Consider the following 71186-nt stretch of genomic DNA (forward strand, 5'->3'; position numbering starts at 1 on the left):
GGTAGCGCGTCATGTCCGCAGGACAGTCTCAGCGCTCGGTCGCCTCGAGCACGCGGCGTTGGCAGGAGGCCGAACTTGCCGCGGCAGAGGAACGCGAGCGAGCGGCAGCAGAGACTGCTGTGGCGGCGGCAAGGGCGTCGAAGCTGGCAGCAGCCAGAGCGGAGGCGGAAGCGGCGACGGCGGCGGATCAGCACGTGCGGCGACAGCAAAGGTCGAGGTTCTACGCTGCAGCATCAGCAGCTCCATTTCTGCTGACGACAGTGCCGACGTGGACCTCGGGCTGCTGGGGAGGCAGCGCGAGCGCGGGCGGCGCAGTGGGCAGCCGCGCACGCCCACGAGCGCGGCGGCAGCCCAGACAGGCGCGGACGCGCCGGCGGCGCTCCTGGAGGAGGCGCGCACGGCAACGGTGGCAGACGGGTTGATGGAGAGCGCGGCCTTCACAGGCAGCGTGGCTCTCTCTCTCCCCTCGGATCGGTACCGTGGTTACCACGGGCTCCAGGCTGTTGTCAGGGATGTCGGCCCCGGCAGTGGGTGGCCTACCCTCATTAAGACCAACTACGTTGAGTGGGCTGCGGTGATGAGGGTAAAGCTCTAGGTGCGGCACATGTGAGAGGCAGTCCGGTACGACGATGTCGACTACGACCAGGATCGACGGGCGTTGGATGCCCTCATCGCTGCAGTCCCGTCCGAGATGCAGTTCTCGCTTACCAACACACGGACTGCCAAGAAGGCTTGGGACGCCATTGCTGCGGCACGCATCGGCAGCGACCGCGCCCGCAAGTCCACACTGCAGGCACTTCGCAAGGAGTGGGAGAACCTAGCCTTCAAGCCAGGTGAGGATGTTGATGACTTTGCTCTCCGTCTCAACACTCTGTTGCAGAAGATGGTGCAGTTCGGCGATGACACCTACGACGAGGAGAGAGCTGTCGAAAAGCTCTTCCGCTACGTCCCCGAGAAGTACAAGCAGATGGCTCGCTCGATCGAGTCTCTGCTGGATCTCTCCACGATGTCGATCGAGGAGGCAATAGGTCGCCTCAAGGTCGTCGACAGCGATGAGCCACAGTCTCTCTCGGGGCCCATCACCACTGGCGGGAAGCTCCTTCTCACTCAGGAGCAGTGGGTTGCCTACCAAGGTAACCGGAAGAAGGGGGAGCCTTCTTCCGCGACAGGCAGCCGCAAGCGTGGCAAGTCGCGCAGAGACGCCCAGGCCGGGGCGCGAGGACGTGCCGAGGGTGATGCCCGCGGAGGCGCCCAGGGCGGCGCCGCCGGCAAGCACAAGCCGGCACGAGACGACACCTGCCGCAACTGCGGCTAGCTTGGCCATTGGGCCAAGGACTGTCAACAGCCACGACGCGGCCAGGCCCATGTCGCACAGGCGGAGGAGGAGCCGGCTCTGTTCATGGCACATGCAAGCATCGAGCTACCTCCAGCGGCACCGGCCGCAGCGGCTCTCCTCTACCTTGACGAGCCAAAAGCACACGCCCTCCTCGACGACGGCTCCAGCAACGACAAGACTGACGGGTGGTGCCTCGACACCGGCACCACCCATCACATGACCGGTCGACGGGAGTTCTTCACCGAGCTTGACTCCAGCGTCCGAGGCTCCGTCAAGTTTGGGGATGCCTCCGGCGTGGAGATCAAGGGCGTCGGCTCCGTCACCTTCACCGCCGTGTCTGGTGAGCACAGGCTGCTCACCGGAGTCTACTACATCCCCGCGTTGAGGAACTCTATCATCAGCTTGGGACAGCTGGATGAGAACGGTTCGCGCGTGGTGGTTGAGGATGGAGTCATGAGGATTTGGGATCGCCGTCGTCGCCTTCTTGCCAAGGTAACCAGAAGCGCAAATCGACTCTACGTCCTTAACGTGCAGGTGGCACAACCCCTCTGTCTCGCTGCTCGTCGGGATGACGAGGCGTGGCAGTGGCACGAGCGCTTCGGGCACCTTCACTTCGAGGCCCTGAAGCGGCAAGGTGCTCTGCCTGCGCAAGGCCCTCTATGGCTTGCGACAGGCACCGAGGGCGTGGAATGCCAAGTTGGATTCCACGCTAAAGGGAATGGGTTTCGAGCAAAGCCCGCACGAGGCGGCCATCTACCGACAGGGCAGTGGAGAAAATGCTCTGCTGGTGGGTGTCTACATCGACGACTTGGTGATCACTGGCACCAAGGATGCGGAGGTGGCGGCATTCAAGGAAGAGATGAAGGCCACCTTCCAGATGAGTGACCTGGGGCTTCTCTACTTCTACCTGGGAATCGAGGTGCACCAGGATGACTCCGTGATCACGCTTCGACAGACCGCCTACGCCAAGCGCGTCGTTGAGCTAGCCGGGCTCACCGACTGCAACCCAGCTCTCACTCCGATGGAGGAGAGGCTGAAGCTGAGCCACGACAGCACGACGGAGGAGGTGGACGCTACGCAGTACCGGCGTCTTGTGGGGAGCCTTCGCTACCTCGCCCACACATGGCCAGACTTGGCATTCTCCGTCAGCTACGTTAGTCGGTTCATGCAGCGACCAACGACAGAGCACCAGCAGGCTGTGAAGAGGATCATCCGCTACGTTGCGGGGACTCTCGACCACGGCCTCTACTACCCTAGGTGCCCTGGGGCGGCACACTTCGTCGGGTACAGCGACAGCGACTACGCCGGCGACATCGACACCAGCAAGAGCACGAGCGGGATCCTCTTCCTCCTCGGCAAGTGCCTCGTTAGCTGGCAGTCGGTCAAGCAGCAGGTGGTGGCCCTGTCCAGCTGCGAGGCCGAGTACATAGCGGCCTCCACCGCTTCGACTCAGGCGCTCTGGCTCGCTCAACTGCTTGGTGATCTCGGCAGAGACACTAGAGCGGTGGAGCTCAGGATGGACAGCAAGTCCACTCTGGCCCTGGCAAAGAACCCTGTTTTACATGAACAGAGTAAGCACATCCGGGTGAGGTACCACTTCATCCGAGGCTGTTTGGAGGAAGGGAGCATCAAGGCAAGCTACATCAACACCAAGGACCAGCTTACGGATCTGCTTACCAAGCCTCTTGGGAGGATCAAGTTCCTTGAGCTCTGCTCCAGGACCGGGATGGTTTAACTTTCTCACAAGACAGCGCACAAGACTTAGGGGGAGAATGATGGGATAAATCTCTGTGTTGGCTGGTCTTTGTGGGGCTACAGCATATGGTCCTTGTGGCTGCATGGTGGTCTTGCTGCCCATCTAGGACATCATCCTTGACTGGCTAGAACAGCATCTTAGCATCTAGGACAACATCTGTTTTAGGACAGTATGTTAGCATCTAGCATCCTTGGCATATGCTTGACTGGCTAGCAGCCTATAAATATGTATCCCCAACTCCTCAGGTTGGTATGGCATTTGTGTGAGAAATAAACCAGAAAATTGCCCCAACTCCTAGTGTCATCCTCTCTCGATGAGAGTAAGAATTCTGCTATTACCAAGAGTAAGAATTCAGCGACTAACATAGGCTGCTAACAGAAGAGCCTCTGCTCACCCTTACAAATGGCAAGTCAATCGGCAACCACCATAGTCATCAAACTGGGGTTTTGCTGAACTTCCCTGATGGCAGCACAAGGCCTTTCCCATAGGCTGCTAACAGAAGAGCCTCTGCTCGCCCTGCGTAAGGACAAAAACACATCACCGGCCTCAGTCAAACTATACAAAATATATTACCAACTACTCTCGATGAGTCTTTGAATAAAATGGATTATGCTACCCATTAGTCAAAAACTATATAACTCATCTCTACTTTGGCTAATGTGCATTAAATCCACAAGAGCATACCTCCCTCCCAATTTGTCACAAATATTAGCTAATGTGCATTGCAAACCAGACCAATTTTGGTTTGACTACTTTTTCAGGGCACCTTGCACGACAGCACACAGAAAAGCAACATTTATACAACATATTTGCATCAAATTTCTTCCAGATGGTCAGGCAGAATAAGCATTAACAGAAAAGAGAGACGCTAACAATAATGTTAGCCCTCAGTATCAAAACTACTTGAAGATAGGCAGTTAGCGTTAGGAGGATGCATACCATGGTGTTTTTTCAACTTCAAGGACCGAGCTTTGTCAGGGAACAAAATTGAAGCAGCTTGTCTGCTATCATCCTGTAAGAATTGTACAGTGCAAATATAAGAGAACTATGTTAGATCTGGAATTAGCAGACTAACAGAAGATCGATGCTGGCAAGACCGCAAGACAAACACTTCAGACGAAAGGACAAAATTGTGTTCAGATGCCTAAGTAAACAAAAAATCTACATATATGCCTAAGTAAACAAAAAATCTACAAATATGTTTGTTTTTATCTGACTCCGACATCAATGTATAACGAAAGGGTTGCACCAGAATTTGATTAAAACATTCATTTTCCCTATAAGACTTGGCTATCCTACAATAAGGTTTACTCATTCAACTAGCATTTCTCTTTATATTCTTTTAAGTAGACATCTTGCTGCACAACCTTACTGACATATAACCAGAATAGCGAAGGAAAGGTTGGGCTGGAGTAGACCTGATCATGGGGCACTTGACCTGACCCGCCCCAAAAAAAACCCCGAAGTGACCCGACATGATTTTCAACCCATGACCCGACCCAACCTGAAAAAACCCCAACCCAAAGTAGGAAAACCCGAGAAATAGCTGGCAGGTTAGGCTCAGGCCAAAGATTTTGACTAGACATTTTTTTTTCTAGCCCAACCCGACCTGGAGTTTGATCAGGTCTAGTAGGCTGGAGTTGGCATTAGTGGCATATATTAATTAACAAAAACAGACAAACTTTCTACTAAATGAGGGGCATGAAGCTATTGTATATGCCACATAACAAGAGAAACAAACCTTTGGTGTTTCACTTCGGGATAGCCCAAAGTAAGCCTTCCATGTCTGGGATGCAACTGGAACAACTGAAAACCCAGAAGCCACTAGAGAAGCAATCCACAAGCCATATGAGAAACCAGTGCTCCACCATCCCTGTATGCCAGAAAACAATAGAAGGGAGATTATTGGCAAATTCTGGAATAATTCAAAACACATGAAATTCAATATTCAATCGGCATGACTAGGTTCCATGTTCAATAAAATCGTGGACCAGGTGTAGCTAGATCCCATTATCTTAGTGGCATGCCTAGCTTCGGCTTATGCGAGAATTAGCTTAGAAAACATGAATATACAAATGCTAAGGACATTGTTCAGTAGTATTGGTCATCAGCCTGTTCCACTAAGTATAGATATAGATAGCACTATAATCCTCAAAATTACTCTCATAGGCACTACCTGACAATAACTTCTGCAAGAATTGACGCACAAAAAATCAGTTTACTAACTACAATAATCTTGAACAACGAGCATTTAGCGGCATATTGTTCGGGAGCCAAGGAACAAACCAGCTTTCCATCAGTTGGAAACGGGCTAGACTTCTCAATGTATGCCATAGTTCCTTCAAAAATGACAGAAAAATACTGTAAACAGCTGTGTATTCGACATAATGGGTATAATGATGAGAGAATATGGTCACTGATTTACTACAACTACTGAGTCTTATAAGGGTGGCCATAATGCCACTAAGTTTTCTCCAGGGACAGTTACCAGGAGGCGCAGCAAGGCCGCGGAGCAGTTGGATAATGGACTTGGTGTCCAGGCGTTTACGGATGACCTCTGACACCACAATGTGCACGAACGGATTGTCGAGCACCTGCATGATGCGAATTTGCTTTTACTAAAGCACGCTTGCGCAAAACACATATGAATGCTAGCCTATCCGACTATCCGAGCATGGCTGCCGGTCGAACCTGAGAGGAGCCATCAGGCGAGAGGACGGCGATGGCGCCTCGAGTGTCGGGATCCACCCCAATCGCCCACCCGTTGGGGGCGGCGTCAGCACCGGCGACGTCGTCGGTCGGCAGCAGCGAGAGGGAGGCGAGCCAGGGGTCCCGGGGCTCAGCCTCCGCCAGGAGCTTCGCCCGGGCCTTGGCACTCGCGCGGGACCTCGGGGTGCGCGCGGCGGCTGCAGGAGCGGGCTCGCGGCGGCAGCGGCAGCGGCGGGGGCGGAAGGGCGGGGAAAAGAAGGAGGCGGCGGCTGCGGACCAGTGCGGCGCGGAGCGGCGGAGGACGGCTGTGCGGAGCGCATTCATGGGGTCTTGGTTGGCAACCGCGGCCGATGCAGCTCCGACCGCGGCGGCGGCAGCTGCCATAATTCGAAGGGCTGCAGCGGGTTTGGAGGGAGAAGAGGGTTTTGCTTGTTCCGCGGCCGGGGATAAGGCATCGCCAGCCAGGCAGGCAGGCACGGCACTTCCACGGGACCTAGTGAAGGAATTATTGTATATATTTTCAGTTCGATTATCAAATATACTCTCGCCCTCCCAAAATAAGTCTTCATCTGGCTTCATGAGAAACGAACAATCTCAACTTTGGCTATATATTTAAAAATACTAATATTTATGATATTAAGATAATTTAAAATTGATTAACTTCTCGAAATATGAGATGAACTTTTTTTTGGGACGGAGTGAGTGCACTTTTATTTAGTGAATTTTAGGATTTGTTTGTTGGATTCGAGAAACTTCGTTCGGGTGTTTTAAAACCCTCTCCAACACCCAAAATGTGTACTTTACATTGGAACAGTGCTCTGTCAGGATTTTTGTGTCTCCGATGGTTTTAGGACAAAGACTTTTAAAACTGATATATATATTTTGGAGGCTAAATTTACCATTTTTAAGTGTCGCTATGGTATTTATCGTGGTCAAAATTTCTTAGATTTAACTAGGTTTATAAAGAAGGGTGGGCCTGATGCAAGCGGCAGAGTCTTACCGCCTGTGACCAGAAGGTCCCGGGTTCAAGTCGCGGTCTTCTCGCATTGCACAGGCGAAGGTAAGACTCGCCACTGACACCTTTCCCCAGACCTCGCACAGAGCGAGAGCTCTCTGCACTGGGTACGTCTTTTTTTAACTAGGTTTATAAAAAATATTAGCAATATTTATATATCCAAATAAGTTTACTACGTAAATAGATCCGACAATCTATCTAATGATACTAATTATGTACTATAAATATTTATATTTTATATACATTTAGTCAAATTAAGTACTATGTTAAAAGAAACGGAGAGAGCAGGCACTAGGGCTCTATACCATGAGACGATATATGCTGAAGTCAGAAAAGGAAATAGACATAGATGACCATTGGCAAAGGTAACAAATCTAACAAGACAAACCAACAATAAGAAAAAGCGAAAAATCAACTCACCTATGCATTGCTCATCTAAATTGTTGTTCAGAGCATTTAAGCACCGTGTTTTAACACTACACGATGACAGACTGTCTCTGTTTAGTTAACCTTTTATCCCATTTAAACTACACGTTTTTTTACCATTTAGCCTGTTTAGTGACTGAATGATTGGTCAAGTTTCATCCGTGGAAATGACCATTTAGCACGTTTAGGGCATGCACAACCCATAGACAGCTTGTTGTCTGTATGATGATGTCACATCATATACAGATGGCTAAATAGACAGCGCATACAATGGGTTGTCTATTTATCTGTCTGTTAATTCTTTAATGCTTGTATGTAGCCATGATCAAGCATGAATATGATTCATGTAAGCATTGTGTTGCTTGTTGATAATAAAAAGATCCAGCATAAATAAGATGATCATTGTTATAATATTTTTTGGAATCATAAATATAAATGATATATTAATATAAAACATAATAGAACAAAATTTTCATAAATCAAATAAAACATAATACGACTACGTAATAACAGTTAAATTGCATTGAACAGAATGCAAACTCTCCACTTTTCAGAAAAAAAAATTGCAAACACACACTAGCCTACTACTCCTAGTACATGTTGTTTGCTCTCTCCACTGTAGTATGTAGAAACTGAAAAGTTGTACGGCACTTTCTGCACTTCACATGCTCCTCCTAGTGCAGTAGTACGTACTGCGCTGCACATGCTTATCCTTTGAATACTCGACTAGTCAACTTCAACTACAAAAAAACACTTCTCTTCTTCAACGCCTCCTCAACTGCGTGGATCTCGGCGGTGGGGCGGAGGTCGCCCACACGAAGCTTGCGGCAGAGCTCGTCGGCGCGGTGCGCGGCTCGCAGCAGCCAAGTGGATCTTGCCCGCGTGCGGATCACGGCTGGTCAGAGGTCCTCGGCGTGCTTTCGGCAACCAGGGAACGAGATGAGAAAGGAGCAGTTTGGCGCTGAAGATTGGAGCCAGGATCCCGCCGCATGGGATCGAGGCCGTCTACTCCAGGCGAAAATTTCTTCTCGGAGCACGAGCCGGGGTCGTCCTTGAAAGCATCTAGGCCCCTAGTTGGATTTCGGTGATTAATGACAATACAAGATTACTATGACTAATGTATGTTTTGCAGAGGCAATTAAGTTAGGTCATGGTAATGGAGATCGATTGGGCAATCGAGGTGGTCATGCCCCTACGATGGAAATCGTTTCGGTTTTTAAAGGATGAACGATAAGGTTAAGGATGACTAGTTCTAAGTGTCGATTGGAGTTGGAGAGACACTTAGAGTAGTTTATGACTTTGTTTTTCCTTTGGCCATACTATTAAGGGGGGTATGGACGGATAGCTTGACCTAGGTGAGTCTAGTGAGTTAGGTGTGGTGCACACTTGTTAAAACTAGCACTAGGTAGCTCCTCAATATGCCTAAGATCCTTTGGAGCAAACTTCATTCATATATGTTCGAGAGTTGGAAGTGAATGGAGGGTCAAATGCTGACCGGACGCTGGCTCCGGTGCGATCAGACACTGGCCGCAGGGTCCGGTCAGTACATTTGATCAAGGTGACTACGTTCAGTGCGACCGGACGCTGAGAGGCAGTGTCCGGTCGACTCCAGTAAGGTTCCAGAGAAGGGAATCTGTGACCGGACGCGTCCGGTCAGTGCTGACCAGACCCTGGGGGTTCAGCGTCCGGTCGAGTACAATAAGCATCCAGTGAGGGTTTAATGCGACTGGACGCGTCCGGTCAGTGGTGATCGGACACTGCCAGCGTCCGGTCAACACGTATTCACTGGTTTACGGGTTGAACTGACCGGAGCGTCCGGTCAACATGACTGGAGCGTCCGGTCACCCCAGAAGCTCATAACGGTTCGTTTTTAGGCTGCCTTATAAATAGAAGCTCTACTCGTGTGTGGAGTTACTTTTGCTCATTCCAATAGCTGAGAAACACGTTTGTGAGTGCTAAGAAGAGCAAGGTCCTAGTGAGGTGATTGAGATTTGAGAATCCAAGAGAGTAGCCTCATTAGTGAATTAAGAGTAGCAAAGTGTGCATCCATCTTCTCATTAGGCTTCGCGTGGTCAAGTGAGAGTTTGTGTTTGTTACTCTTGGTGATCGCCATTACCTAGACGACTTGGTGGTGATTGGGAGCTTGGTGATTACCCAGCGGAGCTTGTGGGTGACCCAACTCAAGTTAGTGAGTGGCTTTGGGTGATTCGCCGCGACGGAGTGTCGAAGAATCAACCCGTAGAGAGCACTTGATCCTTGCGCGGATCAAGGGGAGAGCTACACCCTTGCGCGGGTGCTCCAACGAGGACTAGTGGGGAGTGGCGACTCTCCGATACCTCGGCAAAACATCGCCGCGTTCCTCTCTCTCTATTTACTTTGAGCATTACTTTGACCATTTACTTTGAGCAATTCAATACTTGTCTTTACATTCATAGAATTGCCATGCTAGAGTAAGTTTGGAACATAGGTTGCAAGTCCGTTGTGCGTTAGTTAATAGAAACACTTTTCTAGGCACAAGGGGTTAATTGGGCTAACCATAGGATTTGATTATTGCAAGAAAATTTAGAATTAGCCCAATTCACCCCCCCCCTCTTGGGCATCTTGATCCTTTCAATTGGTATCAGAGCCTCGTGCTCACGTTTTTAAGCTTAATCGCTTAGAGCAAGATGTCTCACGGGGATGGACCTCCTCCTATCTTTGAGGGAGATGACTTTCCATATTGGAAAATCCACATGGAGGCGTACTTAGAAGCTCTAGACGTTGGTATTCTTAGAGCCGCCTCACAAGGCTTCCCAAAACCTCGGATGCTACTAACTTACAAGGCGATGAGGTTAATTATGAAAAATGGAATGCAAAGGCTCGAAACACCATCTTTAGAGGCCTTTGCAAAGATGTGTTCAACCACGTAAGGAACCACAAAGACGCCCATGCACTATGGTCGGACGTTTGTGCGCTCCATGAGGGAACCAAGAGTGAGCGTGAGGAACGCTATCATCTTGTAATTAAAAAGCTAAATTCATTTGAGATGCTTCCCAAAGAAAGTGCTAATGAGATGTATTCATCGTTTAAATGTTCTTGTAGAGGAAGTCAATGGGCTTGGACTTACTCAAATGTCACCATCCGACGTTGTGAGAAAGATCTTGAGTGTCCTCCCCATTGACAAATATGGGCATATTGTGACCGTGCTACATCAAGGTGATCTTTCCACCGCTACACCGACACAAATCTTGGGAAAGATCAATGCTCATGAGATGTACATGCACATCACGCCACAAGATGGCTCATCCTCTACAAAGAAGAAAGAGAAGGACTTAGCATTCAAAGCTAGCCAAGATAAGGGCAAAGCAAGACTTGAGTATGAGAGCTCAAGTGATGAAGAAGATGATGATGAAAAGTCTTGCTCTCATGGTGAAGAAGACCGCCAAGATGCTAAAGAAGCTCAACAAGAGTGGCATCAAGTTTGATGGCAAGAAGAAGAAGTTCTTCACAAGCTCAAGAAGAAAGCCAATCTCCGAGATGGATTGCTACAATTGTGGAGAACTTGGCCATCTAGCTCATCAATGCACAAAGCCCAAGAAAGACAAGTTCAAGAACAAGAACAAGGGCAAGAAAGATGACTCAAGCAATGAAGATGAAGATGAGAAGAAAAGAACAAGCCATACAAGAAGAGAGATGGCAAAAAGAGGGACTTCTACAAGAAGAAGAAGAGTGGAAAGGCCTACATCGTCGGTGATTGGCTCACGGACATTGATTCATCTAGTGGATCATCCGATGATGATAGTGACAATGAGAAGGTGGCCGCCATTGCTATTGATCTTCCATCTTCACCGCCACCATCGCCATCATCCTCTACACACCTATGCCTTATGGCCAAGGGTGAACGTAAGGTAACAATAATGATGATAGTAGTGATGATGAGCAAGCTAGTGATGATGAGTGATAGCGATAGCGATGATGATGATTCACCTTCATATGATGATCTTGTCAAAATACTAAGAAAATACACTAAGATCATTAGAAAGAGTAGAGCTAAAAATGAAAAGCTTGATGCTAAAAATGATTCACTCTTAGCTAAATGTGATACATTGGAAAAGGACTAATGATGAGCTTAAAGAAACAAATGATGCTATATCATCCAAACTCAAGGAGCTCAAATCTTCTAAGAAAGAGCTTAAAGATAAACATGATAAACTTGAGTGGGTGCACAATGAGCTCATCACTAGTCCACAACAAGCTAAAAGATGAATATACAACTCTTAAGATCAATTATGATACTCTTGTTATTGCTCAAGAATTTTTACCAAATGAGCCACATGATGCTACTAACCATGTTGTTAAGATTGATATAGCTACTTCATGTGATGATTTAATTGATGAGAGCATTGAGCAAGGATCTAGTAGCAAAGGCAAGCAAGTGGTTGAGTGCAATGACTATGATGAGTATGTCAAGCTCAAGAGTGATAATGAGAAGCTCATGAAAGATCTTGAAGAGATGAAAAGCCACAACACCATTGTGCTAGAAACTCTTGATCATGACAAAGAGTTGATCCTTGAGAATGAGAAGCTCAAAGAAGAAAACAAGAAGCTCAAGGAAGAGAAGAAAGATGATGCTCTAAAGGAAGAAAATAAGAAGCTCAAGTTGGAGAAAGAGCATCTCAAGATTGGGTTGAGCAAGTTTGCTAGAGGCAAGCACCTCAAAGTGAGCTACTCATGAACACCGTCATGAAGATGGATAGAAGTGGCATTGGATATGTGGCAAGTGTAGAGAAGAAGAAGGCTCAAGTTCAACAACAACAATCAAAGCCAAAGCCAAAGCCAAAGAGATGTTTTGAGTGTGGACAAGAAGGCCACTTTGCTCATGAGTGCCAAACTCCACCGCCACAACCCTTGCCCAAGCATGCTAGACCCTTTGCCTTCAATGCTCACTACATGCTTAGAAAGGATTCTAGTGGAAAGATGAAAGTCATGTTCTTAGGACCCCCTAACAAGAATAGGCCTAAGAAGATTTGGGTGGCTAAGTCACTTGTTGAGAAGGTGAAGGGCCCTCAACAAGTTTGGATTCCTAAAGCTTGAATCTCTTGTGTGTAGGTGAACTACAAGACCGGTGGAAGTCATTGGGTTATTGATAGTGGTTGCACTCAACATATGACCGGTGATCCTCGTATGTTCACCTCACTAGATGAAGAGGTAGATGGACAAGAGAAAATAACATTTGGAGATAATTCAAAGGGCAAGGTTAAAGGATTGGGCAAAGTGGCAATATCAAATGATCATTCCATCTCCAATGTGCTATATGTTGCTTCATTGAGCTTCAACTTGCTATCCGTTGGACAATTGTGTGATCTTGGCTTCCAATGCTTGTTCACCGAGAAGGAGGTTGTTGTATCCAAGGTAGATGACTAATCAAGTGATATTCAATGGATTTAGATACAACAACTTATATCTAGTGGACTTCACCTCCGAAGATGCAAATTTGAAGACTTGCCTATTCACCAAAACAACACTTGGGTGGCTATGGCATAGAAGACTTGCTCATGTTGGGATGAGCTCACTCAAGAAGCTTATGAAGAATGATTTGGTGAGAGGGTTGAAGGATGTGAAGTTTGAGAAGGACAAGCTTTGTAGTGCATGTCAAGCCGGCAAGCAAGTTGCAAATACTCATCCAACCAAAGCTTTCATGTCAACCACAAGAGTGCTAGAACTCCTACACATGGATTTATTTGGACCAACAACATACAAGAGTTTGGGAGGGAATCTCTATTGTCTTGTGATTGTTGATGACTATTCAAGGTATACATGGGTATTCTTCCTTCATGACAAATCCGAAGTTGCATCTTGCTTCAAGAAGTTTGCCAAGAGAGCTCAAAATGAATTTGAAGTGAAGCTCAAGAAGATAAGAAGTGACAATGGCAAAGAATTTGACAACACAAACATTGAAGCCTATTGTGATGAAGTTGGAATCAAACATGAAGTCTCCGCAACTTATACTCCTCAACAAAATGGTGTAGTTGAGAGGAAGAACCGGACTTTGATCACTCTTGCAAGGACTATGCTAGATGAGTACAACACCCCCGAAGCTCTATGGGCGGAAGCAATCAACACCGCATGCTTATGCATCCAACCGCCTATTCCTTCAAAAGTTCCTTGGCAAGACTCCTTATGAGTTGCTCAATGGGAAGAAGCCGGACGTCTCCTTCTTTAGGGTGTTTGGTTGCAAATGCTACATCTACAAGAAGCGGCAACACCTAGGGAAGTTCCAAAGACGTTGTGATATTGGTTTTCTTGTTGGTTACTCATCAAAGTCCAAAGCATATAGAGTATTTAATCATGCCACCGGCTTGGTTGAAGAAACATATGATGTGGAATTTGATGAATCTAACGGCTCCCAAGGAGCACATGAGAATCTTGATGATGTAGGTGATGAACCATTGAGGGAGGCTATGAAGAATATTCCGGTGGGAGACATCAAGCCAAAAGATGATGAAGATGATGTACAAGTCATTGATCAACCTTCTTCATCAAGTGTGCCACAAGATGGTGAAAAAGATGGGAGAGTAGAAAATGAAGATACTCATATCTCCCATGAGCAAATGGTGGTACAAGCACAAGATGTTGATGCTCCACAACCTCCTCCTCAAGTGGTCAATAGAAGAAATACACCTCTCCTACAAGATCATCCACAAGATCTCATCATAGGGAGTCCATCAAAGGGTGTAATGACTCGATCTCAAAAACTTACTTCATTTATTGCTCATCACTCTTTTGTCTCTTGCTATGAGCCTACCAAGGTAGAAGAAGCTCTTAAAGATCCGGATTGGATCAATGCCATGCATGAAGAGTTGAATAACTTCACTCGCAATGAAGTTTGGACTCTTGAAGAGCGACCAAAAGGTGCAAGAGTCATTGGAACAAAGTGGGTGTTCCGCAACAAGCAAGATGATCAAGGTGTTGTTGTGAGGAACAAGGCAAGACTAGTTGCAAAGGGGTTCTCTCAAGTTGAAGGTTTGGATTTTGGAGAGACCTTTGCACCGGTTGCAAGATTAGAAGCCATCCGTATCCTACTTGCATATGCATCACATCATGAAATGAAACTATATCAAATGGATGTGAAAAGTGCATTTTTAAATGGCTTTATTAATGAACTAGTCTATGTTGATCAACCTCCCGGGTTTGAAGACCCTAGATATCCTAATCATGTTTATAGGTTGTCCAAGGCACTATATGGGCTTAAGCAAGCCCCAAGAGCTTGGTATGAGCGCCTTCGGGACTTCCTCATTGAGAAGGGCTTCACCATTGGGAAGGTCGACACCACACTATTCACCAAGAAGCTTGATGGGCATATCTTCATTTGTCAAGTATATGTTGATGATATCATCTTTGGATCATCAAATGAAGACTCATGCAAAGAATTTGGTGAATTGATGTCGAAGGAGTTCGAGATGTCAATGATTGGTGAGCTTACATTCTTTCTTGGTTTTCAAGTCAAGCAAATGAAAGAAGGCATCTTCATCTCTCAAGAGAAATACACAAAAGATCTTCTCAAGAGATTCAAGATGGATGAATGTAAGCCAATCAAGACACCAATGCCTACCAATGGACATCTCGACCTAGATGAGGGAGGTAACCCGGTTGATCAAACTCTCTACCGTTCCATGATTGGTAGCTTGTTATATTTAACCGCATCTAGGCCCGACATCATGTTTAGTGTGTGTATGTGTGCTAGATTTCAAGCTAATCCTAAGGAAACACATTTAATTGCCGTAAAAAGAATCCTTAGGTATCTTAAGCACACACCAAGCATTGGCCTTTGGTATCCCAAAGGAGCTATATTTGAATTAATTGGCTATTCCGATTCGGATTACGCCGGATGCAAAGTTGATAGAAAAAGCACATCCGGAGGGTGCCATTTGCTTGGTAGATCACTTGTGTCTTGGTCCTCCAAGAAACAAAATAGTGTGGCTTTGTCCACCGCCGAAGCGGAATACATTGCCGCGGGTGCTTGTTGTGCACAAATTTTATACATGAAACAAACTTTGCTAGACTATGGTGTAGTTCTAGAAAAGGTACCTCTTTTGTGCGACAATGAAAGTGCGGTAAAACTTGCAAATAATCCTGGTTCAACACTCTCGCACCAAGCACATAGATATCCGCCATCACTTTCTAAGAGATCATGTTGCTAAAAATGATATATCACTAGAAGGTGTAAGAACCGAAGATCAATTAGCGGATATCTTCACTAAACCGCTAGATGAGGCTACATTTTGTAGATTGCGGAATGAGCTCAATGTACTTGATTTTAGTAACTTCACTAAAAATTGAGCTTGTGTTGTCCCTTGCATTCATTGTAATATACAACATGTTTAATTTTTGGTAATGCATATAGGGCTTGTCTAACATGGTTAAGATAACCGCCGAAAAAGCGTGTGAAGAAGCTTAACCTTGGATCAAACTTGACAAGCAACTAGATTTACTTACAAGTATTGCATATGCATGGATGTTGTTTTGTCGTTTTGTTCCATTTGCCCTCTTATTGCCTATTTTCTTAAAAAGAATTATAGCCTAAGGCAAAATATTTTGAAAAATATGAGGGTTTGAGAGAGGTCACTCACATCAGTCCCAATTGGTGCTTATTTGGATCTTATTCAAGTTGGGACTTGATTGGGAACAGGCAGCGCGAAGGAACATTGAAGATTTGCTGGAAAAGGACCACCGACGCTGCACCGGACGCTGCTGTCCAGCGTCCGGTCAGTTCACTAGGAGGTGAACAGAAGCTGAAGGAGTGACCGGACGCTGCGTTTGTGCGTCCGGTCAGGAAGGGATCCAGCGTCCGGTCGATCTACATGGAGTTCAAGGCAACTGACCGGACCCTGCCTGCGTCCGGTCATGGACCACCGGACGCGTCCGGTCGTGATTCCAGAGGAATTGGACCTCTCTGGAATCGACCGGACGCTGGGTGGTAGCGTTCGGTCGCTACCACCGAGCGTCCGGTCAGTGGATCTCATGCGGCATCAGGTTCTTAACTCTGTTTCCATTTCAGTCACGAGGGGACCCTCATATAACCTGATTCATCTCTCACTGTTTGACCTAACCCTAGCCGCCGCAAGTCCCAAATCGCCAAAGAGCTTGCCGCGCTCGCCTTGCCCACGCGTCGTTGTCCCGCGTGAACCGCCACCGCCACCGCGCCACTATAGCCGTGCGCCACCGCCAATTGCCCTGCTCTTGCCCGCGCCAAGCACCTCGCCACGCCGTTTCTGTCGCCCGGTGCACCGCCATCGGCTCCCGAGCACCGAGTGCCATCCAAGCCTACACTGCCGTGCCCTAGCCCTGCCTCCTCGTTGGTAAGGCCATACATCCTCTTTGCTTGATCTTGATCCTTTCAAATTTCAATGCATTGACCTAAATCATCCAGGGCCGCCGATTCATCGAAGTGCTTCGCAAACCCTAACCCTAGCCGGTTCCGAGGTTCCCCGCGTGACGTCTCTTCTTTTCTCGGATCACGGATCGTCAGGTAGAAAGCCCGTCGCCTCAATTTCATACCTACATTGCTTGCTTCCTAGGGTTTTCGCATCTATTAGATATATTGTATTTATTTGTATATCCATCTATTCCATCGTGCAGCGAGTCGATGCCATTGAGGTTCTTGTGGTAGTTGTCAGTTAACTCGGAGCCAAGCTCACGAGTACGGATCGAGGCCAAGCCTCGGGAGTGTCAGTTTGACAGTTGATCTTCGTCAGCGACAGTTCATCTTCTTGTCAGATCAGATGGTTCGCATCAAGAATGTTGGTGGTGGTCCAGGAGATGACGATCGGAGGCCCCCACCTCGCCAGCCTATAGGACCGAAAGGCAAGGCGATGAAGCAGACTACATTTAAGAAGCGCAAGTACCCCGACGTAGAGACAGCGAGAGCAGCAGCAGTTGTTGAGGCCGCAGAGCAGTGCCGAAGAGGAGGTGCTCGTAGTGGTGTGGTCATTAGTAGATCAGCAGCTTACACCAGCACAGAGGGCAGCAGTTGAGGAGGCTGAGCGTCGTCATGGTGGTCCACCTGGGACTGTCATGATGGCAGGACGTCGTCTAGCTATTGAGGAGCCTCAGCCTCAGGGGGAGTCCCAGTAGGAGCCACAGCAGCAGCCCCCACCAGAAGAGCCTCAGCCAGCTTAGGAGACTCAAGGAGGGCCAGCAGGCTGAGGAGACCGAGCAGGCACCCTAGCTACGCCGCTCTGGTCGTACCAGTGCTATAGTTCCACCGAGGCCAGCTACACAGCGCAGGGGTTCACGCCCACCGCCTAGACCACAGGGTCCGCCTCCAGTGGTACATCCTTGACTTGAGGGCCGCCATGGCCAGACAGGTTCGTCAGCTGAGATTTGTAGAGTTCGAGGTGTGGTTCCCTCTGAAGGAGGGATGAGAGAGCAGCAGAGGGTTTCTATACACCGCTCTAGGAGGATTTCTACAATGCTTATCTCAACAGTGGGGCAGTGTTCAGATCTCAGCGGGTATGCAGTATAGAGTCTATTGTGGCAGCAGCCGGAGAGCATATCCGCCCCTACTTGTCATATTTGCCGGGGCTGACAGATCTGATTGGCCGGACTAGGACTGTATGTACCATCTTGGGTTCGGCAGTTTTATGCTTCGCTCTACGTTGACCCGCAGCATAACTTCATACACTTTGCATTCAACTGGCAGAGACTACAGGGTGATGAGTTTTAGGGCCAGGGAGATACTGAGGCTACAGGAGCAGCCTGTCAGATTGCATGAGGTATGTTATGGACAGCAGGAGCCTCCTAGGCATCCTCATGGAGGGATGGTGCCCCCTACAGATCTTGTGCGCCATTGCTTCAAGGAGCCCTTTGGTGAGGGGTCGAGGAGGAACCCCAGTGACCTTACTCCTATAGCTCGAGTGCTAGAGGCTATCATCAGGAGGACACTACTTCCTAGGTTGGGATACAGAGAGGGTCTGACTCGCCTACAGCTTGGCTCCTTAATGCCCTGATGCAGCAGACCGTGTTCGACATTTGGGACCTCCTTCTATCAGAGATGGAGGATACTATAGCTGAGGGCTTTAAGGGTCGCAGACAGCTTCCATATGCACATTGGATCACATTCCTGATGCTCAAGTCTGTGCAGGTTAGGACCCTAGAGATGGTTGCCGAGTACAAAGGTGCCACCATAGAGTTTCCGGCTTATAACATGGCACAGAGGATTAGGCACAGCACACCATAGGCACCCACTCAGCCTAGTCCATCGTCCAGATGTTCTAGAGTCAGTAGCTCAGCAGGACGAGATTATCAGAGGCATAGCCGCTACTGAGGAGGAGGAGCTTGAGGCACAGCAGGAGGTGACAGAGTCTAGTGACAGCTCAGGATGACGACTATCTACCGATTCCTCATATGCCTCCACGTAGACACGATGCAGAGGCCGGCAGTTCTAGCTCAGCTCCACCTGCACCGTAGACGGACCCCAGCTTGATTGCTATTCTTGAGCGGATGCAGTAGGATCAGGCACGATAGGCTCAGGAGACCGCTGCCAACTTTGCACAGTTTCAGGATCGTCAGGACGAGTTCCAGCGGCAGCAGCAGCTCCTTCAGCAGCAGCAGTTACTCATGCAGCAGTAGCTTATGGGATTTATGCAGCATGTAGTAACAGCACTTGGGGCCCCACAGCCACATTTTTGCCCCAGCTTGCTCAGCCTGCCACCACTACGACGACTCCAGCAGTACAGCCCAGTGGGCTTCAGAGTCAGGGACAGCCTCTAGCTCCATTTGCTTCTCCCCATAGTTAGGTGTCCCAGTGGTTGTCCTCACCAGTGGTAGCCCCAGTTCACACCATATCATACGGGCTTCTCACGGATCAGTCTTCCTCGCTATTTGTGCCTGACACGTCAGTCTCCAGGAGTCTTGGAGCATCCTTCAGCGAGTTGACCGGCATGCCTACACCGCCTCATATGCATACCGCCGGTCCTTCTATAGCAGCCCCTGTCACGTGACTACTCAGAGGCTCCCTTCGTCTGTCGCCTCTTCAGATCCTACGATAGACGTCCTAGCAGCATCATAGGCAGCACCTGCCCTAGCTCAGACCCAGACCGCTTCAGAGACGCTTCCAGCCATAGAGGGTCAGTCAGTACAGAGCTCAGGGTCAGATGATGATGGCGCCCAGTTTCATCTTGCTCCACGTACTTCAGCGCCCGGCTCAGTCCGCTGCAGCCCCACCGACCGACCCTTAGGTTTTGGTGTTTGACGCCAAAGGGGGAGAGGGTTCGAGTATGTAGACTCAGGGGGAGCGACATTTAGGGGGAGCTAGTTATCTATTATTAGTCTATTATATACATTTGGAGTCTTATTTGTGTGATACACTATTACTATTATGCATTCGTGTGTTACCTTTCATGCATACTATTATATCTATGTGATAGTGATATCTACGTGATTGTGATTATATGACATGTGTGCTCTCTACTTTGAATTCCTTTATATGTCATATCACTTGTGTTATGCTCATTTGCCTTTGCTTCCGCGTTTATACTCCGATGCAAATGAGCTTTATTACTTGTACTCATGCTTAATTCATATCCTTTGAGTACATTGTGTTGGCTTGGGTCATATAAGCTTGCCTAACTCTTTTGTTCTTATTGACAAAAGCTTATATGAACCAAGCCCGTCAAAAACCTCACTCTTTCACATACTCGAGGTGGTATTGTCATCAATCACCAAAAAGGGGGAGATTGAAAGCATCTAGGCCCCTAGTTGGATTTCGGTGATTAATGACAATACAAGATTACTATGACTAACGTGTGTTTTGCAGAGGCAATTAAGTTAGGTCATGGTAATGGAGATCGATTGGGCAATCGAGGTGGTCATGCCCCTACGATGGAAATCGTTTCGGTTTTCAAAGGATGGACGACAAGGTTAAGGATGACTAGTTCTAAGTGTCGATTGGAGTTGGAGAGACACTTAGAGTAGTTTAGGACTTTGTTTTTCCTTTGGCCGTACTATTAAGGGGGGTATGGACGGGTAGCTTGACCTAGTGAGTCTAGTGAGTTAGGTGTGGTGCACACTTGTTAAAACTAGCACTAGGTAGCTCCTCATATGCCTAAGATCCTTTGGAGCAAACTTCATTCACATATGTTCGAGAGTTGGAAGTGAATGGAGGGTCAAATGCTGACCGGACGCTGGCTCCGGTGCGACCGGACGCTGGCCCGCAGGGTCCGGTCAGTACATTTGATCAAGGTGACTGCGTTCGGTGCGACCGGACGCTGGAGTGGTCAAGTGACCGGACGCTGAAGAGGCAGTGTCCGGTCGACTCCAGTAAGGTTCAGAGAAGGGAATCTGCGACCGGACGCGTCCGGTCAGTGCTGACCGGACCCTGGGGGTTCAGCGTCCGGTCGAGTACAGTAAGCATCTAGTGAGGGTTTAATGTGACCGGACGCGTCCGGTCAGTGGTGATCGGACGCTGCCAGCGTCCGGTCAACACGTATTCACTGGTTTGCGGGTTGAACTGACCGGAGCGTCCGGTCAACATGACCGGAGCGTCCGGTCACCCCGCTAGAAGCTCATAACGGTTCGTTTTTCAGGCTGCCTTATAAATAGAAGCTCCACTCGTGTGTGGAGTTACTTTTGCTCATTCCAACAGCTGAGAAACATGTTTGTGAGTGCCAAGAAGAGCAAGGTCCTAGTGAGGTGATTGAGATTTGAGAATCCAAGAGAGTAGCCTCATTAGTGAATCAAGAGTAGCAAAGTGTGCATCCATCTTCTCATTAGGCTTCGCGTGGTCAAGTGAGAGTTCGTGCTTGTTACTCTTGGTGATCGCCATCACCTAGACGGCTTGGTGGTGATTGGGAGCTTGGTGATCACCCGGCGGAGCTTGTGGGTGACCCAACTCAAGTTGTGAGCGGCTTTGGGTGATTCGCCGCGATGGAGTGTCGAAGAATCAACCCGTAGAGAGCACTTGATCCTTGCGTGGATCAAGGGGGAGCTACACCCTTGCGCGGGTGCTCCAACGAGGACTAGTGGGGAGTGGCGACTCTCCGATACCTCGGCAAAACATCGCCGCGTTCCTCTCTCTCTATTTACTTTGAGCATTTACTTTGAGCAATTCAATACTTGTCTTTACATTCATAGAATTGCCATGCTAGAGTAAGTTTGGAATATAGGTTGCAAGTCCATTGTACGTTAGTTTAAGAGAAACACTTTTCTAGGCACAAGGGGTTAATTGGGCTAACCATAGGATTTGATTATTGCAAAAAATTTAGAATTAGCCCAATTCACCCCCCCTCTTGGACATCTTGATCCTTTCAGTCCTCTCGTCGCACGGGATCGAGGCCGTCTACTCCAGGCGAAAATTTCTTCTCGGAGCACGAGCCGGGTCGTCCTCTCGTGAGACGACGGCCTCCCTGTCTCTTGGCTCTACCGGGGGTCTTTCGGCAAAACTGGTGGCATACAGACGGCACAAACAGATGCGTTGTACGTACCCTTAATGGAAAAAATAGTAGATGGCCCATCCTTTAATTGATCATCTATCCCGTTTAATGGGCGAATGGTAGATGAGTAACCGTTTTGCATTTAGGAAAATATTGCACCCAAGCCATGGTAAGGGTATGTTTAGTCTCTGTATCACGTTCTATTTCTTGTTCGGCATAAAACAAGGTCAAATTTTATTAACCCCAAATGTCATTCCTCGTTTCCTTTGCAACATCAAGGAACTCGGCACGATCCACGTATCGTGCTGGAACGAGTTCCAAAGCTGTAAACATCTGATGAATTGTACACTATGAATGTATATATCATCTATCCTACAAGCTGAAATTGGAATATTACACTCTGTATGTAAGGTATCTAAGTATTGACACGATCAAACTAACTGCCGCAAATGTATACGCTGATTTCCTAAACTGTCGGCCTGCAAGGAGGTATCGAACAACTACAGTTCAAGGTAGATGAAATGAGGCACTAATAATGTGATTTCTAAAGATTTTGTTGTAATTCTTCGAATTCTCGAACAAATCCAATCCAATAGAATAAAAAAAATTTTTGAAATTCGTAAATCATAAATTAAGTAATAAAACATAGATAAATAATTAAAGAATACAATCCTTATCCATCTTTTCTTTCTTTTTGCTTTTGCACATCGAAACCAAAGCGCCTAACGCGTTAGACTCGATCAATAAGAAAAAAGTATGACTTTGACATATATATGATTCCTACTTTTGGTCATACAAGAAGAGACTCACCTTAGGCTTTTGTTCGTAACATTAGTAGTTACTCACTTGGCAAGTAGGACTTTTGCTTATAGGTTCATCCTACTTTTTTCGGATTTGGTGGTGGGTATCTAAATCCTGCGATGAGAATGGGAAAAGAAAAATGCAATATTTTATTTTAATGAGTTCCCCTTTTTAGTTCCCCTTTTTTGCAATTTTCTTATTTTCAATTCCATTCATTTTTTTTATAGAATACTTTTTTATTCTATATCTATAAAAAAAATAGTATTCTATAAAAAATCTTTATTTTGTAAACTAAAAAATACAGAAAAATGCAATATTTTATTTTAATGAGTTCCCCTTTTTAGTTCCCCTTTTTTGCAATTTTCTTATTTTCAATTCCATTCATTTTTTTTATAGAATACTTTTTTATTCTATATCTATAAAAAAAATAGTATTCTATAAAAAATCTTTATTTTGTAAACTAAAAAATACAATAGTCAAAGAGTCCAATTTCATTTTTTTTTGCAATTTTAACTCTGTGCTTCGTTTAGTGTTCAGACCAAAAATGTGGGCATCTCGCACTAAACTAAGTCATAGAATTGCAAAAAAAAAAATGGATACATTTTCAAAAAAGAAATGAATGAATTTAGTAGAAAAGTACTTTATCGGATTCGAACCGATGACTTCTGGCGACCAATCTTTTCATTGGCATAGCTTATTTGTTTAATAGCTTATTTGTTTAATAGTTAATTGTTTTTGTTACAGAAAAATATATTAATTCATTAAATTAATTCCACTTTTTTTGAGGTTGATAGTTTATTTGTTGGGAAAGAGTCGATCCTTCTCATTTCAGGATTGATCATCTTGAGTTCTCTGTTGAGAATGGAAATTCGGAATTGCTTAAACAATCCCAATCAAACCCTCTCCCAGTGGAAGAGCAGGTAGCTACTATTTATACCGGAACGAGAGGATATCTTGATTCGTTAGAAATTGAACAGGTAAAGAAATTTCTGGATGAGTTACGTAAACACCTAAAAGATACTAAACCTCAATTCCAAGAAATTATATCTTCTAGTAAGACATTCACCGAGCAAGCAGAAACCCTTTTGAAGGAAGCTATTCAGGAACAGCTTGAACGGTTTTCCCTTCAGAAAAAAAAGACTTATTTTTCCATAGTACAATCTTATTCTTTAGCAAAATCAAGATCATTTTCTAGCGGCAACGAGCATCCAAAACCAAAAGGTTTTTCTGGGCAACAAGCAAACAAATAATAAGATTTTGACACGAAGGAAGAAGGTCCTTTTTATTTATCCTTCAGACTCACTTTGCCATCATAAGAGGAGTGCTCCTACCTAAGAGTTCAGGACCGGCAAGTCAGGTATGTCTTCACCTAATCATATAAAGAAGTAAGGACTCCTTTAAGGATGTGGCGGAAAAGAAAAAGATAATTGGGTGACTTGTCAGAGTATTTCTTATCTTACCTGCCTTGTTCCCCCTTTTTTGCAATTTTCTTATTTTCAATTCCATTCATTTTTTTTATAGAATACTTTTTTATTCTATATCTATAAAAAAAATAGTATTCTATAAAAAATCTTTATTTTGTAAACTAAAAAATACAATAGTCAATATTCCTTATAATAGATATACTTAATTATATCATAAGAATCTTAAGATATATTTCGAATAGATAGAAATAGTAAATTTGAATTGAGACACATATTCTATGATAGATCTTAACTTACCCTCTATTTTCGTACCTTTAGTAGGCTTAGTATTTCCGGCAATTGCAATGACTTCCTTATTTCTTTATGTGCAGAAAAATAAGATTGTCTAGAAACGACGGGGCCAAATTTTCTCAATGTATTTCCAGGATCATAATACAGATATTTTTTTGTGTAAGTTTTCCTTTTTTGTTTGATTTGAGAACCCTTTGAAAAGACGTTCAAGGGGTTCTCAAAAATTCGAGATAGATCTAATTAGACTTTTTTACTTTTTTCTGAATTTTTTATTTTTCCACTCTGGAATATAGAGCGGACTGGTTAAAAAAAGAAAATCCTCTTGGAATTCAATCAATCAATTACGAAACAACAGAGCTCTTTTATTTTAACAGAAAGAAATGCAAAAATGATTAGAAAGTAAAATTATTCAATCTTTTTTTGTATTTTAATAAATATTTTTTTTTAAACTAATAACTAGATACTGAAATTCTTTGATTCACTTTTTGAATTTAAGTAACTAAACCCATTCTTAATTTTGGAATATTTTAATGAGAGAAATTGGAAAAATCCGGAATTCCAGTATTTTTTCTTTTTCTTATTTTGTTTTTTGAATTCCCCGCCAAAAAATCCGATCTAAAATCGAGAAAAGAGCAAGTATTCATCCACATTTTTTTACTAATTACTAAAACCTTTTTTTCTTTTATCTTGAATCTAATTCTACTTACTTTCTTTTTTCGAATCTTTTTCAAAAAATAGATTTCTGCTTTTTTGGATCCAGTTTCGGTTTTTTTTTTCCGAATGACCTGATTTCGAGAATCAACTAACCAACAAATCCGTAGCCCAGGTGATTCGCTGCCTCCCTCTCGCCAAACCAAAATGGGATGAATCTTCTCATGCAGCTTTTTTCTTATTCAGGGCGCTGCGAAGCCAATTTCCATCAAGGCAACCTCGCGAATGAAATGAGAAAGCGTGCGAATTTCATTTCTCTAATTCCATAATATTCAAAAATATTATAGAAAAATATTATAGATAGGTACACATCAATATATAATAGAAAAAGTTAGGTTTTTTTGATTTTGACTTTCTTAAAAAAGAAAAATAAATATATAGTCAAGAAAGAAGATCTAGAATATATCAAAATTCAATATTTATATAAAATGTAATCCTTCCCTTCTTTGCATTTTTTCTAAAGCCTGTTCAACCTCATATCACCTAGAACAAGTCATGGACTTCTTCAATGAAAGAAAGTCTCATGGAAACGTTTTCAGATGATCGCCGAAACCTGTATCTGAGCTATAAAAACTTCCAACCCAACTATATGAATGAAGCGATGGAGTCCTTAGATTATCGAATGGAAAGATGGAATGGGATATAGTCGAATTTGGATTTCAAGTTATTTGAAGTTTTTTTGCTTTTTCTATTTATTTCATTTTTCGAGATAGGGTTCGCAACGGGATAATGTCATTAGGCAAAAATTATATTGCCAATTCCATTTTAATTATATTCTTTTTTCTTAATGTTAATAAAAAAAAGAAGAAAATTCTGGTTTTTTCTTTCCAAAATTCGATATAGGCTGAGAGACAATCAGATCGATTTTCTCTTCAGCATACTCATGACTCAAGTTGGCTAATTTTGACTGACAAACTTCAAAAGAAAAACCCTTCGAAATTTTTTGAGTCGTCTCTAAACTCTTTTCTTTATCTCATCTCGAACAAATTGACTTTTATTCCTTATTCTGATCTAATTCTATTGTTGAGACGGTTGAAAATCGTGTTTACTTGTTCCGGAATCCTTTATCTTTGATTTGTGAAATCCTTGGGTTTAGACATTACTTCGGGAACTCCTATTCTTTTTTCTTTCAAAAGAGTAGCAACATACCCTTTCTTTTTTCTTATTTCCTTCGATAAAGTTGGCCATGAACCTCCTTTCCTTTTTGGATCGACTTAACTTAATTCTTATACCTATTCTTTTATTCTTCTATTTTGGATCCCAAGAAAAGAAGAAGAATAAAATCCATAGAAGTTCCTAACTAAAAATGTGATTTCTAAAGATTTTGTTGTAATTCTTCGAATTCTCGAACAAATCCAATCCAATAGAATAAAAAAAATTTTTGAAATTCGTAAATCATAAATTAAGTAATAAAACATAGATAAATAATTAAAGAATACAATCCTTATCCATCTTTTCTTTCTTTTTGCTTCATATACTAAAAAAGAATTCAAAAAGGGAAAATTTTCGTCATGTCACGAAGAATTCTATCTCTTGCATAGGAATAACTAGAATTAAAAAAAAGGGAATGACAAAGCATCTGCTTTCTCTCTGTGGGTGGCACAGGAAACTACCTTCACACTCGCCTAATGACATTATCCCGTTGCGAACCCTATCTCGAAAAATGAAATAAATAGAAAAAGCAAAAAAACTTCAAATAACCGTTTTCAAGAAACTGCTCGAGTTTTAGCAAAAGCTGCCCTACGAGGTCGTATTGATTGGTTGAAAGGCCTGAAAGAAAACGTAGTTCTGGGGGGGATTATACCTGTTGGTACCGGATTCCAAAAATTTGTGCATCGTTCCCCACAAGACAAGAACCTTTATTTCGAAATTCAAAAAAAAAATCTTGATTCGGAATTAGGGACTCATGTTACGTCTGATGAATCGATTTTCTCTTTTTTTTACACTTCTGTATCTCACTCTATCTTGAACTTAAACTTAGGTAAGTGCTTTACCAACATTATGTAGTGTAGTAAAAAAAAATGGAATTTAACCCCTTCATGCTTACTATAACTAGTTATTTCGGTTTTCTACTGGCTGCTTTAACTATAACCCCAGCTCTAAAGGAGATTCAAAAAAAGGAAGGATTACATTTTATATAAATATTGAATTTTGATATATTCTAGATCTTCTTTCTTGACTATATATTTATTTTTCTTTTTTAAGAAAGTCAAAATCAAAAAAACCTAACTTTTTCTTCTTTAAATTGAAATAAAAATTGCCAAAAAAATCACAATTTTGCCATTGTGATTGGGGCTGCTTTTTTTTTTACCCTTAGACTTAGTGAAATTGAACCGGATCTGTTCATTTTGGTATTTTAGTGTTTTTAATGGATTAGAAAATCTTTCTTTTGATGTCTTACTTTCAATACATTATCTCTCTTGTGTAAGACAGACTTTTCGAACTTAGAATACAAATCAAACAGACGGACGAAATCGCTTGTCATGATTACTATACTTTTGAAATACAATATTTGAAGATTCCTCGGGATTTACATTTTTGAGTTGATACACCTACCCTACGGCTCAAAGATTAATAAGAAAAGACAGAGAGATATTTACTTTTTTCACATCTGTAACTACATTCTCACATTTCTTTTTTGATCTTTTTATGCGATCGGAAAACGAATGAGATCAGAAAGATAGGCAGACGACTTGACGATAAGGTCGGATGTTTCCGTGAGCAGTAAGCAGCGGATCTCCCCTTTTTTTGGGGAAAGCTGGTGGCCCTAAACAGAATTGGGGGAGAAGTTTTATGTTATATATGGTAATGGCCGCACCTATAGTACCCAAATTCTATCTCGAACTTCCTATTTTGAAAATAAAAATAGAAAAATAGGAGAAAAATATATGACAGAAAAAAAAATAGGAGAGAAAAAAAAAACATTTTTTGGATTTGAAGAAAAAATAAAAGGAATTCTATCAATTTTTATTTTCCATTTATTTAGTTTGTTTTTCTTAATGAAATTGAAATTATTAACTAACAGAGCAAACACAAATAAAGAAACAACTTTGCTGACCATGATAGATTTTTATCTAGTTGGAAGAGTCCTCTTAATATTCATCTAGTCTTATATAAGTTTGGGTATATAGAAATACCTTTAATTATTTATCTATGTTTTATTACTTAATTTATGATTTACGAATTTCAAAAAATTTTTTTATTCTATTGGATTGGATTTGTTCGAGAATTCGAAGAATTACAACAAAATCTTTAGAAATCACATTTTTAGTTAGGAACTTCTATGGATTTTATTCTTCTTCTTTTCTTGGGATCCAAAATAGAAGAATAAAAGCGCCTGGCTTTTGAAAAGAGTTATTTTCATTTTCATTTTCATTTTCATTTTCATTTTCATTTTCATTTTCATTTTCATTTTCATTTTCATTTTCATTTTCATTTTCATTTTCATATAGTAGCAAAAGTAGTACTTAAGAGTAGCAACATACCCTTTCTTTTTTCTTATTTCCTTCGATAAAGCATCTCACTCTTCTATAGAAATCAAATATGAACAATTGATTCAGATAGACTTTTAATCAAAAAAGTTTTTCCAATCTTCCAAAATTAGACTTTTTCTTATTTTAACCTTTTGATTTCTATATTAAGGATAGACTGACAAAGTTGGCCTAATTTATTAGTTTTCACTAACCCTAGATTCTTTCCCTTTAAATAAAAAACGATTATTTGTAGGCAGGAACATCTATAGAAGCGAACCTTGGCGTGTATGTTTTCTTTGACCTTAGCGGCCTTCTTCATTGGAAAGAACATTTCTCCCTTTTTCCGCTGCGCATTTCTCCGCCAGAATCCTCGTAGTACTAAGTCGTGGCTTACAAGCTAGCCCCTACTCCTTGCCCCAAACAAAAGTACTTGTTTTGACCGACCTATTACGAGCCAAAAGTAGTACACACAAGAGTGAAGTCAGGGCAAAAACCCTACTAGATGGTATTTGGAGACGTCTCGATCAATAGGAAGAAAAGGGAGTCTTTTTTTTCCTATTCCTATTTATTAGAAGGAAATCTATGATATAATAATATAGGGAGGGAGTCTTTTTCTGTCTTGAGGGTTTTATTTGAAATCAAAATAGAAATGCCTCAACTTGATAAATTGACTTATTTATCACAATTCTTCTGGTTATGCCTTCTCCTCTTTACTTTTTATATTCTCTTTTTTAATAATAATAATGGAATACTTGGAATTAGCAGAATTCTCAAACTACGGAACCAACTGCTTTCGCACCGGGGGAACAAGATCCGGAGCAAGGACCCTAAGAATTTGGAAGATATCTCGAGAAGTTAGAATAGAATTCATTCTGTCGAAAAAGAAAGCAGGAAAATAGGAGTAAGCGAGTAGGGTCAACAAGATTATAAACGAATACCATAAGGGGCGAAGGATATTTTTTATATTATTCAAATTATTATTTATTGATTGATTATATAATTTTTTTGAGATCCATATTCATTTTCATTTGCAAATACAAACTCTCTTGCATTTTCTTTTTACTTTAGCGCTAAGGATAAGGGAACGGAGAAAAAAAGAGCTGGCTTGGCTGGTACATGGAAAATAAAAATTGATAGAATTCCTTTTATTTTTTCTTCAAATCCAAAAAATTTCTCTTTTTTTTATACATAGGTCGTCCATTTGGCATTGGAAAAAGGACTGCGTGCCCTTCTAGTAAATAGTTCAAACTATTTTATCGATATGAGTGTTCTATATCAGATAAATTCTACCTTTTTTCTTAATGTTAATAAAAAAAAGAAGAAAATTCTGGTTTTTTCTTTCCAAAATTCGATATAGGCTGAGAGACAATCAGATCGATTTTCTCTTCAGCGGGCAGTTCCATATAGAATTTGTTAGAATAAAACAAGCGGGTTATAAAAAAAAAACTCTTTTTTTTTATCCACAAAGCAAAAAATGGAAAAAATAGCATGTCGTAATAAAATCAATTTCTTTTTTTTTTTTAATCAAAAAATTCTGATTTTCTGGGTCTAGTGAATAAATGGATAGAGCCTGGCTCTAATTCTGGTAAAATAAAAAAAAAGCAACGAGCTTAACTTCTTAATTGGTTAATTGGAAGGATTCCCCGATCTAATTAGACGTTAAAAATAGATTAGTGCCTAATGCAGGGAAATTCATCTTGGAATATAACCAGTTCTTCCCTCAAATAGTCAAATTTACCACCGAAAGTTGCAGTGCGTTAGTTCAATGAGACTGTGCTTCCAGTAGGATGTTCGTTGCCACGTTGATATCATTTCTAGCCCTCATGAGTGCCTGCCTTGCGTTATTGCCATCAAAGCCCATTGAGACCAGCATAGCAACGGAGGACTCTGGAGGCTCCACGATAGGTGCAAATCCAGTTGATGGCTGATTCTGCTTGGGAGAACAAAGTCAGCAGTGCACAACAGGCTGATCAACTAAACAACAGCTGCTAATTTATTTTCATTACATGAAATTCTTAGTACGTAATTGATAAGAATTCATTCTTCATAGCAGAACAAGAATAATAGCACAACAATGTCACAAGACTAACAAATGAGACCTAGAAACCAATGAGTTACCAATAATGTAATCCCAGCCTAATGTATCATAAAGGCAAGTTTGCATTTATAACTTGGAATTTAAGTATATATATGTAATGGACACATCATTCATATTTGAGATAAAGAAATAATTAATATATCAAGCACAGTTATCGGCTAAAACATGTTTGAGTTGTCAACTGCACTTCATATAAATAGGGAACTTTTTTTTTATGCCATAAACAAGCAACTATGCCAAATATTTGAAAAGCTACCACACGATTCTAGCTAAATTATATCTTGGTTCTAGATCCAAGGGCCATTGCACACAGAAATTAACTAAGTTCTTCAGAAGGTAACCTGAACAGCATGGCCTGTTTGGGACGGTGTGTTTCCAACAAGACTCCTGGAGGGACGAGGTGTGCTTCCTGGGGAAGGGGCGAAGTATCTTGCAAAAAATGATGAAATAACCTGTGGAAGCTGTACAAGAGGAAGGAACTTTATAACACCAAACAGGAAAGAAAATTATATGCATTAGCAATTATAGTGCTCCTCCAATTCAAAATATAAGTTGTTTAGAACATCGTAACATCAACACAGTCCACAAGGAGACCACTTCTACTAGCATTTCTTGTGAAAATATGATAGTCCAAAAAAAAACAATTACAAAATATGGGAAGTACTTTTCATGACGAATCTTACACTCTGAATGGAAATAGACTATTTATCCTTGTGCATGGGAAAAGACATGTAGTGCATTTCAAAGAATTGATGGGATAAGTCTCTGTTGGCAGTCTTTGTGGGGCTGGCTGCAGCTGGTCTTTGTGGGGCTGGCTGCAGCAGCATCTTGACTGAGAGGACAATATCCTTGCAGCTGGTCTTTAGCTAGGACAGCATCTTAGGACAGCAACTTAGAGGACATCATATTAAGACAGCATATTAGCATCTTAGAGGACAGCATATTAGGACAGCATATTAGCATCTTAGACTAGCATCTTGGCATATGCTTGGCTGGCTAGCAGACTATAAATATGTATCCCCAACCCCTCAGGTGGGTATGGCATTTGGAAATAAACCAGAAAATTTTCGTAACTCCTAGTGTCATCCTCTCTCGATGAGAGTAAGAATTCTACTACTACCAAAAGTAAAAATTCAGCGACTAACAACTGGTATCAGAGCCGTATTATCCTGTAGCCTGAGCATCTCTTGCTCATCTTCTCTCCCAGTCCCACAACAGCCCCAGCTGTTGGCAGCAGCAGCTCCTCCGGCCGCTCCTGTCCACTCCTCTCCCTCTGCGCGTCTGAAGCAGCCCTCTCCCCACGCAGCAACCATCCGGTAGCGCGTCATGTCCGCAGGGCAGTCTCAGCGCTCGGTAGCCTCGAGCACGCGGCGTCGGCAGGAGGCCGAACTTGCCGCGGCAGAGGAACGCGAGCGAGCGGCGGCAGAGACCGCTGCAAGCGTCAGCAAGGGCGTCAAGGCTGGCAGCAGCCAGAGCGGAGGCGGCGGTGGATGCAGCGCGTGCGGCGGACAGCGGAGGTCGAGGCTCTGCGCGGCAGCATCGGCAGCTCCATTTCCGCTGACGACACCGCCGACGCGGACCTCGAGCTGCTAGAGAGGGAGGCAGCGCGAGCGCGGGCGGCGCAGTGGGCAGCCGCGCACGCCCACGAGCGTGGCGGCAGCCCAGACAGGCGCGGACGCGCTGGTGGCGCTCCTAGAGGAGGCGCGCACGGCGGTGGCGCTCCTGGGGCAGCCGCGCACGCCCATGAGCGTGGCGGCAGCCCAAACAGGTCGCGGACGAGCTGGCGGCGCTCCTGGAGGAGGCACGCACGGCGGTGGCGCTCCTGGAGAAGCCGCGCACGCCCACGAGCGCGGCGGCAGCCCAGACAGGCGCGGACGCGCTGGCGACGCTCCTGGAGGAGGCGCGCACAGGCGACGGTGGCGGACGGTCGATGGAGAGCGCGGCCTTCATAGACAGCGTGGCTCTCTCTCCCCGGATCGGTACCGTGGTTACCACGGGCTCCAGGCTGTCGTCAGGGACGTCGGCCTCGGCGGTGGGTGGCCTACCCTCACCAAGACCAACTACGTCGAGTGGGCTGCGGTGATGAGGGTAAAGCTCCAGGTGCGGCACATGTGGGAGGCAGTCCGGTACGGCGACGTCGACTACGACCTAGATCGACGGGCGCTGGATGCCCTCATCGCTGCAGTTCCGCCCGAGATGCAGTTCTCGCTTACCAACAAGCGGACTGCCAAGGAGGCTTGGGACGCCATCGCTGCAGCACGCATCGGCAGCGACCGCGCCTTCAAGCCAGGTGAGGATGTTGATGACTTTGCTCTCCGTCTCAACACTCTGTTGCAGAAGATGGTGCAGTTCGGCGATGACACCCTACGACGAGGAGAGAGCTGTCGAAAAGCTCTTCCGCTGCGTCTCCGAGAAGTACAGGCAGATGGCTCGCTCGATCGAGTCTCTGCTGGATCTCTCCACGATGTCGATCGAGGAGACGATAGGTCGCCTCAAGGTCATCGACAGCGATGAGCCACAGGCTCTCTCGGGGCCCATCACCACTGGTGGGAAGCTCCTTCTCACTCGGGAGCAGTGGCGTGCCAGCCAAGGTGACCGGAAGAAGGGGGAGCCTTCTTCCGCAACAGGCGGCCGCAAGCATGGCAAGCCGCGCAGAGACGCCCAGGCCGGGGCGCGAGGACGTGCCGAGGGTGATGCCTGCGGAGGCACCTTGGGCGGCGCCGCCGGCAGGCACAAGCCGGCACGAGACGACGCCTGCCGCAACTGCGGCCAGCTTGGCCATTGGGCCCACGACGCGGCCAGGCCCACGTCGCACAGACGGAGGAGCCGGCTCTGTTCGTGGCACATGCAAGCATCGAGCTACCTCCAGCGGCACCGGCCGCAGCGGCTCTCCTCCACCTTGACGAGCCAAAAGCACACGCCCTCCTCGGCGACAGCTCCGGCAACGACAGGACTGACGGGTGGTGCCTCGACACCGGCGCCACCCATCACATGACCGGTCGACGGGAGTTCTTCACCGAGCTTGACTCTAGCGTCCGAGGCTCCGTCAAGTTTGGGGATGCATCCGGCGTGGAGATCAAGGACGTCAGCTCCGTCATCTTCACCGCCGTGTCTGGTGAGCACAGGGTGCTCACCGGAGTCTACTACATCCCCGCGTTGAGGAACTCTATCATCAGCTTGGGACAGCTGGATGAGAATGGTTCACGCGTGGTGGTTGAGGATGGAGTCATGAGGATTTGGGATCGCCGTCGTCGCCTTCTTGCCAAGGTAACCAGAAGCGCAAATCGACTCTACGTCCTCAACGTGCAGGTGGCACAACCCCTCTGTCTCGCTGCTCGTCGGGACGACGAGGCGTGGCACGAGCGTTTCGGGCACCTTCACTTCGAGGCCCTGAAACGGCTCAGTGCCACGGAGATTGTGCGAGGCCTGCCGTGCCTCGACCATGTGGAGCAGCTCCGCGACGTCTGCGTGTTGACGAAGCAGAGGCGACTCCCCTTTCCCCAGCGGGCAAGCTTTCGAGCCAAGGAGAGGCTCGAGCTTGTACACGAGGACTTGCGTGGCCCGGTGACACCGGCCACACCGGGAGGACGACGCTACTTCCTACTGCTCGTCGACGACCTCTCCCGCTACATGTGGGTGATGGTCCTCGGCAGCAAGGGAGAGGCTGCGGACGCCATCTGGCGCTCGCAGGCTGCTGCGGAGGCAGAGTGCGGCCGCAAGCTGCGCGTGTTGCGCACCGACAACGGCGGCGAATTCACGGCGGCTGAATTCGCGTCGTACTGCGCTGATGAGGGCATTCAGCGCCACTACTCCGCGCCGTACAGCCCGCAGCAGAACGGCGTCGTCGAGCGGCGCAACCTGACGATTGTGGGGATGGCTCGGGCCCTTCTCAAGCAGAGGGGGATGCCGGCCGTCTTCTGGGGAGAGGCGGTGGTGGCGGCCGTCTACATCCTCAACCGCTCGCCTACCAAGGCGCTCGACGGCAGGACGCCGTACGAGGCTTGGCATGGGCGCAAGTCAGCGGTCTCCCACTTGCGGGTCTTCGGCTGCCTCACGTTTGCCAAGGAGCTTGGCCACATCAGCAAGCTCGACGACAGGAGCACTCCGGGAGTGTTCATCGGCTACGCGGAGGGCTCGAAGGCCTACTGCATCCTCGACCCGAAGACACAGCGTGTGCGCACGGCGCGCGACGTTGTGTTCGACGAAGGGCGAGGATGGGCGTGGGACAAGGCGGTGGACGACGGCTCGGCTCCGACGTACGACGACTTCACTGTCGAGTACGTCCACTTCGAGGGAGCTGGGGGAGTAGGCAGCTCTTCTTCGGCGAGCGCGTCTACCCCAGTCCCCGAGCCTCCACCGACCCCGGCGCCTGCTACTCCGACAGCGCCACGCTCTCCAGCCAGGACCTCGGCTGCGATGAGTTCCTCGCCGACTCCACCACAGCTGGCAACGCCACGCACTCCAGCACCGACAGGCACCTCTCCGGGCACGTCTACTCCAACACCAGCTCGTGTCGAGCACAGCCCGATTGAGCTCGCTACTCCGCTCTCTCACGACGAGGAGCGCATCGACGCGTACCACGACGACGAGCCATTGCGGTACCGTACGATGGAGAACCTTCTCGGCGACCAGTCGGTGCCGGGACTGGTGCCTCACGACCTGGAGGACTTGGAGGCGCAGTTGCACCTTGCATGTGACGACGGCGAGCCACGGTCGTTCGCAGAGGCCGAGGACACGCATGTGGAGCTCAGGGTGGACAGCAAGTCCGCTCTGGCCCTGGTAAAGAACCCCGTTTTCCATGAACGTAGCAAGCACATCCGGGTGAGGTACCACTTCATCCGAGTCTGTTTGGAGGAAGGGAGCATCAAGGCGAGCTACAACAACACCAAGGACCAGCTTGCGGACCTGCTTACCAAGCCCCTTGGGAGGATCAAGTTCCTTGAGCTCTGCTCCAGGACTGGGATGGTTTAACTTTCCCACAAGACGATGCACAAGACTTAGGGGGAGAATGATGTGATAAGTCTCTGTTGGCAGTCTTTGTGGGGCTGGCTGCAGCTGGTCTTTGTGGGGCTAGCTGCAGCAGCATCTTAACTGAGAGGACAGCATCCTTGCAGCTGGTCTTTAGCTAGGACAGCATCTTAGAGGACAGCATATTAGGACAGCATATTAGCATCTTAGACTAGCATCTTGGCATATGCTTGGCTGGCTAGCAGCCTATAAATATGTATCCCCAACCCCTCAGGTGGGTATGGCATTTGGAAATAAACCAGAAAATTGTCCCAACTCCTAGTGTCATCCTCTCTCGATGAGAGCAAGAATTCTACTACTACCAAGAGTAAGAATTCAGCGACTAACAAGAATATGTAGTCCTTGTGCATGGGGTACATGAACATGACCACTGTAACAAGAAAGGGGAAATAAAAGGCTAGGGAATAGGGATAAGGAATACATAATAGCAAATACGTAAATAACCAATAAAATTTCAAGAAAAAAAGCTGATGAAATGCGATCTTGTGCGACCCAGTCACTGTCTGAGCTTACTTTTTTCTTTTCTTTTATGAGGGGTTATATGGTATTTACTAGATCGGACCCATGCAGAGGATGTAACAAGGGAGCTAGTACTTGGTTTGGTTGGATTCCATATTATCTAGTAATTCAGGAAGTTTGCTGATGCCCTGACTCATGAGTGAAGAATACTGTAATGGAAATATGAAAGCAAACCAAGGAACAATATCAACGGTACTAAAATACAAGCTGGAAAAGAGATGTTTAGTAACCTTCATCTTGCGGATGCCGAGCACATTTAGACGATAGAGAGAACCAGCAACCAGACCAAATATACCAGGAATAAGGGAGCGCTTCCAAGAAGATAAAAGAAGCTGCCAGGTAAAATAGAAAAGAGGTAATGGGTGAATTGAAAAAAAAAAACAAAATCAGATAAATTCGGTTATGATTATGACAAGAGACTGACCTGAAGACCAGCTAAGTAAATGAACAATTTGTCACTGAAATTCAGACCAAAAATACGGAACCGTGATGTGACTGGAATGTCAAGAAAGAATGGAACAAAAGAGGCAAATATGAGACCATAAGGCCCTGATGCAAGCGCACTGATGTAGTCTGTATCTGCAAGAAAAATGGAAGAGGAAGAGTTAACAAGAAGCACAGGCTCATGATTATGCCATCAATTGGCATATAAGATATAATTCGAAACATGATTAAAAAATAATGCTCATAGTTAAGCCACTAATCAACATAAGATAAATATCAAGGGAATGATGTGACAAATAGCAGAAGGTGGGCTTAGCTAACATATTTAAAATGTTAGCTACTCTAAAATGGTGAAAGCATTCACTCAAGAGTTCTATCCAACAAAATCAGGGAGACAATTTTTCCTGAATGCTCTGGAACAGATGAATAGAGTTCTTCTCTAGAGAATAATTACACTTTCTCCAGAAAACACAAATGCCATGTTTCCAGAAGCTTTTCGAGAAACACTTCCAATCGAATGCATCTTTGGAAAATGAAGTGAACTTATTTGGAATTCATAAATAATGTAGCTAATTACAAAATGGAGCCACATGGGCCTGGAACACTAGATATCAGGTTTACCAAAATTAAAAAAAATATGGGAATAAGTTCTACAAAATATTACACTAGCTTGAAAATTTGTACCAAAGAAATGCTTTACATTATTGACACATCTGCTTCTATCTTATCAAAAGCTAACATACACTGTAGTATTTCTATTTACAATCAAATATGGCAGTCATTTCCTGTTTTCTAATCGGAACTATAACAACGATGTGTGTGTGGGTTTGGGAGTTTCTCTCCCTTGTAGGAGTAGACTCTTGTCTCTCCGAGCTTTTATCTCTTCTTAATGAAATGATACACAGCTCTCCTGCTTTGTTTGAGAAAAAAAAAACTACACAATGATTAAAGAGGACAGGAGAATGGAAGCTCTGCTTTTAGAGTGAATGGGAGTTATTTAGGAAGTAAGCAGATCACGTAGCTATTAAGTGCACTAAAAGATATATGATGACATTATTTATAAGTTTGCTTCATTAATTCATTAGTTTACCTTTCAGGATAACCAATGACAGGATCTCGAGGAGTGATGATGCTGTGATAGTGAACAGACAAAAAACCTGCACAGTCAAATGAAAAAAAATGAGCAAGCATCATATCATAATTGTTCACAAGTAGTGTATTATATTTGGAACCTTTTGCAAAACTTAACTAATTTGGCAATAAAGCTTCATCACATGGCCATGAAATTTCATGTATTTTGGACTTCCGTAGTCACGTGCACTGGAGAACTTACAAATCATGGGACCACTTTCCAAGCCCACAGTCTAGAAAGCTAACTTCTCAAGTTCATCGTCAAAAGTGCAAGCCATGCCAGTTTTTGGGACTATTGGTGCAAGTCACTCCTTATACCAAGTTGTTGGTGTTGTTTCTTAAATTTTCTTTGAGAGGGCTGTTTTTCCATTTCTTTAGAATACAACAACAATAACAACATAGTATTCTTTAGAATACTAGGGAGAAATATAAAAGGTAAAGTACCTACCGAATATTTGTTAGAGCCTATCTGCCTCTCAAACACACGGAAGTAATACAGAAGGTACAGTCCAAACATCAACTCCGGTGTTGACTGAAAAGCAAATACAGATGGGAATATCTTCCATAAACGGAAATTTGTTATAGTGTCCTGAAATAATAATAGAAATAATTGATCAGACTTAATCTCAGAATGATTAAACTTCTTATAAATATAAAAGGTTCAAGATAGCAGTCAGTGATTAGCTAACAAAAAAGAGTAACATCAAAGATGTAGTTGAAACAAAGGACAAATATACAAATTAAGACACCTTGCCAGTTGCCACTTATAATCAAGAGTTAACATTCAATTTTCCCCAGGATGTCAAACATTTCTAAATGCATAGCTTAGGTACGAAACATAAGGGCTTTAAAAGATAGGGTACCAAACTAATCATACAACGGAAAATTATAATTAATGTTCTGGCAAAATGCATGGTACAAGATATGAACTTCAATAAATTCACCCATTTATAGTTATGAAATAAATAATCACACGTAACGAGTTGACAGTGAACTTCACATTCCACAGGTAATTCTATTATGCAGTCATGGTTTTTAAGGCAGCAAGGCGAGGTGTGGTGACCTATCACCCTCACAACCCCTTGGCAACGCCTAGGCGTTCATAAGGCGAGGCTGCGCCTTACCATCCTAAGAAATAGGAAAATAGCAGCAGGAAGGAGGCAAGAAAAAGGAAAACAAAAAACCAGAAAAGAGCAAACAAAAAGAGAAGTGGTCGCCCAGCCCACTAGGCAACCCACGAATGCCCTCCCATACACACCCCTTCTCAGGTCACGCCGTCACAGGGACACGGACGCACGCTCCCCTCTCACGCAGGTGCAGCACCGCCGCATCTCCCTCCCTCGCGCTGCTCTCCCACGCAGCCTTCCCTCCGGTCCTTCCCTCCCTCTTGCTGCTGCTCCCCTTCTGGATCATCCAACGTCGCCACAGATGACCCAGGAGGCGCTGCACGCCAGTCAGCGGCGCCGAATTTGGTATGGATGAGAGGAGGTGGCTGCATGGCCTTTCTGGTTGGTTCCCTACTGTTTTCCTCTGTTCTGTCTCCAGTCCCCTTGGATCTCTTACTAGCATTGGCTCATAGGGTACAACTTACTCCCTGCGAGCATCTCATCGCCAAGGGCCTTAAAAACAATGGATGCAGTTCAAGCTCCTTTGAAGCTTTTATAATTTCCAATCAATTTCAACAAACAGACATTCATATGGCACATTGATATAATGATACCAACATGCCACCATTTATGAATTAATTTCTGGAATCACAAATCTCAAGTCAATCAATGAAATCACATAGTACACACGTCTTGTGCAACATACAAGAGTGGAGGGGTCACCTATATAAAATAATGCTTTCATGCTAGCTACATAATCTTGCACCCTAATTATTGTTGGTAATATTAATCCATAATATCAGCTAAGCTTCTCACACCTTGTGCATATCGTGAATTTTAGTTTGCCAAATTAATTTTCAGAACGCATACATGCAACATAGTTTGCCCATGCAGTGCTAGTTAACTAATATACAAGTTCCACGAACTTTAAGTGGCGCAGTCAGTTAATTTGATTCTAACTCTTATAACAGGCAAAAAAGCACAAGGCTACATGTCCTATAGCGTCACCGGGAATGGAGTTTTGGAGATGTGACTGCACATGAATATTCAACTGCAGTGGAGATCAACCGGGAATAATGGCAGCATTGCCCATCTCTGTAGAACTGATGTCTAAACCCATACATCATTTCCTACATCAACCATCTAACAAATCACTGCCCTGGATCTCACTAGCTTATTCCACAGGTCAGCTAAAAACTTTAGTCCATCCAGTCCTAACTCGTACCAGCAACATTGTTTGTGTCCTACTTCATGAGCAAACCATCCTCCATATCCATAATAATTCCTACAAGCATAATTCATGTTGTCCCACCAACACCCCTCCGTATCTATAACCTCCAACAATAAAGAGCCAATACTCCCAGTTCCGCAACAAATCCAAAACCTGAAACCCTAAGATATCAATTTAAGCTGCATAAGATAAACTTCACCTACGCATCATTTCGCTAACACCACAGAGAAAACCTAGCATCAGTTGAAGACCACAACGGTACACCATTACCTACAGCCCCGGAGATTAGACACCGTCCACCGTCCATACAACCAAACCAAAGAACCACCAGAAAATAAAGCTAAAGGTCGTGCCACAGCGAAGGCTCAGATTGGGGAAACCTAACCGCAAGCGCAGCAGACTGAGCAAAGCGGGCGAGATTCTGCCCACCTGGTATGAGATGCCGAGGGCGCGGGCGCGGCGCTGCGCGCTGAAGACGACGGACAGGAGGCCGCTCGCGAGGACGACCGCCCGCGTCACCGGCGCGTTCTCTGGAACCAAAAGGGAAAACGGCGCCCCCGCCGCCTCGATCAGAAAATTGTACGAGCACGAGCTGCGAGAGACGCAAAATTCCGGCGATCTAGGGGCGGTAACGGCTTACGGAATCCGGAGATGCCGCCCTGCATCTTCAGACGGAGGCCGCTGGTCCGGTCGGGGAGGCGAGGCGGAAGCGAGGTCGGGAGGCGCGGCAGCCTCCCCCGGCCGTACGAACAGGTCGCGCCCGGAACGCGGGTGGGGGCGCGGCTGTACTTCCCGTGGGTGATGCGGGCGGCGGGACGGAGCCCGGTAGGAGACGGTCGGACGAGCGTGGCGAGACGGCCAGACGGGGGTGTTGACGGTGGTGGTGGTGGTAGTTGCGTGGTGCCCTGGTTGGTTGGGCTGCGCCGCGGATGCTTCGTGAGTTGGGAGTCTCCGCCGTGCCGGAGTAGCTCACTTCTCTAGACGGATTCTTGTACGATATCTATTCGAAATCGAAATTTCGATATTAATGCTATTTAGTAAAATTCGAATACTCAATTTGTGTCCATTCCAAAATACACTATCTGATTCACGTTACAAGGTATTTTAATTTTCGGAAGTGCTAGCGCCCGAACATCTGACCAAAGAATGCATCGCGCTCATCCGCAGTCTTGCGCCTCTTTCTCTTAAAAAAAAAGCCTTGTACCTCGCTAGCCCATGTGGTCTATCTGCATCCAAATGTCATCCTCACGCCAACACTGGCCCCTACTGCTGCCCTACGCCCAATTAATCACTTGGAAGGGGAAGGACACGGACGTTCGTGACGGACCTCGTTGGCAGCACGGGAGGCGGAGGAGACATTGAAGCAAGATAACAGAAGGCGCGGGGAAAGATGTAACCCTATCTACTTTCGAAATATTCAGATGCAACATTTGCAACATATATACCTTAAGACTGATGAAAAACTTGAAACATACGTATGAAACACTTGCAAAAACATCAAAAAAAACACTTGAAACCATTGTAAACATACGCAACATCCAGAAAACACTTACAACGTGAAACATATACAACATCTAGATATACACACTTATAACATATATCTGAAAAATAAATGAAATATTGAGAACAAAAGCTTGCAACATACGTGTACAACCGTTGCGACATATGCAATATCCCGATCTACTTTTGCTATACCCATATAAAACACTTACAACATATACTTATGAAACATCTGAAATACTTGAAACATGCGTTTTACAACATGGAGGAGGCCAGCCCTGGTCGATTCTAACTGTTGGGGTCGGAGCCGGCGACGAGCGGCAGTGCGCGAGCACCACCAGCACTAGTGGCGCGCGCGAGCACCACCACCACCACTAGCGCCACTAGCCCTAGGCTTGGCTCGGCCAGACGGACAGCGCACGCGACGGGAGGGAGCGGGCGACACGCACGACGGGCAGAGCGAGCACCACCAGCATCAGCGCTAGCTGCGGCGCGCGAGCACCACTGGTGGAGAGAAGGATGGTGGTAGGCGGGTGACCAGCGCGGTGGAGCAGTCGCGGCATGCGGCGGTGGTGCTGGGAATCTGGGACCTAGCTCGATGAGTGGAGGGTGGGTTTTCTGTTCTAGAGAGTGGACAATGACCAAACGATTTCTCAATGAAAAATACGAGCATAATGGAACACACTTGTTGAGCCGTTCAGACCAGCATCGCGGCCCACGACAACATCACCGTCCGAAGGATCGGACGCCCGCTTCTAAGGATTTCCATTTAACTTTTGTAGATTAGTGTCTATGTATATAGCAAAATACTTAGAAAAGTTAAAACATCCTACAATATAAAGCGAAGGGAGTATAAAATAACTCCAGGCCTATGCGACCTCTTCATTTGGAGTTTTCTTAGTTTTTTCGGTTTTCTTTATATTTCTTTGCGATCAATGAGATTAAAATACCATTTTCTTAGAATTGATCGATCGTCCATCGGTCTCCGCGACGACATCCCACACCCCACGCCTGGTTTGCAGGAGCTCCCCTTTCTCATTCTTCTTAATTTTTCAATGAAATGATTCTAGCAGGGGGCACGACGAAGAGCGGGTGAGAATTGATCCTGAAGTAATTATAGTGATGATTGAATGGGGAGCGGTAGGGATTGGTGGAGAGCGGTTGTTTAGCTCTTAGCTTAGCGTAAATGGAGAAGCGATTCTCGTCAGTTTTTATCATAATCTAGTTGTATTTTAAGCATTTGATACCACAGAATCCGCTTCAAAGAAACTAGGAGTGGAGCTCTGCTAAACTGGCCAGTAATATGCAGCTTGTCTAATCTTCCCCAAAGTTCGTGACGAATGTTGAGCCGCCAACTCTTGGGCCATAAGCCTTGGCAAGTCAACAATCAGCCTGTTCGTTTATTGGTTTCAGTCAGGGCTTATCAGTCAGCCAACAGTATTTTTCTCTCACAATAAACCAGCATCAGTCGAGCTTATCAGCCCAGAAATCAACCAGCGAACAGGCTGAATAGCTCATCACTCAAAACTCTTTTTTATCTGAAAGGGTCACTCATAGACTCTGGGTACAAAAAGGGCAGCGGCATGAGGCATCGAATATCTAGAGAAGCATAATCTGCATATCACTACTATTCTTTCTTCTTCCTCCCTGCCTCCCTCTCTCTTGAACACGAATCTTGTAATTCTAGTATCTTATCTTCACTACTGGAAAACTGTACTTTGACCGAGTGTCTGAGACTTTGCCGAGTGCTTTTTATCGGGGCACTCGGCAAAGAAATATTTTGCCGAGTGCCGCACTCGGTAAAATAAAGCACTCGGCAAAGATGGCTTTGCCGAGTGCCAGGCATTCGGCAAAGCCTGGCTCTCGGCAAATCTGGGCTTTGCCGAGTGCCGCAGCACTCGGCAAAAGTCCCACTCGGCAAAAGGTGGCCGGCCCGTGATGGCGGCCACCTGCCGTCAGATTTTGCCGAGTGCCTAACGGATGGCACTCGGCAAATTTTTTTTTATTATTTTTAAAAACTTATTTTGCCGAGTGTAAGCCTTGGGCACTCGGCAAATTTTTTTTTATTTTTTTAAAACTTATTTTGCCGAGTGCCAGCGTCAGGCACTCGGCAAATTTTTTTTTTAATTTTTGAAAATTAACTTTGTCGAGTGCCCCCTGGGCCGGCACTCGGTAAAGGCCACTTTGCCGAGTGTCCCCCATGGCACTCGGCAAATTTTTTTTGTTTTTTTGATTTTGGGCCCAAATTTTTTTTATGGCTTTGTGACAGTATTTCAAACTCTATTCTAAAATTTGGGTCAATTTTGACTTTTTTTTGATATATTTCATTAGTTTATTTCGTTTCATCTAATTTTTTGGGACATTTCAAATTTGAACTGCAGGTACATGGAATAATGGACTTTGGTCATCCAAAAATTAATACTCATGATATTTAGGGTATGTTTAGGCCGTATCCAGGAAGTCACATGAAATCTCGAGCATCTCGTTGACGTAACATGTCGAGGTACTTGCCGGAAATGTGATTTTAAATTATATAAAATGCAAACGAAGTTCGAAAATCACGAAACTTGTCGAGGCGTCGTGTTATCACATGTGGAGGCTGTGGTAAAAAAATTGTAAATGTTTCGAGCAAGTTATGACGTCGGATGCCAAAAACCCAGACATCTCCACATGTGATCACTTCGTTTCACATGTGGAGATGTCTGGGTTTTTAGCATCCGACGTCACTACTTGCTCGAAATCTTCTCAATTTTTTACCACAGCCTCCACATGCTATAACACGACGCCTCCACAAGTTTCGTGATTTTCGGACTTCGTTTGGATTTTATATAATTTAAATTCACTTTTCCTGCAACTAACTCGACATGTTACGTCAACGAGATGCTCGAGATTTCATGTGACTCCCTCGATACGGCCTCAACATACGCTAAATATCATGAATATTAATTTTTGGATGATCAAATTCCATTATTCCATGGACCTGCAGTTCAAATTTGAAATACGCCGAAAAAATCAAAGAAACGAAATAAATTAATGAAATATACCTAAAAAATCAAAATTTCACTAAATTTTAGAGTAGAGCTTTAAATACTGTCACAGGGCTACACAACAAAATTTGGGTCCAAAATAAATTTTTTTTTTGCCGAGTACTATGGAGAGCACTCGGCAAAAATGTCTTTGCCGAGTGCCAGACCCAGAAGGCACTCGGCAAAATTTGTTTTCAGAAAATAAAAAAAAAATTACGAGTGTCCAAAAATAACACTCGGTAAAAGTGTTTTTTTTTAAATAAAAACAGATTTTGCCGAGTGCCCGGTCCGGTGCGTACTCGGTAAACAAAATAAAAAAAAAACGCCCGCGGCCTAAATGGCCCAACCGGCCCACCCTCACCCCTCCCTCCAAACCCTATCTTCAGCCGCCGGTGCCCCCGACCCCCGCACGCGCCGCGCCGCCGCCACATCGCCGCCCGCCGCCCACCGCGCCGCCCGCCGCAGCAGCGCGCCTCCGCGCAGCCCGCCCCCGCAGCGCCGCCCGCCCGCCCGCGCAGCCCGCCCCCGCAGCGCCGCCCGCCTGCCGCCGCAGCGCCTCCGCGGGCGCCACCTCCCGCCCGCGCGCGCCTCCGCGTGCGCCGCCGCGCTCGCGCCGCACGCAGCAGCAGCGCCGCCCGCCGCAGCGCCGCGCCCCCAGCCCATCCCCTTGGCCGGCGCAGGCCACCCCTCCCCTGCCCATCGCCGCGGCCCCCGGCCATCCCCGCGGCCCCAGGCGAGTATCTAATCAACCGTCGCTGTTGCGTCCTAGAATGGAGGAGGTGGAGGCGGCAAGCAGCAGTACGGGTTCCGGCCGACTGAGCCCGTCGGGTTCGGCGGCGCCGGCAGGGGCGACGCCGTCGTGGACGTCCCGCTCGAGACCATGGGGGTAATAAGGCGCTTCATCCACACGCTGCTCCCCCTTTTTCCTCAGTTGCTATTCGTGGGCTAATCCCAGTGTTTTGGGGTCGGTGTCGGCGCGCAATGCAGGACTCGAAGAGCAAGGCGAGGGAGTTCTCGTCGTGGGAATCAGATCTGAAGCGGCGAGAGGCGGTGGTTTTTTTTTGTCCTCCATTTCCACTTTCGAACTTTTAGTTGGCTGTTTGATCGGTGGTGTTCTCATGGCTTCTGTTTTGTGGCTGTAGGATATCAAGAGGAGGGAGGAGGCGCTGAAGAATGGTGCGTCACTATTTTTTTTCTTTCTAGTGTCAGACTGTCAGTGGTGTTTGAGTTGTCACTTGTTTCAACTTAAATATGATCGTTGGCATTTCCCCCCATTTTGCTTGGTGCAGCTGGCGTGCAGATGGAGGAGAAGAACTGGCCACCATTCTTCCCCATCATCCACCATGACATTGCCAATGAGATACCAGCCAATGTGCAGAAGTTGCAGTATCTTGCATTTGCAAGCTGGCTTGGTATGTTGGCATGGACCATTTTGTTGCACTGTGATTACTAGTAACAAGTCATTTTCTTATCTAGGTGGGGTTGCAGAAGCAGGCAATTAGGGGTACAAGTCTACTAGATATGGTGTATTTGAAAGGTGGCTAGCAGTGATTGTTCATGCTTTTGATTTGTGTTAATATAAAATTGCAGGAATTGTGCTTTGCCTGTCCTGGAACTTCATTGCTGTCATAGTCTGCTGGATCAAGGAGGGAGGTGGTTCATGGTTGTCTGTAAATGCTGGTGTACTCTATACATTAAATAGTTGGCATATCTTATGCTTGCAGATTCAAAGTTGTTTTTCCTTGCAACAATCTATGCTTTGCTTGGAATTCCTCTGTCATATTTGATATGGTATAGGCCACTCTACCGTGCAATGAGGTATGCCGTGATCATTTTTGGAACTCCTTAATATGGATAAATTTCGCGTTGTAGTACATTTAGATGAGCCCATCGTAGAGCGTTTTCCATCAGTGCATATTGCAATTGCGTAAATTAATACGTGCCCATCCTAGAGTCTTTTGCATCAGTGCATATTGCAAAGCAAGTTCTTGTGTGAATATAGTATATGCGGACTTGGGAAGTGTTCCATCAGTGCGTATTGCAACGCAAGTTCTTGTGTAAATATAGTATATGCGAACTTGGGAAGTGTAGTGACTATTTTCATGTACCAATTAGCGAGGCACGGTATATTTGTCCCTATTATATTTAGGCACCAAACATTGATGTGGCTCGAATTCTAGTATAAGATTGTTAAGTGGAACTTTACTATAGTTATGATATACATTTCTGGAACCAAGATGCTTATATTTATAAGTCTTTGCTTTGCTGCATGATGCTTTGTATTTGACACTCTCATTAACTTGTTAAACAGGACTAACAGTGCTTTCAGTTTTGGATGGTTTTTCCTGTGTTACCTGGTAAGATCTAATTTGCAAGTTTATTTTGCATGATTAACATTTCAGTTCAACTACTTTAGTAGTTGTCACTTTTCATTTAGCACAGATGAGGTCATTTTTTGCAATTATGTCTGGTGCAGATCCACATTGGTTTTTGCATAATTGCTGCCATTGCTCCACCAATTGTATTTCATGGGAAATCATTAACGTAAGTTTGCCACTCTGTCATGGTCGGGCGCACGTATGTGAGAAGGCGTCGGGCCCGTGACGTGCGCCGCGCCCTGGAGCGGGCAGCAGCCGCGCAGGAGGACGCACAGGGCATAAGCAACGCTGGTGGCTAGGAAGGAAAGTAGGATAGCTTTCTGTTATTTGTTCCTAAGATTAAGGAGATTGTTGCTCCTTTTAGTTGGGCCTTTTGCCATATATTAGTGTAACCACACGTTGGAAATCAATCAAGCATTATCAGCCTATCTCCTACCTCTTTCTCTCTAAGCCGGCAACTAGGGGGCATAACCCGGTTGACGAAGACGGCGGCGGCGTGGGGGCATAACCCTGTCGGCGACGACGGATCGTGACTACGAGCTTCGCAGTCGAGGTCCAGCTATCTTGGGCGTCACTGCCCTTGACAACCTGGTATCACGGTCACGCCGATCCTCTCCCGCTCGCTCCAGCCCGCCCACCACCGCCGCCGACGCAACCTCGCCCCCATCGCCCACCGCCTCTGCGCCCAGTCCAGCCACCATGTCTGAACCCACCCTCGCCGAGGTCATGAACATGCTGAAGGCCATGAACGCCGAGCTGACGACCTTGAAGTCTGACATGGCGGCCATGAAGGACAAGTCCTCATCGTCTTCCGGCGGCAGCGACAACTGTCGCCTGGACGAGCCACGTGATCAAGACTTCCACCCAAAACACAGGAAGTGGGATTTTCCCCGCTTCGACGGCACGACCGACCCAATGCTCTTCCTCAACAAATGCGAGGCCTATTTCCGCCAACACCGTACCATGGGGGAGGAGCGCGTGCGCATGGCGTCGTACTACCTGGACGACATCGCGCAGTTGTGGTTCACCCAGCTCCAGGATGACGAGGGCACGCCGCCGTGGGGTCATTTCAAGGACCTCCTCAATCTGCGGTTTGGCCCACCTCTCCGATCCGCCCCGATGTTCGAGCTCGCCGAATGCCGGCGCACCGGGACAGTGGAGGAGTACGCCAACCGTTTCCAGGCCCTCCTCCCGCGTGCCGGCCGACTTGACGAAGCGCAGCGCGTCCAACTCTTCACCGGCGGCCTCCTTCCGCCGCTCAACCACGCCGTCCGCATCCACAACCCGGAGACGCTCGCGGCGGCCATGAGCCTCGCCCGCCAGGTCGAATTGATGGAGCTCGAGCGGGTGCCAGCCGCTCCAGCCCGAGCCGCGCCACGCGCGGTGCTACCGGCCCCGGCGATCCGCCACGCGCCTGCCGCCGTTCCAGCGGCACCCGTACTACCGGCGCCCGCTGTACAGGCCCTGCCGGCACCGCCGATCCGAGGAGGAGCAGCCAATCCGGTGCGGCGTCTCTCGCCCGAGGAACAAGCGGAACGGCGTCGCCTGGGTCTCTGCTACAACTGCAACGGGCCGTACTCGCGGGGCCATAACCGCACATGCCGTCGTATCTTCTACATCGACGGCGTCGAGCTGGACGAGGGAGGCGCGGACGAGGAAGCCCCGGTGTTTTCCCTGCACGCGGTCGCAGGCATTCCCGGCAGCAACACGATCCAGCTCCGGGTACGAGTTGGAGTGGCCGACTTCATCGCGCTCATCGACACCGGCTCCACGCACAGCTTCATTGGGGAGGACGCCGCCCGACGCGCCGGTGTTCCCATCGAACCGCGCCCTCGGCTCACGGCAACCGTGGCAAACGGCGAACGTGTCTCCTACCCCGGGGTGCTCCGCCACGCTCCAGTGCTCATCGATGGCTTGGAGTTCCAGGTCGATCTATTTATTATGCCCCTTGCAGGCTATGACATGGTGTTGGGCACCAATTGGATGGCGCCACTGGGGGACATCGTGTGGAACCTGGCGGATGGCACCATGGCGTTCCAGCATGCGAGCAGGTCCGTCTGCTGGCACGGCATCGCTCCCAAGGCTCCTGCCCGTCTACACGCTACTGAGGCCGCAGAACCATTCCTCGACGCGCTCCTGGACGACTTCCCCGACGTCTTCGACGCGCCGAGTGGCCTGCCTCCGGAGCGGGGCTGGACACACCGCATCGTCCTCAAGCCCGGCGCGGCTCCCGTGGCGGTCCGCCCGTACCGGTACCCGGCTGCACACAAAGATGAGCTAGAGAAGCAGTGCGACGCAATGATCGCCCAAGGCATCGTCAGGCGTAGCGACTCCGCTTTCTCCTCCCCGGTCCTCCTCGTCAAAAAGCCGGATGGATCGTGGCGATTCTGCGTCGACTACCGCGAGCTGAACGCGCTTACGGTGAAGGATGCGTACCCCATCCCCGTCGTCGACGAGCTGCTGGATGAGCTTCATGGTGCCCGGTTCTTCACCAAGCTCGACTTACGCTCCGGGTACCATCAGGTGCGCATGAGGACGGAGGACATCCACAAGACGGTGTTCCGCACACACGACGGCCTCTACGAGTTCTTGGTGATGCCGTTCGGGCTGTGCAACGCCCCGGCGACATTCCAGGCCCTCATGAACGACGTACTGCGTCCCTTCCTTCGTCGCTTTGTACTCGTTTTCTTTGACGATATATTGGTCTACAGCAAGTCATGGGCGGACCACCTCCGGCACCTCCGAGCGGTCCTCAAGGAGCTACGTCGCCATGTTCTCTTCGTCAAGCGCTCCAAGTGCGCGTTCGGGGTACCTTCGGTCGCCTACCTCGGCCACACGATCTCGGCGGCGGGTGTGGCCATGGACTCGGCCAAGGTACAGGCCATACACGACTGGTCGGTGCCTCACTCGGCGCGGGCGGTACGGGGCTTCCTCGGCCTGGCGGGCTACTACCGCAAGTTTATCCACAACTACGGCGCCTTGGCGGCACCACTCACCGGCCTGCTCAAGGAGGGCTTCTCGTGGAGTCCGGAGGCCGCCGCGGCATTCGCAGACCTCAAGGCCGCCGTGACTGCAGCACCGGTCCTGGCCATGCCCGACTTCGCCAAGCCGTTCGTGGTCGAGTGTGACGCGTCGTCCCACGGCTTCGGGGCTGTGCTCATCCAAGACGGGCACCCGATCGCTTTCTTTAGTCGGCCGGTGGCGCCGCGACACCGCGCTCTTGCGGCCTATGAGCGCGAGCTCATCGGGCTGGTCCAGGCTGTGCGACACTGGCGCCCGTATCTCTGGGGACGCCGCTTCAGCGTCAAGACGGACCACTACAGTCTAAAGTATCTGCTGGACCAGCGCCTCGCCACCATCCCGCAACACCATTGGGTTGGCAAACTGCTGGGCTTCGATTTCTCCATCGAGTACAAGCCGGGCGCTGCGAACGCCGTGGCAGACGCGCTGTCCAGGCGGGACACTGAGGACGGGGCGCTGCTCGCTCTCTCGGCCCCCCGCTTCGACTTCATCGACCGCCTGCGCCAAGCCCAGCTCGACGACCCGGCCCTCGTCGCCCTCTAGGCTGAGATTACAGCCGGGTCTCGCCAGGCGCCTTGGACGCTTGTTGACGGCATGGTCCAGTTCGCCGGCAAGCTGTACATCCCGCCCACCTCTCCGCTGCTCCAGGAAATCATGGGGGCGGTCCATGCGGACGGCCACGAGGGCGTCCAGCGCACCTTGCACCGGCTACGGCGCGACTTCCACTTCCCCAACATGAAGCAACGGGTGCAGGACATGGTGCGCGTGTGCGCTGTGTGTCAACAGTACAAATCAGAGCACCTTCAGCCGGCGGGCCTGCTCCTTCCGCTGCCGGTGCCACAGGGTGTCTGGACGGACATCGCGCTCGATTTTGTGGAGGCCCTCCCTCGCGTCCGCGGCAAGTCAGTGATCCTCACCGTGGTGGATCGGTTCAGCAAGTACTGCCATTTCATTCCGTTGGCGCATCCATACTCCGCTGAATCCGTTGCCCAAGCTTTCTTCACCGACATCGTTCGTCTACACGGCGTTCCTCAGTCCATCGTCTCTGATAGGGACACAGTCTTTACATCCTCCTTTTGGCAAGAGCTCATGCGACTGATGGGCACCAAGCTACATATGACGACGGCGTTCCACCCCTAGTCCGATGGGTAGTCCGAGTTGGCCAACCGCGTCATCATCATGTACCTGCGGTGCCTGACGGGGGATCGGCCTCGCCAATGGGTCCGTTGGCTGCCGTGGGCGGAGTACCTCTTCAACACGGCGTACCAGTCATCCCTGCGGGACACTCCTTTCCGCGTGGTGTACGGGCGCGACCCGCCCTCGATCAGATCCTATGAGCCGGGCGACACCAGGGTGCAGGCGGTCGCCACGACTATGGAGGAGCGCGCGGAGTTCCTGGCCGACATCCGCTACCGCCTAGAGCAAGCGCAGGCCACGCAGAAGCTGTACTACGACCGCAACCATCGCCCCGTCAGTTACCAGGTCGGTGATTGGGCTCTACTTCGTCTCCGGCAGCGCTCGGCGTCTTCGCTGCCTCAAGCTGTGGGCGGCAAGCTCAAGCCTCGTTTCGTCGGGCCATACCGCGTCATTGAGCTCATCAACGATGTTGCCGTCCGTCTTGCTCTTCCGACGGGCGCTCGTATTCACAATGTTTTCCATGTGGGCCTCCTCAAGAAGTTCCTAGGAGCTCCACCAGCGGAGACACCACCGTTACCCCCGCTCCGTCATGGCGCCATAGAGCCGGAGCCTGAGCGCGCGGTGCGCTACCGTCTTGCCCGCGGCGTTCCGCAGGTGCTCATCAAGTGGAAAGACTGTTCAGCGGCGTCGTCTACTTGGGAGGACACCGCCATGTTCCGCGCCAGGTTCCCCTCTTTCCAGCTCGAGGACGAGCTGACTCTCGACGGAGAGGGAGATGTCATGGTCGGGCGCACGTATGTGAGAAGGCGTCGGGCCCGTGACGTGCGCCGCGCCCTGGAGCGGGCAGCAGCCGCGTAGGAGGACGCACAGGGCATAAGCAACGCTGGTGGCTAGGAAGGAAAGTAGGATAGCTTTCTGTTATTTGTTCCTAAGATTAAGGAGATTGTTGCTCCTTTTAGTTGGGCCTTTTGCCATATATTAGTGTAACCACACGTTGGAAATCAATCAAGCATTATCAGCCTATCTCCTACCTCTTTCTCTCTAAGCCGGCAACTAGGGGGCATAACCCGGTTGACGAAGACGGCGGCGGCGTGGGGGCATAACCCTGCCGGCGACGACGGATCGTGACTACGAGCTTCACAGTCGAGGTCCAGCTATCTTGGGCGTCACTGCCCTTGACACACTCCTTTTATCTAAAGTAATCAAAGCCATCAGTAGTTATGGGCTTGGGTGGGTAAGCACCATTGCGGTGATAGCCAGTGATGGTGGCTGCTGGGAAAGGAGAAATCAATAAATCATAGATTGGGATCACAGATTTAGGAGGAGAAACTAGGTGTGGTTCTTCTCAACCACATCCATCTCCAACTGCATCGCGGCGCTCCATGCCGTGTGTCTCTCGGCCTCTGCAAACGACCGAGCTGGCAGAGACAAGGGAGACGCAAGCACACCTGACCGCAGAGCTGGAGGCCACGAAGAAGCAGATGGCGGACATGTATCAGATCATGCAAACCATCGGGCAAGCATCGGGTGTCCAAGTGCAGTTGCCAGCTCCAGCTCCGGTCCTTCACCGCAGTTCGGGGGGCCACACCTGCAGTCTCCGTCGCCGCAGTAGGGATGTTGAACTTTTGTGATGTTGAACTTGTAATAATAAACTTGTGATGTTGAACTTTGATGCATTTGTGATGGATTTTCGATGGATTTATTAAATATGCGTGTGCTTGTGATATATAATGCATGTTGCTGATATAGATGTGATGATTGATGTGTGTGTGTCTATATATATATATATATATATATATATATATATATATATATATATTGTTTGTTACAATGGAATGTAATTTTTTTTTTGCAATTCTTGAGGTCTTTGCCGAGTGCCATGAGCAAGGCACTCGGCAAAGATTTTTCAAAAAAAAAAAATATATAATTTCTTTGCCGAGTGCCTCGCCGCGGCACTCGGCAAAGTATTTTTTTTAAAAAAATTCAGAAATTCTTTGCCGAGTGCCTAAACAGGGGCACTCGGCAAAGTAATTTAAAAAAAATAAAAAAAAACTTTGCCGAGTGCCTGGGCGGGGGCACTCGGCAAAGTATTTTTTTTAAAAAAAATTCAGAAATTCTTTGCCGAGTGCCTAAACAGGGGCACTCGGCAAAGTAATTAAAAAAAAAATAAAAAAAAACTTTGTCGAGTGCTAGCGGGGGCACTCGGCAAAGTATTTTTTTTAAAAAAAAATCAGAAATTCTTTGCCGAGTGCCTAAACAGGGGCACTCGGCAAAGTAATTTTTAAAAAAAAATAAAAAAAATTTTGCTGAGTGCCTGGGCGGGGGCACTCGGCAAAGTACTTTTTAAAAAAAAATAAAAAAAACTTTGCCGAGTGCTTAGGCTGGGGCACTCGGCAAAGTAATTTTTTAAAAAAATAATTTTTTTTTGCCGAGTGCTGGGTCGGGCACTCGGCAAAATAACCGTTAACGGTCGGCGCTACAACGGCCGAAAATATTTTGCCGAGTGCTGCTCCAAGCACTCGGTAAATTTTTTTTTTATTTTGCCGAGAGCCTCGATAAAAAACAGTCGGCAAAGACCCTTTGCCGAGAAAAATTTTACCGAGCGAACTTTGCCGAGTGCTACACTCGACAAAGCCTTTGTCGAGTGCTACACTCGGCAAAGCCTTTGCCGAGTGCAAAGGGCTCTTTGCCGAGTGTAAAAACACTCGGCAAAGCCGCGGCCTCCAGTAGTGCTTGGACCCTAGCTGTGCCTTTTCTGTTTCCAATTCCCCTGTCGTGCTTCTTCTCCCACATTCTCTCTTATTTGTATCGGATTATCAGTATCGTTGCTTGCCTGAGTTAGCGTTATTGTAATTTTTTATTCTATCACGTAGTGAGTTGCTAACAAGAAACATAGCAGCAACGAAGCAATTCGAGCAACCGGAACACCTAATTGCTACTATTACTACAATTACTACAACAATTCGCTAATCTTGTCGACAAGTGATCTTCGTTAGAAAATAGGGAGGTTGAACCATAGGATAACTAATCTAAGGGCTGTTTGGTTTACCCCTCCTACTCACTTTTAGTTACTAAAATGCCAAACACTCCACTAAAGTTTAGGGGTCACTAAAGTTTTGTGGCTTTTAGTCACCATGAGGTAGCTAAAAATAACTAAAGTGTACATGAGACAACTGCTTTAATGGGTAGAACCAAATAGGGGTCACTAAACTTTAGAGGAGTCACTAAACTTTAGTGGGTGAACCAAACATGTCCTAATTACATGATTACTAATTAATCTAATATGAATTAGGATCACTGACCATAACTTGAAGCGAGGTAGTCTGACATGGATGAAGTAGGTTGTGATGTGTTAATGCCACAAGTGCACTCGCCTAGTGCATAAGCATTGCCTGCTGTTGTCGGTGAGGAAGAGAGGGGACGGCCTTCAAGTAGATCCACCACCTTCAGTCTCGGTGGACTTAGAGTTAAAGAGGGTTGATGAACTAACCTATGATAACTGACCATCCCTCTTTTACTGACCACCTGAGGCCACGACTGCTAGTCAACCTAGTGCATGGGAAGACTTAGGAGGGCCATTCTATCTATGCGCCCGAGATCACTTCTTCTAACCGTCTTTCCATAATAATATATATGAAGCGAGCACACGCGGACTCGGTCTAGAATGAAGCTGACAAGCAATTGCAATTCTTTTTACGAGTTTGTATATACACCTCGTATACGTAGATACAAGTGAGAACGTACACCTGTAATAAATTGCAAATGAATAAACACAGAAGTGTCATGATCAGGTACTAATATGACGATCCAATTGCCTACCAATATTTTACACGATTTCGTGCAAGGGATCCAGATTCTTGATCGGTAGGGAGAGAGACGGAAACAGGGTTTTGCATCGGTTACTCCTCAATCATATGTATGCCTGAACATTTACTTCACCGGACCTTGCGATAACTTGTCCATGCGCGTGCTCGCGATAATAGCCTGCCAAATGCAACGACGCCGACCCCCAGTATATATATATGGTCATATATACAGCATCATCGCCACACGAGCAGCAGATCAAACGTATCTGCAAGCTACTAGCACGCTAAAGAAACGAGCAGCTATAGCAGTTTCTCCCCTGTTTTTCCCAGTCGCAGCGAACGGTTATGACGGCCAGGATGAGCGTCTGCACTGCGGTTCCGTTCCGCCGATCATGCCTGCCCAGATCCCCTGCAAAAACGCTGGTCGCGATCAAGCAACAGGCCGGCCGGGTGGCGGGCGCCAACCACGAGCGAGAGAGATGCGGTTGCGGTTGCGTACCAGCACGCCAAGGTTGAAGAGCCATCCGAGGAGGACGCCCATCGGTATGCCGATGATGTAATAGCAGCCGATGTTGATGTACGCCACCGTCGACTGCCATCCTGACCCAACAGCCACACCTGAAATGAGGAGCACAGTGTAAGTGTTTGCCCAGTGAGAGCACGCGCAGGCGGTGCCAGAGGGAATTTTTGATGGGTTTTGTTGAATCCAGTAGAATCTATCCTTTATTTTTTGCTCCCAATCCAAAGGTTCTATTGCGAATTTTTTTTATACATTATAAACTGAGTCCTATAAAATTCCTCGGTTCCCAAGAGGGCCTTAGATTAATCATTTTTGTTTGAAACATGAGAAGTCCTTGCTTTTGTTTTGTTTTTCTGATAGCATGAGTTTAACTAGTCTCGTGAAGTTTCAATAATGTTCTTGTAATAGATAATGGCCCATGAACTTTTTTATTTGGGCTACTCAATGCAAAGAGTATAGGGGATTTGAGAGCTCTCACTCACCTGACAGGACAGGCTGTATGCTGTTGAGGAGTATGGTGAAGGCCAGCAAGAGCGATAGCTTATCGACGGCCTCCAGCACGACAGCACTGGTGGTGAAGATGAGAGCGATCTTGTCGAGGAGGCCGATGATCACCAGAGCATGACACCGGAGGCAGCGGACAGCTTGACGAACTCCCCCAAGCCGGCGAACGCCTCCGCCGTGAAGCCGTGCCAAGTCTCCGGGCAACCGCCACACGTGACATAGACGAAAAGCATCGCGGTGATGGCCCACCACGAGAAGCTGAGCGTGAGCGCGACGCCGACGAGCCCAAACCTGAGCCTGGAGACGAAGAGCCAGCCGACGAAGAGGTGGATGCCGAGCGCTGCGGCGACGGCAACGGCGTTGGCGAGGTTCTTCCGCTGGCACTGTAGGAACCGCTGGAGCGGGAAGAGGAAGGCCATGGAGAAGTGCAGGGGGACGAACCACACGGAGACCCGCCCCGCCATCGCCGACAGCTCCGGTGGCTGCGCCGTCAGTAGGAGCAAGTCCTCCGCGAAGAGGTACATCGCCGTTAGCAGCAGGGCGCACGTGAAGAGAACGATCCATGAGCGCTGCATGTACACCCCCATCATGTGGTACTTCTTGGCGCCGTACGCATGGCCGCACAACGTCTCCAGCGCGCTCGCTATTCCAAGCTGCACGTTCACATGCGATGCATGTGCATTTTGAAAGTTTAGACAGCTAGATAACACACTCTGCTAAGTTTAGGGACTGATCTGGCATTGTTGGTGTTAGCGTGGACCATCACGTCGGACTTGTTTGGACCTGTGACGTACTATATGCCAAGTACAAGGACCTAGGTGTGCATTTTAGGAGTTTGAGAACCTAAATAACACCCTCTGCCAAATTTAAAAACAGTCGGTGCATTTTACTCTTTATTATGCAATGTTGCATGCTCGTAATGTGTTCAAACAAGTCAACTTTGCTCATGCAAGCACATTTGCCGCCTGCGCTTGAGTCTTTCATTGGACTGATCAAGAATGATGAAGTGGTGATGAATGGCTCACTTATTTTCCAAACCAAATAAAAAAACTTATAAAAAGTAAAATGACGACTTCGTTTCCGTAAAAGAAACACTTTCTAAAGAAAGGCAGCAGCTTCCTGAGCCGCCGCCGGGATCTGGATTCAGGAAGAGCCTAGAGGGAGGACGCCCGAGGAAAAAATAGGTACAGTTACCATATTGCACTCGATTACATATATTTAATTTTACTCATTCACTTTTTCATCAACATTAGCAAAAATTCCTTAACGTTTACTTTCCAACCACTATAAGGCTTCCTTTAGAACGTAGGTTTGTAAAAACATAGGAACTTTACATGAATGTAATTGTAAAATATAGAATCCAAAAACAAAGGAAAACTATTTAGGTTGGTGTTTGAATGGCTATAGGAAATTCATAGGAATAGAAATGTATATGTCCTGTTTGGTTTCAAGCTCCTAAAATTTTTAGGAGCTAAAAGTTTTAGAAGCTTTTGTATGAGGCTGCCAAAACCTCCTAAAAGAGTGTTTGGTTCCATCTTCTAAAACTGACTAAAAGCAATAAATACACTAGTAAATAGACCATGCAACCCTCCTCTTTACCCCTGCTCCTTCTCTGCTCCCGTCGTGGCCCTCGCTCTCCTCCTCCTCGCCGTCTCCGCGGAGGTGGCCATCTCGACGGACGGGAGTGTGAGCAGCTCCACCACGCGCCGCTGCCTCGTCTTGGTCGTGGTCTTCCCCCTGCTCGCCGGGGAGCACGGGTGGCGGCGGGGGCCGGCGGATCCGGCGGTGCGAGGGTCGAGGACGGGGAACGGCGGGAGGAGGTCAGAGGGGCGGCGCCGACTCAGGCCCCATGGCGGTGGGGAAGACGGAGGCGAGCAGCACCGCCGCCATCTCTAGGTCCAGCGCGAAGGAGCGACGGACCGGTTTGGGGCTGGCGGATTCGGCGAGGTGAGGCCGAAGGTGTGGGCGGGCAGGGCGCGGGAGACGGATCCGGCGGGCGCCACGCGGGAGAGGAGATCCCGACGAGCGGCGGTGGTGGGGATCCGGCGGGATCCGTCGGTGGAGGGTAGGGGCCGCAAGAGGGAGGCGTGGGTGGGAAGGAGGGTGGGAGAGAGAGGGGGGGCAGGGCAATAAAGGAGGGGTAGTGGGGGTCCAAGATGGACTTTAGGAGCTTTTAGGAGGGGGTGGAGCTCTTAAAGTTTTTGGTCCCTCCTAAAGTTTTTAGAAGCTTTTAGGAGGAGGTGTTTGGTTCTTTAGGCAAATTATATCCATATTTTAGCTCCTAAAACTTTTAGGAGGGGTAACCAAACAGGGCCATAATCTCTTTGATGTGATGTGATGCTTGTCCTCTAGCTCTTCATTTCTCTGCACTTGATTTGCCTCTTTCCTACCCAAGCCACACAAACAAAGAGGTAGGAGTGGATATTTTTTTTCATGTACTTTTCCTATGAAAAGAGCTATGAAGGAATGTTTCCTATGGTTCAATCCTACAAGCCAAAGGGTGCTACAGTGTTGAATCCTAGATAGAGAATCCTCTATTTTTCCCATGAAATTCCTGTGAACCAAAGGAGGCCAAACAAAAAGCTTAGGAATAGGAACGGAGAGAAACGAACTCATCACCATGAGGCCATAGTTGCCGAATTTTTTGGTCCTGTTCGCTTCGTTGAAAAGCCATGGCTGAGAGTACTGTTTACTGATTTGTGGTAAGAGAAAAACACTATTCCTTTACTGAAACAGTACGGCTCATAAGACAAGCGAATAGGGCCTTTGTTTTTGGCCTTTTTTGAAAGTTTGTCACAAATATGTCCGTGGAGGTATGCTTTCAAAATCTAGACCCTTAGCTCAGCGCTGAGATTACACGTCTCGGCGCCATAGTAATTGGCGCCTAGGTCTTGTGCCCATGCTGGCGCTGAAGCAGACTTGGCAGCCAGCTCGGCGCCATAGATCTTGGCGTAGAGCTCGGTGCCTACATCTTTGGCGCCGTGCCTGCCTGACATGTGGGCTCTCTTTCCTTTCTCTCTTCTTCCTCTTCCTCTTCCTCTTTCCTTCTCTCTCGTTCGCGCAACTCCCGAGCCCGCCCGCCATCGGTGCCACACCACCATGCCCATGCCAGCTGCTTTGAGCCTAGCCCTGTAAGCCCCCCACGTGTCGCCCCCACCTTGCTCCCACGCGCGCTGCCCCTGCTGCGGCCGTCGCTATCGCCGAGCCACGCTCGGCCGTCCGTGCCATGCCGTGCCCGTCCTCTTGCTCCTGGCGCACCGCGACCTCGTCGTCGATCCTGTTGTCCACGTGGCAAGTCTGCTCTGCCCGGGTGCAACCTTGGCCCCTGCTCCGGCATCCACGAGCCGGCCCCTCCCCGCCGGCCGCCTGATCCCCACCGTCGGCCGTTCCATTGCTATCGCTGGCCCTCGAAGTGCCGAGGGTAGACCTTGGAAAGGGACGAGGGGAGGGGCTGGTGTCTGGTGCAAGGCCACAATGCCTGCCATGGTTGGCAAGTTCGGCTAGTGGTTTTCGCCTCCAACATCGCCTGCTTTGTTTGTTGCATTCGTCGGATAGGTAAAATTTATAAATATGTAATGTAGGTACTTAGTTAGCTTGAATTGTTGCTCTAGTTTGATTATTTGGTACTTACTAGTAAATGTGATGACATAGGTAGTTGATTTACTTAGTGAGATAGGTATGTAGATAGATACATACATAGATACATATGTACATAGATATAGTTAGATAGCTAGTTGTATATTTAATTATTTAAGTAGGATTTAGCTATTTAGTTACTAGATTATATCTATATACTTAGTTATTAACCTATTTACTTAGGTTGTAGTTAGTTAGTATGTATTAGATAGGTACTATATGAAACTACTTTGGACTAAATGATCTATGTTTGAATTTGTGTATGAACTAATAGATGGACAATCTAGTGAGCATATATCATGGAGGCACCGTGGAAAGAGATCACTATGGATATGTTGAGTTTGTTGATATGGAAAGCGTGACTGTGTTATTCAATGAGAAGCCTTCATTTAGTGAGTTGGTTGCAAGGGCTCGGGAGGAGCCACATTGCCATGGAGATGATGGCATCACAGTTGAGTGTGTACTTCACCTAGGTTCCCCTCCCAACATCCCAAGGAAGATGATCCCAATTAAGTGTGTGGATCAGTGGGAGAACTATGTGAGATCGACTATGAAGAGCCGGTTCCAAAGTTTGGATGTGGTTGTGCGTCGGGTGGTACTTGATCGCATCCCTGATGGGTTTTCCCCGGAAATGGGTCAGCAGGAACACTTTGACCCTCCCGTTCTGAAACATGATATAGATGTGGAGGTTGCACCTACGGTCCCCGATGCTCAATCTGCCCCCAATGAGGTTGTTGGAGATGCTTGTCGAACTCATGATGTTGTAGCAGGGGTCATCTAGAGGAAAGGGTTTTAGGAGTGGGAGAGGAAAGGGGGGACGAAGGGAACTCCCATTATATGGGAGGGGTCTCTTGGTCCCGATTTCTTTGAGGAACCAGTGTATCAGTTTCTCCCCCGAGAGCAAGAGTGATTTCACTAAAGAGTGCCCTCTCAGAGGATACGATAACCAGAAGGAAGATTGACCAAAATACATGCATGGTGAGGACTACTTAGTGCAGATGTTCACCGAGGGGATCGATGGAGGTCGTCGCTTCTTCAACTGCCTGCGAGCATGGGTAATTGCTATTACATTTTGTTTGTTAAATATGTTTCTCAAATACCCTTATAACTCATAGGACATACTTATTGTAGTCTTCCGAGTCTAAAGAAAACTATGGGTTCACTAGGTGGGTCGATCCTCGACCAATTTATCCGCATCAGCAGTACATCTACTACCTGTAGGACCGTATCTTCGATCTACAAAGGGAAGTTAGCAGTGGTTACAAGGAAGACAAAGACGACAATAACAACAATGGTGTAGGTTCACAGGAAGCACTCTACAATGATCCATATTGCACCTGCCCTAATCACAAGAACAAGGGGCCTCCGCCGCCACCCCCGCCACCAACACCACCAACAATGGGAGGCTACTATGGAGAAGGCGCAACACAATTTGCTATGTTGCCACACTACTAGGATGACCCTATCTTATTCACATGGCACATTCATGTGTTTATTGTTTAGTTTAATTACCTAAGGCATGTTAGGTTTTGTCGAAGGAACTATGTACCCTTGTTTGGTACATGTTCTCACATGCCATTTCGTGTGCTTGTTGTTCGCTTCAATTACCTAAGGCATGTTAGGTTTAGTTTAGGACCTCTGTACCCTAGTTTGGTATATGTTCTCACATGCCATTTCATGTCTTGTGCGTGTTGAATTATATAATGCCCTACTTTGTTAGGTTTTATTTGCAGTATGTGATCTCATTTCACTATGTCCTCAATACTAAACTGAATATTATGACCATAGATAAAGAAAACAACAACATAATGAAAAGTTCAATACTATGACACATTAAGCAACACAATAATACTAGAAGTACACATCGAGAAACTAAATAATACAGTACATGACCTAAGTATGCCCATACTTAAAGTGCATTATATGACAACACAATGAAAAGTCCAACAGTAGACAACATTGTTCATGAATAAACCATAGAACTAGCAAGTCATGGAGACTACTGAGTGCAACGAGGCCACTTTCCCTTCCTCAGGGCATCGGGATTCTCCTCCATCGCTGCTTTCGCTCGGCGTGCATGCTCAAGCTTCTTCTCCCTCTCCTCCCTGTACGTAGCAACACACCTCCTTTCCTCCTCTTCCTTGTGCTCCTTTTCTGTAGCCTCCTCTCTGCGTCTCTTCTCCATCATGTCCTTGTCCTCTGTCTCCCACCGCAATAGTTTCTACATCCATTCCTTGTCTTCAGGCTTGATCTTAGGTCGATCCACTGCTCAAAATCACAGAGCGGTGGAGGGGTATGCAACAAATGCAATTGTTATAAAACAAAAAAATCATGCAAGATTTCATATGACACAAAATAATTATTACACAACATCAATTCTCCACCATCTTGTTAATGCAGCACTGACGAAGTGTAGGCTCAAACGCAAAATTGGAACACATCCAATACCTCTGCCTATATGTGTCCTCTTCATCGGAATTGGCTACCTAGCAAGGATCACCACAAAAGCACATGGGCACTAGAACACCACTAGGCAGATGCAATGGGTCGAAGGCATTTCCGGTCATCCAGCCATAACTACAATTTAACTAATTTCGTTCTAAGAACCGAAAGCAATTACCATTAATCCCTAAACCTAGGGTTTCCCATTTGATCCACAACAATGAACCCATAATATAACAACATGCACTAAGGTTACCTTGGTTTGCTAGCTTTTCCACGCCTTAGCATCCTATGGTTGTATAATACAAATATTAAAAATTGCATGAAATCCTAAGTAATGATGATTCTTACGTTGAAAAATCCGACTAATATATACCAAATCAATGCAAAAAAAACTAGGAGGGGAGCGAGGATACCTTGCTCTCAAAGATCTATGGATCAAATCAAAGTTTCCAAGGTCAAATATGTCGATTCGTGAGGTTGGGCGAAGTAGGGAGAGCAAAAACCCGAGAGGAAGGAGAAAGAAGAGGAAGAAGCCTCGACCAGGAAGGTTGGGCATTGGGTTAAAACACCACCTCGGTGCCATAGATCTTGGCGCCAAGCTCAGTGCCAATAATCCTAGCTCCAACCTCGGCGCCAATGACCCTAGCGCCGAGGTGGCTGCCATGTCATGACCACGTCTACATCGACACCGACGTGGCCGAGGAAGCTTGGCACCAAATGCTCTGGCAACAAGACGTGTAATCTCGGCACCAATTACTACGGTGCACTTGGTTTGTAGTTGGGGTTACAAACAGGTGAGAGAGGGAAAGGATCCCAAGTCTTTGGTGGAAGGAGTGAACGGGTGCTGAGAGCTCAATTACTGCTCAGCCGTGTGCTCATGTCGTGCTTCTTGTGATTTTATCTCATGGTCTGGCCCCCTTTCATGGGGCGCCCTGCTTACCCTTTTATAGGCAAAGAGAAAGCATGGGTTACAACGGAGGAAAAGGAGAAGAACAAGAGAGAGAGAAGAAGAAAGAGAGAGAAGAAGGCTTCTAGGATTGCCGGGTCCTTCTCCTTCATGCGGGTCCCACCAATCCTATAGATGTTAACAGGGATGACTCCATGTCATGGCCTTGTTCATCACTGGCGCCATGTGTAGGAGTCATCTGCCGGTCATTGCGTTCCACTCCATCCCGACAGACATCGTAGTGAACTAATACGCCTATCAGGGTCTGTACGAGGATTAGGTAGAACAGTATTGACACGCCCAACACTATTCTTGATGTGAATCGCTAGGTATGGCCCGTCATGGCCACGGGCTACATCGAGATGTGCTAGCCTCTTTCCTAGTGTTAGAGTTTTGACTCAGGCCCATACGCTTGGACCTAGAGTGGTTGGCGGTGGTATGGGTCCTCGTCGGATGAGACGAAACATGCGTCCTTGGGGTCAGGAGAGATGGAGCATGAACTCAAGGGGTCAGGCAAGACGGAGCCCATGGCCTTAGGGTCAGGTGAGATAGAGCATGAACCCAAGGGGTCGGGCAAGATGGAGCTCGTAGCCTTAGGGTCGGGCAAGACGGAGCACGAACCCAAGGGGTCGGGAGAGACAGAGTCCGTGGCCTTGGGGTTGGGCGAGACAAAGCCTACACCCATGACCTTGGGTGAGATGGAGCCTGTGGCCTTGGGGTTGGGTGAGACAGAGCTCGCATCCGAGGGGTCAGGCGAGACGGAACCCGCAACCTTGGGCGAGACGGAGCCCGTTGCCTTGGGGTCGCTTGAGACCTTTTAATATGTCTCGAGCCATCCGGGGAGTCAGCATGGGCGCTAACCTCCTTGCTTTGGGTATCCCTAATAACGATACCCGATAGTAGCCCCCGAGCCTACGGAGGAGTAGAATACTCCTTTGGAGGTTTTTTGGATGGGAGACTCTGAGGACCTTGACCTTCTTTTTGTAGCCCGTAACGTGTCCTGGTAGGACGGTGATTCCCTTTTGTCGCAATCGGTCTTCTTAGGGCATGTAACCGTAGGATTCGAGAGGTCGGAAAGGTTGTTCTTAATTCCGATCCCCTAGGATCTGATCGGTCTACCGTCGTACAACAACCATGTGTTCGGGTTCCTTGTGAGTCCAACTTCCCTCGAGCCCCCATGTGTGGCAGGGGTCCGATCGAGGGTCGGCTCGTCTTTATGATCGTCATCCCTCAAGCATTATTTTTGATAAAATGGAGGGGCTGAGCCATGGACTAGGAACCGACCAAGACTCGAACATGGGCCGAGATTCCCACGGCACTCGTGCACCCAGGTACTGGCCGCTAGTGGGCCCATCCCTTTCCACCCCTCACTCTAAGGGAGCCTCGGAGCGGTTGTGAACCCGTCGGAGGGCCAGCCTTTGAACTCCTAGGCCTAAATGGGCCATAGGAGCATTTTTTGCTCTGTATCCCTCCTTATCTATGATGGTTCTTAGCCCATCAATCAGGTGAACCATCATCCGACATGTTCTTTGAGGGCATGACCAAAGATAGTGTGCGCACGATCTTCGAAGGGAGGTGATGTGATGCGGCGTAGCGGGCATGTGAATCTAGGTGGACGGTTCACCTTCTTGCCCTGCTCCATCCTATAAATAGCGGCCTCCCCCTTCATGTTTCTACACACCAAAACCACAGCCTTACCTTCTTCGTTTCTCCACCGCTGCCGTTCAGATTTGCTGTGCTTGCTAATCCACCACCGGAGCCCTAGATTTGTGGCTTCCACTTCTCTGCCATCGCCTTTGCTTTTCCACAGCTGCCTCCATCCTCCATGGATTTGTGGTACCGCTCCGATGTTACCCATGTGTGCATGGAGGGACTCATCAAGCATGGTCTTCTTCGTGGGAGGACCAATGCGGTAGAGTGGCTCATGCCTGGCCATGAGGATGCGCCGGTGCCACCCGATGGCTATGTCATCTCCTTCACGCCCTTCCACAAGCGTGGACTCATGGTTCCTCCACACCCATTCTTCTAGGGTCTGCTACACCACTATCTAATTGAGCTACATCACTTGAACCCCAATGGGATCTAGCACATCACGGCCTTCATCACGATGTGCAAGGGGTACATGGGGATCGAGCCCCACTTTGAGCTATGGTGATATTTCTTCTCCATCTCCTTGATCAAGAAGACAGAGATAGGGTGGGAGACCCCAGTGCCGATGGGATGCATGGGCATCCACCTCTAGGGCAGCAGGTGGCCGAGTACATGCCCTGCTAGCTCTCTAGATCCAACAAGGTGTGGCACTCACATTGGTTCTACCTAAAGGATGACCTTACCGCACCCTTGCCTATCTTCTCTAGGCATCATGGCCATGGGGGCCACCCGTCAAGGAGAAGAAGAGGATGCACAACCTCCTCGAGGCCATCATGTTCCTAAAGACCCATGGCCTCCACAGGGCCGGCGTCATCGGGGGGTATCATGTGAGGAGGGTGGCGCCCCTGATGGCACGCATCCTCCTACTGTATGGGATGATGCCCGACATGCAGCTTGTCAGGACGATGCTTGCCTAGGGGCTGCTCCGTGACAGCGAGGTCATGCAGCGCATCAAGGAGGCCATGGGGGAGGTCAATGCCATGTTCCCAATCCCGGGGCATCCTGTGATGCGGTCGAACATGGGTTTCATCGAGCAGCTAGTGGGGTTAGTCTTTTGGGACTCCATCGTGCTGCTACTAGAGCACGAGGCCATGAGGGTGGTGAACCATGCCGTGGATGAACAACGGAATAAGAAGAAGGACGACAAGGAGAAGAAACGGTGGTTGAAGCAGTGAGGAAAGCTACAGCAAGGGAAGCGGCATCAAGGTTCATCAGAAGAAGAGGAGGAAGAAGAAGAAGAGGAGGAAGAAGAAGAGGAGGAGGTGGAGGATGATGGCTCCATGTCACCCATCCCGTGGGATGATCTGGACACTGGGGATGAGGAACCACCTTCGCCACAGGTGGGGCCCTTCCTGCAGCATGCCACGGGGTAGGAGGGGAAGGACGCGCCCCTAAAGCCGGTGAAATCAAACCACCCTGCCTCGTCCAGACCTTCGACGGTGGCCTTAGAGCTAGTGGAATTAGGCCGCCCTGCCTTGTCTGGGCCTTCGACGATGGCTCCAGAGTCGGCAGAAATAGGTTGCTCTGCTCCGTCTGAGCACTCGGCGGCGCCTCTGGAGTCGGCGAGAGGCGGCCGTTCTGATTTGTCCGAGCCCTCCGAGCTGAGGGAGGGCTCTAAATAGCACAGTGTTGATGAGGAGCAGCTAGGGTCAGGCAATCCGACCCCAAAATGTCCTCGCATGATGGCGTCAGGGTGAGTCTAGAGTTTTTTCGTCCTATTGTCTTGATGGATTTTTGTCGTGAATTGACCACCATGTCCCTTGTAGCATCAGAGGATGTGGGACTCTCCTATGGCTCGCTCCAAAAAAGATCCTCCTCCAACAAACACGCTAGGAGCTAGCTATCGCCACACCAGTGGTGAGCGTGAGTGGCATTGGGGCAGCCGCAGCGTCACCCGAGGAGGTGCAACTGATGGCTATGTCCACAAAAGAGCAGGTGGAGGAGGGCGCATCTAGGGCACCCATGGCATGCACGGCGCGGCTGGTCATGTCCTCGATGTCGCAGGCAGTGGTAGCACGGCCGAAGCCATCATCCATGTAGATGGCTGTGTCCGTGGTGGGGCAGATAGAAGGGGACGCACCCGAGGCATCCTTCGCGGATGTGGTGACAGGGTAGGCCTCTGTGTCCGTGTCACCCAGTCCCTCTATTGATAGAGGAGATGCTGTAAAGGAGCTGCCACTGTAGGAGAGGTCGACGCCACTTGAGGTCAGTGCGGGGTTGTCCCGGTCTCTGGTGCGGGTGGTTGCCCTCGATGAAGCAGTAGAGGTGAGGGAATGGGGGAGCATCTACATGGACGTTGGGGATGCGGTTCGTGCCCTAACCACCATGCTGAGCTCGATGCGTGACATTGTCACCATGGTTGGCCAGGTATGATATGACCGTGCTTTCAACCCTCATGTTCTCATTCCACGCCTCTAAGTCTTGTCTTTTTCATAGATCCTTATGGCCGTAGCTAGGAGAAGTCCTAGTTCCTTGTTGAGGAGACATGGCAGAGTGAGGGGCTAGACATCAGAAGGTGGCTGAGCTAGCTATCGCCACTAAAGATCGAGGAGAAGATAGCGAAACTGGTAAGAGAAAGCATTTTTTTTATTTCAGAAACGTTATTCTTAGTTTTTGTACGTACCCCCTCGCTAGGATCCGAGCCATCGTTCTACGACCACGCATTCGGTATCCTTGCAAGTCCAACTTCCCTCAAGCCCCTGCACGTTGCAAGGGTCTGGTCAAGGGCAACGTCGCACGCTTCATCTAGCTGGTCCATGGCATCCTCGAGGGATGCCTTAGCTCCCTGTTCGTCGTACGCCCTGACCCTTGGCACTCCATAATCAAGGTCGGTCGGGAGGATAGCCTCGGGACCATAGACCATGAAGAATGGCGTGTAACCTATGGCTCGGCTAGGGGTCATCCTCAGGCTCTAGAGCACCGCGAGAAGCTCCATGACCCATTGTCTGCCAAACTTGTTCAACTGGTTGAAGATCCTAGGCTTGAGGCCTTGTAGGAGCATGCCATTTGTGCACTCAACCTGCCCATTCATGTGGGGGTGTGCCATGGCGGCCCAATTGATGCGGATGTGGTATTCATCGTAGAATCGGAGGAACTTCTTCCCGATGAATTGCGTGCCGTTGTCCGTGATAATGGAGTTTGGGACCCCAAAGCAATGGACGATGTCAAGGAAGAACAACACGACTTGCTCAGACTTGATCGTGGAGATCGGTCGAGCCTCCATCCACTTTGTAAACTTGTCTACGGTGACAAGCAAGTGCGTATATGCGCCGAGCGCCCTCTTGAGAGGTCCAACCAGATCAAGCCCCTAGACCACGAATGGCCATGTGCTGGGGATCATTTGGAGTATTTGGGTCAGTAGGTGGGTCTGTCGAGCGTAGTATTGAAACCCTTCACAGGTGCGCACAATCTATTCAACGTGGGCTACTGTGGTCGGCCAATAGAAGCCTTATCGGAACACGTTTCTGACCAGGGTCCTAGTCACGGCATGGTGCCCACAGACCCCACCGTGGATATCACTCAGCAACTGCTTCCCTTATTCGATGGGGATGCAGTGCTGTAGAATCCCAGTGTGGCTTTGCCTATAGAGCTCACCGTCAATAATAACAAAGGACTTGGCGTGACGTGCGAGCCGCCGAGCCTCTATTTTGTCCGTCGATAGCGCCTCATGGAGGAGATAGTAGAGGTAAGGCGTCCTCTAGTCGGCTAGAGGGTTAGGCTCTATCGTTGGATTCTCATTAAGCTCCATGACTTTAGGGTCAGATGGAGCCACTGGCTGGTTAGCCCTCGAGCTTAGGGTAGGTGGCCCATCACTGGTCTATTCTAGCTCCTTGTAGCGGACCGAGAGCTTGTATTGATCGCTGACAAAGACGCCCATCGGCACCGACCCTTGGCCGAACACCATTTTTGCCAGCACATCGGCCGCCTCATTGAGACGCCTTGGGATGTGATTGATCTCGAGACCGTTGAACTTGTCCTCCAGCTGGTGGACTTCTTAGCAATACGCAGCCATCTTGGCATTGTGGTAGCTTGATTCCTTCTTGACTTGGTCGATGACCCGCTAGGAGTCGCCCCGGACATCAAGCCATCGGATACCCAACTCGATGGAGATGCGTAGGCCATTGATGAGTGCCTCATACTCAGCCACATTGTTGGGGGAGGGGAAATAGATGCGAACCATGTACCTCATGCATATCCCTAGGGGCAAAATGAAGACCAGCCCCATGCCGATGCCTTTCTTCATCAGCAATCCATCAAAGTATATCATTCAGTACTCTTAGTCGATGACTGCTGGCAGCATTTGGATCTTGGTCCACTCTACAATGAAATTAGCCAACACTTGGGACTTGATGGCCATCCGAGGGGCATATGAAATGCCTTGACCCATCAGCTCGAGTACCCACTTCATGATTATTCCCGTGGCATCCTGGTTTTGTACGACCTCGTCGAGAGGGAAGGATGTCATGACCGTCACCAGATGCGACTCAAAGTAGTGATGCAACTTCCTCTTGGTGATAAGGATGGTGTATAGGAGTTTCTGGATTTGGGGGTAGCGGGTCTTGGAATCGGACAAGACCTTACTAATGAAGTACATGGGACGCTGTAGTTTGAGGGCATGTCCCTCTTCTTCTTGCTCTACCACCAGGGCAGCGCTGACCACTTGTGTGGTGGCCACAATGTAGAGCAGAAGCGGTTCCCCATCATTTAGGGGGACTAGGATCGTGGCCTTTGTCAGGAGCTGCTTGACCTTGTCAAGTTTCTCCTAGGCCTCGGGCGTCCATTTGAAGCGGTCGGCCCTCTTCAGAACCTGATAGAGGGGGAGACCTCGTTCATCGAGGCGAGAGATAAAGCAACTGAGCGCGGTGAGGCACCCTGTAACTCGCTGTACCCCCTTTATGTTCTCAATTGGGCCCATCATCATGATGGCCGAGATCTTCTCTAGGTTGGCTTCGATGCCATGCTCAGAGACGATAAAACCCAGCAACATACCCCTTGGGACCCAAAAAAACACACTTCTCGGGGTTGAGTTTGATGTCGTTTGCTCAGAGTTTTGCGAAGGTCTGCTCTAGGTCGGCTATGACCAGGTCAGCCCATTTGGACTTGACCATGATGTCATCCATGTAGGCCTCAACAGTCTACCCAATGAGATCCCTAATACACTTGAGCATGCAATGTTGGTACATATCCCCCGCGTTCTTTAGGCCAAATGACATTGTGACATAGCAGAACGATCTGAATGGGGTGATGAAAGATGTCGCAAGCTGATCGGACTCTTTCATCGTGATTTGATGGTACCCAGAGTACGCATCAAGGAAGCAAAGGGTTTCGCACCTTGAGGTCGAGTCGACTACTTGGTCTATACATGGCAAAGGAAATGGATCCTTTGGACACGCTTTGTTGAGACCCGTGTAGTCAACACACATTCTCCATTTCCCATTCTTTTTTTGTACAAGAATGGGATTGGCTAACCACTTGGGGTGGTATACTTCCTTGATGAACCCGGCCACCAAAAGCTTTGCAATCTCCTCACCGATGGCCATGTGTTTCTCCTCATCGAAGTGACGTAGGCATTGCTTCACCAGCTTAGAGCCTAGCCTGATCTTCAAGGCGTGCTCGGTGACTTCTCTCAGAATGCCTAGCATGTCTGAGGGTCTCCACGCAAAGATGTCTCTGTTGGCACAGAGGAAGTCGGCGAGCACGCTTTCCTATTTGGAGGAAAGCATGGTGCCGATGCACACCACTTTGCCCTCGAAGCCGCTAGGGTCTATGAGGATCTCCTTGGCACCCTCTATAGGCTCAAGAGACCCGGCCGACCGCTTGGGGTCGGGTGCTTCTTTGACAACCTCCTCCCTCATGGCCGTAAGCTCTTTGGAGGCGACAATTGCCATGGCGTGTTCGTAGCATTCGACCTCGCACTCGTAGGCGTGATGGAAGGAGGTTCCGATGGTGATGACCCTACATGGACCTGACATCTTCAACTTTAGATAGGTGTAGTTGGGGACAGCCATGAACTTCACGTAGCATGGACATCCTAGGATGGCGTGGTAGGTTCTGTGGAACCCGACCACCTTGAAGGTAAGGGTCTCCATCCTATAATTGGTCGGATCTTTGAAGGTGATGAGCAGATGGTTCTACCCAAGTGGCATAGCCTACTTTCCTAGCATGATGTCGTGGAAAGGGGCCTCGGTCGGCCAGATCCGAGCTCGATCGATGCCCATGGCATTGAGCGTTTTAGCATACATGATGTTGAGGCCGCTGCCTCCATCCATCAGCACCTTGGTGAGACACTCCATGTCGATGATTGGGTTGACCATGAGTGGATATCTTTCTAGCTGTGGGATGCTACCTAGGTGGTCGGTCCGATCAAAAGTTATGGCAGACTCTAACCATTGGAGGAAGGTAGGCACGGCTAGCTTAGCCGTATAGACCTCATGGCACGCAAGCTTCTAGCGGTGCTTGGAGTTGTAGGCCATTGACCCTCCAAAGATCATGAGGCAGCCATCCAGTGTTAGAAATCCATCGTCCTTCCCTTCAGTGTCATCTGCGGCCAGCTTGGGCTCCTTCCTATGCTCCCCCTTGTTGGCACCTTCAGACAAGAACCACTTCATGAGGATACAGTCCTTGTATAGGTGCTTGATGGGGAAAGCATGGTTCAGGCATGGCCCTTCGGGCAGCTTCTCAAAGTGGTCCAAGGTACCCTCAGCGGG

The 71186-nt window shown here is 47.8% G+C and overlaps 3 protein-coding genes and 1 pseudogene across 3 annotated transcripts; 1 reads left to right on the top strand and 3 right to left on the bottom strand.

Annotated features, from left to right (window-relative positions):
* Nucleotides 1-3273: 3273 nt before the first annotated feature.
* Nucleotides 3274-6259, bottom strand: LOC136449801 (Holliday junction resolvase MOC1, chloroplastic-like). The gene is made up of 6 exons (XM_066450000.1): nt 5784-6259; nt 5581-5686; nt 5379-5431; nt 4834-4965; nt 4032-4104; nt 3274-3608 (listed from the first exon to the last, which is right to left on the bottom strand). Exons 1-6 carry the CDS (start codon nt 6183-6185, stop codon nt 3526-3528), a joined length of 849 nt encoding a protein of 282 aa, XP_066306097.1. The 5' UTR covers nt 6186-6259; the 3' UTR covers nt 3274-3525.
* A 23806-nt stretch (nt 6260-30065) lies between these two features.
* On the bottom strand, nt 30066-40882 carry LOC136449804 (rhomboid-like protein 20). Its single transcript, XM_066450001.1, has 8 exons — nt 40551-40882; nt 40340-40440; nt 38022-38162; nt 37533-37599; nt 36423-36577; nt 36229-36330; nt 30793-30912; nt 30066-30283 (listed from the first exon to the last, which is right to left on the bottom strand). The coding sequence occupies exons 1-8, from the start codon at nt 40573-40575 to the stop codon at nt 30116-30118; spliced, it is 879 nt and encodes a 292-aa protein (XP_066306098.1). The 5' UTR covers nt 40576-40882; the 3' UTR covers nt 30066-30115.
* A 3891-nt stretch (nt 40883-44773) lies between these two features.
* On the top strand, nt 44774-52668 carry LOC136454500 (secretory carrier-associated membrane protein 6-like). The gene is made up of 10 exons (XM_066454902.1): nt 44774-45106; nt 45206-45322; nt 45424-45486; nt 45579-45612; nt 45726-45848; nt 46027-46089; nt 46161-46254; nt 46748-46793; nt 46913-46980; nt 52287-52668. Exons 1-10 carry the CDS (start codon nt 44774-44776, stop codon nt 52303-52305), a joined length of 960 nt encoding a protein of 319 aa, XP_066310999.1. The 3' UTR covers nt 52306-52668.
* A 2234-nt stretch (nt 52669-54902) lies between these two features.
* On the bottom strand, nt 54903-58798 carry LOC136454501 (protein DETOXIFICATION 27-like; annotated as a pseudogene).
* Between the last annotated feature and the right edge of the window lie 12388 nt (nt 58799-71186).

This window comes from Miscanthus floridulus, chromosome 5 (genome assembly GCF_019320115.1).
Source record: "Miscanthus floridulus cultivar M001 chromosome 5, ASM1932011v1, whole genome shotgun sequence".
NCBI classification, from domain to species: domain Eukaryota; kingdom Viridiplantae; phylum Streptophyta; class Magnoliopsida; order Poales; family Poaceae; genus Miscanthus; species Miscanthus floridulus.

Excerpts from the sequence above, each read along its gene's own strand:
- LOC136449801 (XM_066450000.1), bottom strand. The coding sequence starts at position 6,185 with ATGGCAGCTGCCGCCGCCGCGGTCGGAGCTGCATCGGCCGCGGTTGCC. Across the intron at positions 5,432-5,580 it reads CGGCCTTGCTGCGCCTCCTG|GAACTATGGCATACATTGAG; the intron begins GTAACTGTCCCT and ends TCATTTTTGAAG. Across the intron at positions 4,105-4,833 it reads CCCGAAGTGAAACACCAAAG|GATGATAGCAGACAAGCTGC; the intron begins GTTTGTTTCTCT and ends CAATTCTTACAG.
- LOC136454500 (XM_066454902.1), top strand. The coding sequence starts at position 44,774 with ATGGCCCAACCGGCCCACCCTCACCCCTCCCTCCAAACCCTATCTTCA. Across the intron at positions 45,487-45,578 it reads ATCTGAAGCGGCGAGAGGCG|GATATCAAGAGGAGGGAGGA; the intron begins GTGGTTTTTTTT and ends TTGTGGCTGTAG. Across the intron at positions 45,613-45,725 it reads GGAGGAGGCGCTGAAGAATG|CTGGCGTGCAGATGGAGGAG; the intron begins GTGCGTCACTAT and ends TGCTTGGTGCAG.
- LOC136449804 (XM_066450001.1), bottom strand. The coding sequence starts at position 40,575 with ATGCAGGGCGGCATCTCCGGATTCC. Across the intron at positions 38,163-40,339 it reads CCCTCGGCATCTCATACCAG|GACACTATAACAAATTTCCG; the intron begins GTGGGCAGAATC and ends TTATTATTTCAG. Across the intron at positions 30,284-30,792 it reads AAACAGGCCATGCTGTTCAG|AATCAGCCATCAACTGGATT; the intron begins GTTACCTTCTGA and ends TCTCCCAAGCAG.